Source organism: Notolepis coatsorum (genome assembly GCF_963971535.1).
Source record: "Notolepis coatsorum genome assembly, chromosome: 8".
In the NCBI taxonomy this organism is placed as follows: Eukaryota; Metazoa; Chordata; class Actinopteri; order Aulopiformes; family Paralepididae; genus Notolepis; species Notolepis coatsorum.
Window position 1 is genome coordinate 61689563 of NC_140172.1, and position 60710 is coordinate 61750272.

Consider the following 60710-nt stretch of genomic DNA (forward strand, 5'->3'; position numbering starts at 1 on the left):
ATTTCTGCAACATTCACTTACACGGATAACAATTAGGCCCATGAAACGTTGTCTTTTCGTCATCCTAAATTGTCTTACATGCCTCTTTTATTCACTTCATGGGGAAATATGTAACATTAGCTTTCCATCACTGAAGCCAGGGCTAGGCTATGAACAGGTTAAGCAAGATGGTGTAACATCAGCCCTTCAGGCACTGAACCCAAAGAGGTGTGTTCAAAAAAAGGTGACTGGCTACATTCCAAACCGAAACGAACACCCCTGTGCCCTGTAACATTACGTGAGTAAATTGTTCAGGGATCAGCTCTTTGCACCGAGAACCCAAATGTCAATGTTTCTATAACTTTAAAGGGGTTACTTGTCGGCTACCTTGCCTTGACCACTAGCCGAGTGACCATTCCTCATCTGTTGGTAGTGTCGTTCTGAGGTCTCGGGAATCTGATTGGAATGCGCCCCCCGTTCTACAGGTGGAAGGCACGGTTTGTTAGACGATCGATTATTTTACAGGAAAAACAGCCATGAAATGCGTTAAATGACTCTCGCCAAACAATTTACATTACGGGACTTTAATAGACGCGTTCGTTTAGCCAGGAATAGGTTGGTTAATTAAATGGTCAATCGGATGTGTCGACCATGGATTCAGCTGTTGGTTTTCCTGGGAGGATTCATGGTGCCAAGTGAGTTGGACACTTTTCCTTTTGCCTCTCACTTTACCTGTTCAAGTCTTCAAGTTCTCTGTGGGACTACTAAACCAAACTGTGATTTAGATAGTAGGCTACACAATGCACCAGGTTTTATTTAGGAGCCTAATAATATTATTGATAATCATCATCATCATCATCATCATCATCATCATCATCATCATCATCATAATAATAGCTAATGATAGTAACAACAACAACAACAACAACAACAACAACAATAACCTGGATCCTCTGCATGACAACAACTAGATTGAAGGTCCTGTAAAGGCTACATTACATTCACTTTAATCACTTGACTATGTCAATAATAATCATTGCCAACATATCAGGGGTTTTCTTTTCTACACAGTGATCCCCCCGCCCTGAAATATTAACCTACTGAAAGGGAAACATTTAATTGCCTTCAATATCTCCTTGACTCATACAGTGTGGTCAATTTCTGTAAATGCACATATTATTTGTAGAAAAGCCTATAGACGTTGAAGCCAATTTTACTCTGTATTAAATACATTCAAGTTCAAGTTCAAGTTCAAGTTTCTTTAATAGTTGTCATACAGAAGTACAGAATACTTTTATACAAAATGCTTCTTACTGTTACGCTCCAGAGACTGTGCAAGACAGGATAAGTATGAAATAAAATAACATAGTAAAGTATGTAAATTAGAAGTAAAAAAAATGAGGTCACAGTGTTCAGTATAGACATATGTACAATGTTCGATGCAGAGTAGACGTAACTGAGTTACCATATAATATACAATACTATGCAGTGTACTAATATACAATACTATATAGTGCAAGGCAGAAATGGGATGAGGTGCAATTTAGGTACAATTTACAGTAGGTGTACGAGTTGTAGTGCAAATCCTTTATCAATAAATATAAAGTGTGTTTGTGTGATCTAAAGTGTGGAGAGTGGGTGCTGCAGTGTGTTGTTTGTTTAAGTGAGTGTGTGCGTGTGGGTGTGTGTGCTGTGTGCATTTGATGGTTGTTGCATAGTGTTTATTGTTCGTTTAGCAGCCTGATGGCCTGGGGATAGAAGCTTCTTCTGAGTCTTTCTGTGCTCGCCTTAAGCGTGATACTGTATGAATAGCGTGATACTGTATGAATACAAATAAAAGTTTTTTATTTTATTTTATTAAAATAATTAATTTATCAACTCATTCAGCACCATCGCACAATGAGCCAGGGGGCGCTAGAACGCCTTTGCTTTAATCAATGGGGAGACTGCGAGATTTGCGAGTGCTTAAAATATATCTTATATTATAGCTATGGGTCTAATACACCGGTCGATTGTCAGTGAGTTGCTTCCAGTCAACATGCACAAAACAGATTGTTTTTTCATCCGTACATTTCCGTTTTATACCGTTTTGAATATGAGTATAGTTTTGGTCAGGGGAGGAAACTAACTTTTTGGCTTACCAGCCAACTGGCGAGTATCTGATTTTTTTTACCAGCCAAACAGATTTTTTACCAGCCAAAAAAAATCGCTAATTGTGATAATTACTTCTTTGTATGTATTCGTCTAAATTGATTTTCAATCATAGTAATAATCACACCGTGTCTCTACTCTTTAAAATATTTATTAGCATAAAACATTAATAACAGTGTATCTACTCTTCACAATATTAGCATAAAACATATTAACATGAAAGAGGGATCTATTCTGGACTGGGTTGGGCTGAACTGGGCAGTGAAAGATGCTGGGTTCAGTGGGTTGGACTGGGTTGGGCAGTGAAAGAAAAAAACCGAAGTATGTTGTGAAGGGTATAGATAGATGTGAAATGTATAGATGTAGCAGTACTGTCTATCTGTATGTCGTGTATGTCATATGTTATGATGAATTGAAAATGGGGGACCCTGATATAAACAAGACGAAAGTCTTTCTCTGGTCTGCATCCCCTTAACAATTGTGTGTATTGAGCCGTACTGTATTGTACCCATTCTGCAATCTGTTAATAAAGTTTTCAATCAATCAATCAAGTTAACTTTGAACCTCGGTTGTCAAGCCGCGTCAATGTTGTGTATGCATCTGGGTGGCATCACAACAGTGTTCACTGTGCCTTTAACACTTTGAATGCCCAGCAGGGGGCGCACATTTAGTGCTTGAATGCCCAGCACCACTTCAATGTTAACGTTAATATCGCCTAATCTATGTTTTAAATTATGGTTATGTGTCTAATCTGCCCGTCGCATTATCAATTACCCATTTCCAGTCAACATTGTCGAAGCGGATTGTTTTTTTATCGGTTAATTTCCGTTTTATATCATTTTGAAAAGTCCTAATTCTCACGGAAAAAAGAAGAGATTCCATGATAATCGCCTTGTACTGGAATATTCTAGAACGTTGTCATTTTTCGGCCTATTTATGAATCGTTTTCAAATAAACGCTAGATTATCGATAGTATATGTGTACGTGTGCACGCTGGTGCCGCGCGTTGAAAATCGATTCTCTCAGTTCCTGATCGCTTTTACAGTCAAAACAGCCATATCACATATAGGGGGAAAGCTTATATCTCCGTGAAAACGGGTCTGATTATCCTAATACTGGTACAATAGATTCCTTACCTGAGATCAGATGGTATCCAAATGGATTATTCCAATTCCTGATCGCCATTCCGAAAATCGATAATTTTATTGATCCACCGCCTATACTGTACAACACATAATCCCTGCTGCTCTGAGGGTCCAGAATGAAGCTGATCGACTCCGGTCACATGCGTGAGAAGTAAAATGTGGAGTCCGGGTTTTTTTTTCTCATGCCTTTTCATTGAGTCCAATCCAAAAGGGTGAATTACCATCTGGGAGATGATAGGGGGTGCTTTTTCACATCTGAGTGCCTGGAGTGGCTGATTTACCAACGGTAGACTCGGTTGATGAAATATGAATTCAGATCGCTAATAAACAAAAAAGCGAATATTCTCGTTATGGGCATTCAACCCGCGGGGGGTAAACCCGAGAAAACTCGGGTTGGGCATCCAAAGTGTTAAGACAGCACGGTGGCCTTACAACAGTGCTGTGAAGTACCGTCAAGTGTTGTGGTAACGTCAGTTGGGTTGGTGTGCTGTTGTGCACTGGTTGAGCTAGCCCCTTTCGTGACTGCGATGTGCAAGCCAGGGGCTTTTGAGCATGAAATAAAATGTCTAACCTTACGTCGTAGTCCGGTGTGTTTTTGGAAACATTATAGTCATAACAGATACACCTAGCTAACATGGGGCTGGCTGCTTTGAGCACACGTGCACACAGGGCTAACGTTAGCTAGCAAGCAGCTCTATAGCTAAAACGCTAACTAGAAGCTAACCACTGTATACAGTTCCAATAGACTAACATACACCTCTGTGATTTAAATGTGTCCTTAGTAACTTATACTCGAGCGAGCCGTGTATTTCCGCCATTGGTGTCACAGCGCATGCGCGGCTGCCTGGTGCGCATGCGCTGTGACACCAATGGCGGAAATATACGGCTCGCTCTGTAATTACCACTCGTGGAGTAACAATGATTTAAACTGTTTATTAGCAACTCCGAGCTTCCAGACCACACTGTAAAGCTGTGTTAAACCCATATTGTACGCTGGGTATCTTTGAAATTCATATCTGATATATTTTTGACACACCCCCACGCCCGCATTCACGCTTGGTTGGTATTTTCTAAAGTGGTCGCGTCCCATGAGCAAGTGACTGCGGTCACAAAAGCCCCAGGCTTGCAAATCGCAGTCACGTAAGGGGCTATTGCCCGGCATTGCATATGAAGGGGGGTGGGGGGGGGGCAGCCTCGCAGCCTCGCAGATGTATAGTTGTAAACGCTTGTCCTGCCGGAGTATTTAAACCCCACCCGCACGGCTCAGATCGGCCCAGAAAAGAAACTACACCATTTCTAATAGAGTGCAATACCGGCTGGAAGGCGTAGGCGGCGGTATTTTCCCTTTTGCGAGCTCAGACCCATTCCCAATGATAACATCAGGCTAGATGGATGAAACATTTATGGATATAGCTAATAAAAGAAATAACAATTAAAACCCGACTTTACTCGTGATTGGCGCTGAACGGTTGGCGAGTTAACCCGACTTTACTCGTGACTGGCGCTGAATGAGTTAAAAAAGAAAAAGAAAAAAAAGTAGCAACAGTATGAAAACAAATGATACAGGGTATATTGGTTTAAGGGATATGGGTGGGGTGTGTGTCACATACTATCCTGTTCCCTGGCAGGTGCAGCTTCCTGCCAGGCTGACCTTTTGAACTCATATTGACAAACATTAACCAGTGCAGACATCTACCAGACATCAAACACCCATGTAAACACAGGCATACTTTATCAGAGCATTGGAATGCGTTCGTCAGAATTTAGGTCCACGATATTTGATATTATAGAATGGTGCTCGACTGAAGTAAAGACGAATCCTCTTACTTTTCTGGAGTTGTTTGTTCTCCTGCCTCGTCATTAGAACATACAGACGGATGTAGAACCATTAGCCTGAATCACTGTGTGGAGCTGTTTCACACAGTGAGTCAACTGACAATTTACAAATAAAAAGAGATTTACAAGTCCAGGAACTGTAGTGATTTTGAGGTGTGTGCCTTTCGCCTGAGTCACCTCTCAGCTGTCAAGGCGGTTTCTCTATTGATTTAAAGGTAGACTATGTAATGTCAATGTCAATTGGCGACCTCTAGGCGAAAGAGCCCCTCCTGGTACCGAGGTTTGATGTGTGTGTTGGATTTATGTTAGTATAGGGAAGGGTTTGTAATTGCTGGCCACACCCAAGAGACTGAGGTGTGGCCAGAAATTAGAGCCATATGAAATCCGCGTTCACGGAATCGCGGACGGAATCGCGGAATTAACCAATAAAAATGGAATCAACTGCAAAACGTGGAATATTGCAGAATTTGGCCTAATCTGGACTGAAATTTCGTTTTTGGGTGGAACGTTTGGTGCACACGCGACCGGGGAGGCGGGGACTCTACAGCGTGTTACACACAACACAGCCGCGGTGCTCAAGCGTCTGGCTGCTTCAGTGTTAACATCGTCAAGAAGCTAAACAATTCCACAATAAGCCCTCAATTCAGAGCAGAACAGTATCCTAATGACTTTTATGCCTCCGGTGATAAGGTGTTTTGCTAATTCTGTCAACGTTCCGTGGACTGGACCCGCAAAAACACTTGCGACACTATTGTGATTAAATAGCTATAACGTTAGGACATGAATACATGATAGCTTCTAGCTAAATCTAGTGCACCCATCCATTTGTTTAATGCAAACGATTGTCATTATACACTGCCCTTTATAAACTAAATACACTTAAATAGCTATGTAACGTTATAGGACTATAGATGGAAATGATAGCTTCTAGAAGTTCTAGCTAAATCTGGTGCACCCATCCATTTGTTTAATGCAAACGATTGTCATTATACACTGCCCTTTATAATCTAAATAAACTTAAATAGCTATGAAACGTTACAGTACATAGGACTATAGATGGAAATGATAGCTTCTTGCTAAATCTAGTGCACCCATCCATTTGTTTAATGCAAACGATTGCCATTATACACTGTCCTTTATAAACGAAATAAACTAAACTAAAGGTGCCTAAATTATGCATTACTATATTTCATCACAATATAATAGATATAGCTAGGTTACTGACATTTAGGGCTGACCTTCGAAGCTTTTTTTGGCAATCGAAGCTTCGGGGCCGAGCTTCGATTTTAATTCGAAGCTTCAAATTTTTTTTTTTTTTTTTTTATCTTATGTTGTGGGACTTGTACAGCACTTTCGTAAACGTTGTTGTTTTTAAATGTGCTCTATAAATAAAGTGGGTTGGATTAATTAATTAAGTAGCCCCTTTCGTGACTGACGCATCCAACAAGGTTTCACTCGGCTGTGTGATTTAATTCAAGGTGGATCGCTGTTGTCGTTTGAACAACTTCAGATTTCATGGGAACTACCAATCCCCCAAATCAAGAATGTTTAAGATGAATGAAGTAAGATTTTGATTATTTGAAATATGGCCTGTGTAGACTAAACTATGCACAGAATTATGTCAGTCTACAAGGTCCGGATTCTACATGGTCCGGCAATGTAGACCTTGTAGACTCCACTACAGACCAATTATCAGTGAATGTTCATGCATTTTTAAGAAGGGCAACTTCCACAAAAAAACAAAGAACTCACCAAAACATCTCAGTAGCACCTTATCTAAATGTTATATTTCATATATGGAGATTAATATTTATTTATGTATTGCATGCATTTCTACATTTTATTTCCTATTTTGTTTATTCATCCCAGTATCTTTCTTTCTTATGTGTGGAATTCTACAAGGTGCGCGCACACACACACACACCTACACACACACACACACACACACACACACACACACACACACACACACACACACACACACACTTACATTTAGTCATTTAGCTGACGCTTTTATCCAAAGCGACTTACAAGTTCTGTACGACAAGACGGCAAGAAGGGTACAACTCTATCAGCTGAGTAACAATGTTCATCAAAGTGTTGCGTGTTACAGTGTAGGTTAGTTTATTAGGACAAGTGCATGACAGTAAGGTTAGTCACGGTTAGATTTTTTTTTTTTTTTTTTTTATCATTTCAGATAATGGTTGAAGAAGTGAGTCTTTAGTCGACGGCGAAAGATTGGACGCGATTCGGCTGTCCTAACTGGGATGGGTAGTTCACACACACACACACACACCTACACACACAAATCGAAGTAAAAAAAAAAAAGTCTGAAAAAAATTGTTGAATTTTTTTTTTTTTTTTTTTAACTTCGATTTTTTTTTAATGTTCGAAGCTTGTGCCATCGAATCGAACGTTCGAAGCTTCGAAGCATTTAAGACAGCCCTACTGACATTGTCATTGTGATAATGTCAGTAGTAGCTAGCTGTATCTATTGTTTACACTTGAAATATGTATTTTTATTTTGTCACAATATTAATTGAAAAATATTGTGTAAAATTGAACTGTATTTCTGAGTTGCAGCACTTAAAACATTAAATGGACTGTTATATCTTATTCAATTGTGGACATTTATTCATTCCCACTTATTAGACACTATTTCTGATGGTAAAATGAGCATAAAAAGCAAAATACAGAATTCTGAAATATTAAAACGGAAAAAATGGAATTTGGGAAAAAATTTAATGGAATTTGGAAAATAATAAAACGGATTTCATATGGCTCTACCAGAAATAGTAGCCCATCCTGTATACTACCAGGACATATTTAAAAAGTGTTCTTTAATAGATAAGGGGGATATAATTTGAGGGGGAAGTTGAATTTAAAAACTCTTGTTCGTGCAACAATTAAAAGTCTTTGTATTTCAATCTGGAGTGAAACTGAAACAGTCTGAATGTGGAGCTAAAGCAATGCCCAAACAAACCAGTTTACAAAGAGCTATAAGGACAGGATTCTCACAATGTACAAGGACAAAGAAAGGCTTTGACAATCAGGTGTTTACATAAATTGTTATTTATTTATTTACTTTATTACTGTGGGTTAGGCTTGGGCGGTATGACGGTATTACGGTATACCAGGGTATTTACAAATCCCGACGGTATTCAAAATCAATACCGTCAAAACCGTAAAAATCACAGATGCGCTTCAGTTTCTATTACAGTGAAACAGTTTTGAGTGTAGTGCACACACGCGCCAGCAGAGGGCGAGACCAGTCCTCACTAGTGGAGCGAGTGGGTCAAGTTTCAAGTTTCAAGTTTCTTTAATAGTTGTCATACAGAAGTACAGAATACTTTCATACAAAATGCTTCTTACTGTTACGCTACAGAGACTGTGCTAGACAAGATAGTATCAAATAACATAGTATAGCATGTAATTTAGAAGAAGAAATGAGGTCACAGTGTTCGGTATAGACATATGTACAATGTTCTGAGTTACCATATAATATACAATACTATGCAGTGTACTAATGTACAGTACTATCTAGTGCAAAGCAGAAATGGGATGAGGTACAATTTAGGTACAATTTACAGTAAGGTGTACGAGTTGTAGTGCAATCCTTCATCAATAAATATAAAGTGTGGGGAGTGGGTGCTACAGTGTGTTTGTTTAAAGTGGGTGTGTGCTATAAAGTGTGTGGAGTGGGTGCTACAGTGTGTTTGTTTAAAGTGAGTGTGTGCGTGTGGATGTGTGTGCTATGTGCGTTTGGTGGTTGTTGTTGTGTAGTGTTCATTCATTGTTCGTTTAGCAACCTGATGGCCTGGGGATAGAAGCTTCTTCTGAGTCTTTCTGTGCTCGCCTTGAGACTCCGGTATCGCTTGCCTGACCGCAGCAGTTCAAAGAGGCAGTTGTTCGGGTGACTGGAGTCTTTAATGATTCTCTTAGCCTTGCCCTTGCAACGCTTGTTGTAAATGTTCTGGAGGGTGGGGAGCCCCCCTCCAATTGTGCGTTCGGCTGAACGTGTCACTCTTTGTAGTCTGCTTCGGTCTTGTGCAGTGCTATTCCCAAACCAGGAGGTGATGTTGCCGGTCAAGATGCTCTCTATTGTACATGAGTAGAAGTTCTTAAGGATCTTCTGACTGACTTGGAACTTCCTTAGGCGCCTGAGGAAGTAGAGGCGTTGTCGTGTCACAACGGTGTTCACGTTTTACGGTAATGTTGCGACAGTGCTGTGAAAATACCGTAAAGCGTTGTGGTAACGAGAGTTGGTTTGTGTTGTTGTGCACTAGTGGAGCAAGCAAATAATCCGTCTCTTATTATATGTGAACTAAAGAGTACAAGGTTTACACAACAGCCCCCACCGCTTTTTTATTGTATTGTACCGTCCTGTACTATCCGCTGTCAGCTGTTTATCTCTCTCTATGAGCTTGATTAACTAGCGTTAGCTCACGTTAACTAGCGTTAGCTCTGCGGCTAATCTTAGATTACCCTGAACTAAATCAATGACTAGGTTATAAAGCATCCAAGTAGTTTTCACAGCACATAGAAGTAGCCAAACAGCGGGAGCATTTCGGGAGCATATGACCAAAACCCAGGCAATTTCGAGCCCTTACGGAATCAAATAGTCTGCCATGGCTAGGCTACATGCTAACGGTGCAGGCTTCTGACTACCATTCTGAGAGCTAACGATGATTTGTTTACTTGGTAACACGGGTTGCCCCCCCCCCCCCCCCCCCCCCCCCCCCGCTGATGAAAATGAAAGTCATACCGTCATATACCGTATACCGGGGTATTATGTCATTAAGGTATGACGGTGTGAAAAAAATTATACCACCCAAGCCTACTGTGGGTACATATGATGACACGCATGATGACATTGTCAATGTGTGCAATGAATAAAGACTTCTTCAAAGTCCATTTTTTTTGTTTAAATGTGTAAAGATTAATTTAAAATGGGGGACCCTGATGTAAACAAGACGAAAGTCTTTCTCTGGTCTGCATCCCCTTAACAATTGTATGTATTGAGCTGTACTGTACTGTACCCATTCTGCAATCTGTTAATATTGCTGTCGCACCAGCTAATGGGGATCCCTAATAAAATCAAATCAAATCAAATATGGATGATGTGGTTAACAACTTTAATAATTTTCTTTGTAAATATTGGACCAGAATTAGCGGGAAAAATCCCAGATCCAGTGACTCCTGAAGACATAAATGACAATTATATTGAAAGAAATCCTAGTTCAATGTTTCTGGAAGCGGTAGATGAATATGAAATTATAGAAACTACTAATAAATGTAAAAACAAGACATCTACAGACAGTAATGACATAGATATGAAAATAGTAAAAAATTTCATTCATGGGATTTCAAAACCACTCACGCACATCTGCAATTTATCATTCAAAACTGGTTGATTTCTGAATAAAATTTAAATAGCAAAAGTCATACCTCTGTTCAAGACTGGAGATAAACACCACTTCACAAATTATAGGCCTGTTTCTCTACTTCCTCAGTTTTCAAAAATATTAGAAAAACTCTTCAACAACAGATTAGATAAATTCATTGATAAACATAATTTACTCACCGATAGCCAGTATGGATTCAGAACACACGGTCAACATCACTAGTAGAACTCATTGAAAAAAATCACAAATTCCATAGATACAAAAAAACATGTAGCGCTGGAGTATTCATTGATCTTAAAAAAGCATTTGATACTATTAATCATGATATATTAATCAGGACATTGGAACGATATGGGATCAGGGGGGTAGAATTGGACTGGGTGAGAAGCTATCTAAATAAAAGACAACAATTTGTGACAATGAGAGATTATAAATCTGAATGTTTGGACATTGCTTGTGGTGTCCCCCCAGGGTTCAGTATTGGGTCCAACATTTTTCATATTGTACTTTAACGATATATGTAAAGTATCCAATATATATATATTTTTTATCCACTTTTTCTCCTTATTTTCTATTTTTCTCCCATCCCAATTTCGTGTTTCCAATTCTCCCCTCCCCTGTCTTGAACGTTGCTCGACTATGCCCCCCACTGGTCGGTTGGTGGGAGGATAGAAGCCTTGCATCACGTGTCCCCTCCGGTACACGAGGAGGCAGCCTGTCACATCTTTTCACCTGCCAGCGCGGACTCTCATTCGCGAGGTGTAACGCATGGGAGGCTCACACTACCCCCGCCACTTCCTGTCTCTGCTGTGCCGGCGTCCCCCAACCAACCTGTAGGAGTCACTGTCCACAACGTTCAAATTACCACCCATCGACTTCCACCCGCTGGCTCTGCCAATTGAGCCAGTATGACGGCCGGCCCGAGCCGGAGGCAATGCTGACACCCGGATTCGAGACCGGAGTCTCTTGCATTGGTGACGAGCGCAATCTCCGCTGCGCCACCCAGCCGCCAGTATCCAATATATTTAAATGTATTTTATTTGCGGATGACACTAATCTTTTTTTTTCTTGTGAGAATAGCAGCTTTTAGAGGTCATCATATCTGAAATGAAGAAATAAAGAAAAATGGTTTGATAGAAACAAATTATCATTGAATTTGAGCAAAACTAAAATTATGTTATTTGGAAACTGTAGATTAAATACTTGTAACTGAGGGGTACAATTCCCTGACTGTATTGAGAGTATGGTATTATTAAACCACTACTTAGTTATGTACTTTAATTACTGGCCATACAGTACACGGTATATATGGTGAACACCCACACAAGAATACAACAATGACACCTAAAGTTCTAGTGAGAGGGATTTATTATTATAGCAACGATAGGTTACAGAATGAGAATTATTGAATTGCGCTTATATGGCGAAGAACACTTAAGTAGGTCAAGAGCGTAAGTCCATGAGCATATTACGATGGGTATAATTAATACCACCTGTAGCATAAGAATTATATAATGCACACTCGTAGTCAGCTGGAGATACTAAGGGGGTTCCCTCCGGTTGTAAGCCAGCAGGGGAGAGGAATGTTCGGGATGCAAAAGTCTGGATCAACGAGGAATCAATAAGCTCCAGCTACGGGAGGCGGTACATATACTCCCCTCGATCGGCAGACAAAAGCAGCAATATAATCCAGCCGGAAAAGGCTCTGCATTCGCCGGTGTAGATTCTCCTGTGCACGGTACTTCACATTAACTAGGTCGAACTTGACGTTATTTCACTAAGCTCTGACACTTTTACTATCCTATTCGCACGCGGTTCTAAGTGCTCTATTTAGACGCAAGGTTGCTCACTTCACTTGGTCGTTGACTCGTGGTGAAGGCTTTAACGTTAAGACGATACGTTACTTTGAACGAATGATGAACTGAACGAACTGTGGACTAAGTGCTGCTGTATCCACCTGCGACGTATTTATACGTAAGGTGAATAATCTAGTGCCAACCTCAGTTCTGTCTCGTATTACTGCGCAAACCTGGACATGTTGAGACAAGCCTTGGCGGTGGCTTTGAACTCGACATTGGGGGTATGGTCGCTGGCGCCTAGGGGTCGCTGTCCAATAGGAGAACGAATATTATGGTCTGGCCTGTACCTAGGTAAAGGGATATTCCGTGTATATATACAAAGAATATACAAGGGATATCAAACGATATACAAATATTATACAATATATCTCAAGTAATAAATATATATATTCGGTTTAATCTGACCCTTTGTAACAATACTCAAGTACAAGTTAAAATAAATGATGTGATTATTGAAAGAGTTTATGAAAATAAATTCCTAGGTGTAATAATAGACCATAAAATCTGCTGGAAACCTCACATAAAACATGTCCAATCTAAACTGTCAAGAATCATTTCAGTCATGAGTAAAGTAAAGCACATTCTGGATAAAAAATCACTCTACATTCTCTACTGTTCACTAGTTTGACCATATTTAAATTACTGTGCTGAAGTCTGGGGAAACACTTATAATTCTACACTACAACCACTTTTTATACTCCAAAAAAGGGCCATAAGGATAGTTATATTATCATACTGTCATTGCGTCTCGCTCTTGCCATTATGAGATAACTCTTATCTCCTAGCACCTACTGTGCTCATGAACAAACAATTTGCACCCATGCACGTGACCAGGCCACGCCCCAGCGTCCTCCTATAAGACGCCGGACATGGTCACACTCTACCTTCCTCTTTTTTTGTTTCCAACATGGACGCTGCAGTACACTCTATGAACTAGTTGTTATGAAATGCAGAGAGAAATTACTCAATGTTGGGTTTTCGCCGGAGATTCACCAGCCCCTGGAATCTTCTTGGCACATCCTAACAGCGCATCGGGCCTGTCCTGGGGTTTCCTCGTCTCGTGACAGCGGATCGAGGGACGTCGCGCGGCGGCTAGCTGTCGGGCTAGGTCGCGCACAGGTAGGGCCTGCGCACAGGTAGCGGCCGTGTTTCCCCCGCCTGAGGTACCCTGGACACAAAGAAAACAGGTGATCACAAGGCCGACAGCCTTGGCGGCCGAGGGATCGGCTACATTAGATGAGCACGACCTAAAAAAACGTCGCAGTCTAGCTGTGTCTAGCTCGCTCTCCGGTCACTCCCCCCCCCAACACCAGCGGGATAAGGGCTCTGATTTGTTTCCTTTGGCTGCGGGCCGCGTGCCTTCAATGAAGCGCAAGCGGCCCCACGTTTCGCTTCTCATGGGGACAGGGGCTGACACCCAGTTGCTGGCTAGGCCTGGGTCTGTCCGTGAGAATGTTGTGCTGTCAAGCGGCTCCCACGCCACACGTTCTGCGTCTGTGTTTGGTGAGCCTGGTATTGTGTCTGTCAACAACAAAGGTTGTCAGCGGGGGAGCTCGAGGCCCTTGGAGTCGCAGCGTGAGTTCCCCCAGCCCGCCCTCGCCAGGCCGGGTATCACGTTAGTGCCTCCCACGGCCGGAAGACCGGCGGTGGTTAGGCAGGTGCGCCAGGGCTCTACAGTGCGACCATATTGCTCGCATTTGCCCTAGGGCTGGGCGATATGGCCTCTAAATGATATCGCGATATTCTTTTAGTGTTGTGGAGTCCGCTTTGAGCGTTTCCAGGGTTAGCAGTAGGGGTGGACGGTATAAACGGTATACGGTATAAACGGTATGAATTTGCTCTACGGTATGGATTTTGACTATACCTTGTAACCGGTAGAGCAGCTCTAAAATAGCAATGACGTCATGTAACCACAGCGCGACTATTTCATTCGCATTTGCCCCTAAAAATAGATAGAATTAGTCATAGATAATAGATATGTGCAAACTGGAAAAAGTTATTTAGGAGGCTTCGCGCAGTGGGCGTGTCAACACGCAATTGTCATTTCATAATAAACACATATCACCGCAGCGCACAGCAAGTTTCAATTTCAGTTCCTGGCATTTTTAACCAGTGGAGAAAGGTAAGAGATTTCCCTATCGTTTTTCTTATATGAATTATTCTACGTTAATAAAACATACCTGGTGATCAACTACAGTTTGCTGTGAACATTATGATATGTGTGTAGTGTTCTGACGGCTGGGCAGCGGGAGCTGGATGCTGGATTTTGGGAGAAGCATGCAGCTGCAGAGCCACAGAGCTGGACAGCTGTGCCTGCACAGTGCAATACTCCAATTCAGCCGTTGGGTGGGGGGCGCTGTTGAGCGGGCCTGTGACCGGACCTGAAAGCGCCCCTGCTCTGCGGCTCTGCAGTTGCATACTATTGGGATTCGTTGGGAGCAGCACGGAGTCTCGACTCTGGACTTATTTTATTTGGAATATAATGACTGTGTACGCAAAAGTAGCCTAGTTTTAAGTTAAAATATTATAAATCTACATGTCTTGAGGATGTCATTCTTTATATAGCCTGCCTATCAGGCAAAAAAAAAATTCTAACGGAAACACTGATACCGTGATATATACCGTTACGTCTATGCTTCAAATTATACCGTGATATACATTTTAGACCATACCGTCCACCCCTAGTTAGCAGCTAATGCTAGTTAGCTTAGCATAGTCATCGTGGATAACTTGGTTAGCAGCTAACGTTAGCCCATTGCTCACGTCAATTAAATTGCATGTCATTAAAGGTCCGCGCTAGTCTGTGTCTAATGAAATTACAATTGCATGTCATTTAAGATCCGCACTGCTCTGTGTCTATAATGAAATGAGAGGACAGCGCTAAAGCTAAAGTCTCATATCAGCCGCGACGTGACAACATAATACTCGATGTTCACGATATAGTAATGTACTACATCTCATGTAGAACAAGCCGCGATACATCGAGTATACTCGATATATCGCCCAGCCCTAATTTGCCCCTAGAAATATGTGTGTGCGAACCGGAAAAAACAATTACTCGCACGGTGTGCGAGTGAAGATTACAGCCTCAGTCGTGCTTTTTTTTTCCTCCACTGATAAATCGTTAACAAACTACAAGTCCCACATTGCACTCAACGGTCCAATCACAGTAGAGTGACGTGACTGGTTTCAAGTAGGCTGGTAAAGCTATGCCTCCTAAAATGTGAATCGGAAATACAGAAATACCGGCTACAGGCTTTCCGGTTTCCGGGCACCCCCTGATCTGTTTATAGTCCCCAGCGAAACAAACAACAAGCAGGTCTGTCAGCCTGTCGAGGGAGGCGATAACGAGGTTGTTTCTGGGGGGAATACATTTTCATGAGCCCCGTGTCGTGATTTCAGGGGCGGGACTTTCTACCTGATTCCCACTTTCGGCCGTAGTGCTTTACCAGGCTTTATCTCTCGAGATAAAGCTGGGAACGAGGTTAGGTTTCAAGGGAAATAAAGGAAACGACCTATCGGACGCTCTCATTTGCTTATTTACTTCCTGAAAGTCCGCCATTGCGATATGCGAGACTTTCCAGAGACAGTAACTTATTCTAGTCTTACCAATAGCAATAGATTTTAGAACACCTAGATTTATCGATAGCAATAGTAATATAACGTTAATGCAACAAAACGAATGCCTTGCTTTGTTAAAGGATAACTCCACTTTTTTTTTAAATTAGCTTATTTAACATCTTCCCTGGAGTTAGACAAGAAGATGCATACCTTTTTTGTCTCTGTGCGTGCATTTTAGCTTTGGGAATAGACGCTCCGTTAGCATAGCTTAGCTTCATCACTGGAAGTGGGGGAGGACAGTAGCCTTACAGTGCCTTACAGTGTATTGCAAGGTCTGACATTGACCAAACTTGATATGCATGACCTTGGTGGGCTCTAGGTCAACTCCTGAAAAGGGGGTCAATGTCAGACTTTGCAATCAAAAGTTAGGGGGCTAATAACCCTTGCCATAATTTCAGTGCGCCCCTAACTTTTGATTGCAAGGTCTGACATTGACCCCCTTTTCAGGAGTTGACCTAGAGCCCACCAAGGTCATGCATATCAAGTTTGGTCAATGTCAGACCTTGCAATACACTGTAAGGCACTGTAAGGCTACTGTCCTCCCCCACTTCCAGTGATGAAGCTAAGCTATGCTAACGGAGCGTCTATTCCCAAAGCTAAAATGCACGCACAGAGACAAAAAAGGTATGCATCTTCTTGTCTAACTCCAGGGAAGATGTTAAATAAGCTAATTTAAAAAAAAAGTGGAGTTATCCTTTAATCATAACGTTGATGCAGTAACATATGTCGTTGTGTTGGCTGTAACGGACATGATAACAACATAACACTGTGTACACATTAAAATTGCGATAATCGATTCTAACATTTTCAAATCGATGCAGTTGAATTTTCCCCTTAGGATCGATGCATTGTTACACCCCTACACCAAAGTCACTGGCCCACTGTGCGTGTGTGTATGTGTGTGTGCGCTAACTTGGCTAGCGTTATCAACAGCAGAGGTGGGTGCAGGCGGTGTGACGTAATTGGCAGAATCGACTGTCAATCAATGGTCTACCTGACACGCAAACTCATAAACAATGTTTCTGTACTGGAGGAGGTGTACAGTATTTCAATAGGCAACCCTGAAAGGATTATTTTTCTAGAAGAGCAACACTAGCCAAAACATAGGCATTGTATGCATAAAAGGGGCAAAAGCTAAAGTTAAGTGACTGTTACTTTTGTAGCAGTAGTTTGATTTGATAGTTTATTTGATAGGGACAGCACATGTTAATGAACATCAAGTACAAAATACAAAATGTAAACATGCAGGGTTGTAGCAAGAGCTAATTTACACCAGGAGACAGCAAAACTCTTTCAATAAATAAATAGCCTGCTTAGGGTAAAAGCATTGTGACAATGATAAAAACAACAATAAAAACAAGAAACAAGTTACATAAACTAAATCAGATTAAAAATTATCACAGTTCTGGTTTGCCTTAAGATGCAGTTTAAGATGGGTCTTGAACATGGAGTATGTGGGGCACTCTCTAATCACAACTGGTAGGCTATTCCAGTAGTTACCACCTTTAACAGAGAACACAGTTTTAGCAAAGGTAGTATACCGAAAAGGCACCTTACAGTCCCCTCTACTGATGGCCCTGGTGGTAATGCCAGTGTCTCCTTTTTGTTTAATGTCACTGCCTTTTTTTATTAGGCCTAGTTGTTTGCTACAACTTTGCCACAGTAGGCATTAATCACTTAATAGTTCAAATGTCTGTGTCCCATTCCCGTTTGCACACGCAGATACTAGGGCTGAACGATTACTCGTTTTTTTTTTGGAAATTGCGTTTTGAAAGGATGCAATTAAAAATCACCAGGCCTGCAATTAAAAATAAAAATCTATTTTTTATTCTTTATTATTTAACCAGGAAGTCCCATTGAGATACAAGATCTTCTTTGCAAGGGAGACCTGGCCAAGATGACAGCAATAACATTTGTAATATATTACACAGCAATAAAATGTGCGATACATCACACAAGAACATAATAAATGTGCATGTATACAATATACAATACATCACATGTAAACACAAAAACACAAAGCAGAATAGTCTACATGATAGTAAAAGTGTATAATACAGGGTAATACAGTAATTTTGCAGTTGGGACCCGACTACAGAAAGCAGCAACATTCTTCTTGTAGGAAGTTATGTAATACAGATTTAAATTCACCAAGAGAGACCGGGGTGTCCTGTAGCCCATTCCATGCCCAAGGTGCGAAGCTTGAGAAAGCTGTTCCTAGCTAACCCTGCTCAAGACAGAGAAAACATCTGAGCTGAGTAAGGAAAGGGTGGGGGGGAGCGGGGCTCGGGGGGGGGGGGCATCTCTCTCTCTCTACTGGTTCAATTAATGTAGAAAAGTAGAAAAACGTTGCACTATAATTGTTTGTTCGTGAGCACAGTAGGTGCTAGGAGATAACAGATATCTCATAATGGCAAAGAGCGAGACGCTCAGCCAGTATTCATATAACTAGGTTATAGGATAACCTTTCGTTATAGGCCCTGAAGCATATGATAGATTATTGATTGGAATTTCTTTACTATACACGCTATATTAAAAAATTAAAATGTTTATGATCGGTATACATTATGCTTCATCATGCGTGAAGGAAAGGGGGGGCGGTCATTTATAATTCCTTGATCGTCAGTAAAGGCTTTATTTAGTATGGGTTGATATATTGATCAGACTGATTGCAAACAAAGAAATGGACAATCAAGCTGAAAGTAACGTTAGTTTCCTCTTACCATTCGCCGATGAGACTAGAGCAGGGACCGAAACTAAAGCCTGCCGCCCGCCAGGGGCGCTCAGTTTTTACCTTTGGCGCTTGACACTTAGAGGGCTGCCCGCCGTGTGGCGTGTAGACGTGTAGTTCATAACGATACTCTTATTTTGAGTGACGTGACTGGTTTCATGAGAAAGAAAGCAAATGACCAATCGGAAGCTCTCATTTGGCTTGTTTACTTCCTGAAACGCCACCATTGCGATATGCGGGCAGTCTGCTCTAGTCTAGATCTGACCTCCATGAGCTACCGTTACTGTTTAAACAATGACCCAGTCAACTATTCACTTTTAATTTAATACATGACGAGGCATTGTCTAACGGTATCTAGCTGGCTAGCTACTGATAGCTGCTGATATCAACAAATGCTCCAGCAATAGTCGACTCGAGTGCATAATACCTCCGTTCCCTCGTTAGCTAGCTCACGTTAGCTAGCTCACATTAGATCTATCTGTCCCAGTAAACTAAATTGTCATAACGTTATCTACCGGGCTAGCAGTAGCTACAGATAGCTCCTGATATCAATGTCTTATAACATTGATTGAATGCGTATTCTAGCTGAGGGCATGTTGAATGTGATTTGACAAAAGAACCGTAACGTTATACCAATAGGGTCCAGCTGCATCGCCGGAGAATCCTTGCATGCTGAATGTAGGGTCTAGCTCAGACCTGGGCATTGTACGGCCCGCAGGCCGCATCCGGCCCGCGGGATGATTCTGACCGGCCCGCGAAAGATTACATGATAATAAAAAAAAAAATAATAATAAAAATATTTTGTTTTTAATATTTTTTTTTCATGTCAACGTTCACACGCACAATATACGCTTAGGAGACATGCTCAGAAGATGTTGGTTCTCTTTGGATCCACCTACATATGTGAACAGACATTCTCAGTCATGACGTTTACCAAATCCAGGTACAGATCCTCTCTCACTGATGAACATCTGGCAGCTGTGCTTCGCATCTCCACCTCAGACTTGCAACCTGACTTTGATGGACTTGTTAAAGCTCAACAGAGACTGGATTTATCACACTGAATGAAACAAAAAAGAACTGAAGAACACTAAAATGTGGAAATATAACAAGTGAAATGGGACACTTGATATTTTTTTTTCTTAAATGTTTAATATAGGCATGTAAAGTAAAAAAGGCTACAAAACGGGGACACTTTTCTTTACACAGTTCAGTGACATGTCTTGTTTATTTTTGCTATAAGATGATGTGATGTCTTTAGAAAGCTAAGAAAATCCTTGTTTCAATAGTATATGAAACTCAAAATGCCCTTTGTTATTAATGTTTCACATTTTGTTTATCATTTTGGAAATAAATTCTATTTGAATAAATGATATTTTTGAAAGCTAACCTCATCTTTTAATTGCCAAATAATAACATACACTCTTACCAGGGGTCAAAACAATGCCATTTACTGCTTTTTATATAGAAATAAAATGTATATTATGCATAATTGAGTTTGGAATTTTGGCCCGGCCCCCCAACATATTTTCAGTTGCTCATTCGGCCCCCCGGGAAAAATAATTGCCCACCCCTGGTCTAGCTGAATATAGGGTCTAGCTGCAGGGCCGGAGAATCCTTGCTGGAGCTGGAGGCTACTCAAGTATACACACAGACAGTGGAGCTGTTTGCAGATAGCGAGCATTTTGACTTATTGCGTGGTGGCGATGTCTCGCAGATAATACAACTACAAGTATGATTATATAATATATATTTTATTTAAAAAAAAATTTTTTATATAAAATATATATATTTTTTTTAATCAAAAAAAATTTGGCAGGTAAGAAATATGCTTGGCGGGTAGATTCTTCCCATCTACCCGCCACTGGCCGGTGAGTCAAAAAGTTAATTTCGCTCCCTGGACTAGAGGAAAAATATCCCAATTATTTGACGTCGATCTGCTCGATCCATTTCCGGTTTGTATGACGCAATAAACGCCGAAATCATATCGATTTATTGTGTTTCGAAAGCGATCCAAATGCACTCGAGTGTTTATTCACGCCACAATATATCTCTGGCGGAGGAATTTCCTCGATGCACCGATCGCCACGTCCGGTTTGGCGTCCGGAGTGTAACTCGCCCGACCATCCACCAGGCGGCGGTATTGAAGTGTTGCAATATCAGAACAGGGTCCGGCTGCGATCCGGAGGAAGGCTGGATGAATTATGAATGCCATGGCGAAAAAATGAAATATTGATCCCAAACACGTGATACGCCGTTGTTGGCGTTCAACGCATGGCGGGCAATAACGATTTACGCCGTTCTTGGCGCACAATGTGTTTTAAAGGTGCACTACGCCGTTTCAGCAGAGGGTGATTTGTTTACATTTGCAGAGCCTGCAATTAGTTTACAAACACATTTACTATACATGTAATTCTTAGCATTATTCGATCTTTATGGGCTGGGTATTGAAATTCAATACTTTTATGATATTGATCGAATTGCTTCAATACTATCGAAAAATTCTGTGGTATCGAAATTTGGTTACTAAATTCCGATACCTAGGTAGTTAATCTCATCTGTGTCAGTGAGCCAATAAGCATGTTTGTTCCAAGATATAACATTTGTTCTGCTCATCTACAATCCAAAATCCTCTGATTAGCTCACACAGCACATAACTCGGCATATAGTAAGAAATGAGAAAAAAGTATTGTTTTGTACCTGTATCAAATTCCAGGTATCGGTATATGGTATCGAAAATAGTTTGTAACGTTTGTAAATAAAAGCCCTTTCTTTTTAACCAATGACAAAACAGTACATTTCCAGGTTGCTTTCCTGCTCAAACAGTTATGAAAAATATACAATCTTTTCCACTTCTCAGACTCTCTTCAAAATAGTTTTTGAAACGTTTTTGGCATGAGAAATATATTATACTAGTCAAAACTATTAAAGGGTAAGTTCAGAATTATGGGCCCCATTAGCTTTGACTGTGTGGGTTCTGTTGAGAACGAACTCTACTGATCATCGATAGGTACGAAATAGGGCTAGGGGTCCAAAATTCCAACCTCTCCTTTTTAAGGAAGAATTTTTATTTAATATTATTATCATTGGCAAGTAAACTTTCATTCTGTATGGAGCAGAAGGTTCAACTAGGTGCTTGAGTGAGTGTAATGTTTTACAACCAGTAAAACAGTCATCAGACTCTTTGGGAAATCTGGATCCCAGACACTCAAACAAATATTACAGGAAGGAGGAATAATTAAAAAGGTCTTCATTGTTGCACGACAGGGACATTTACCAACACACTTCTCCCTCTCTTTCTAACACACAGACATGCAGAAACACACTACCTTTCCCTCTCTCTGTCTCTCTTACGAGATTATGAAGGCATGTTGCCGAAATGCGTTGGTTTTAATTGTATGAATAAAGAGCATTCTTTTTTACATTTGACAAACATCCATCGGCCTCCAAAGACTTGCAGAATTCTTCTCCCTTGCTAGTTTTTTCCAGTTCATACACCTTGGTTGAAGGACGAAGTTGCGCCAGATCTTTTGTTTCTCTCTTACTATCATACACACACGCACACAATCGCATACATGGCCTTCACTCACAGACATCTATCTACACACCACCCCCCTCATTCTCATTCTCACTCTCACTCTCTCTATCTCTACACATAGCCTTCAACTTGTACACACACACACACACACACACACACACACACACACACACACACACACACACACACACACACACACACACATAGCCTTCTCATATTCCACTTAGTTTAGTCTACTCTCCTGTTTAAATACTTTGTTAGCTCACCATTCTTTTGAGATCTAGGCCACTGCTGTAACCTATGTCTCTCCATGTTGCAACATGTCATTCTGTCAGTAAATCAAAGACTCCAGACTGTCACACCACCATGAATAATCTGGTAAAATTATTCCACATCACAGGGCTCCATTATTTAAAAATAAATAAAAAGTCAACATGTTTGGACCAGCTGAGTGCCTGGGATCTGACTTCTTGTTCCAATTTCTGCATATTTTGATTCAATTAAAGGTGCTATAGATAAAAGAAAATTATGTAGAGTAATAATTAAAAATAAATACATCCACAGAGCTTTTAGAAAATAAAATAAAAGTATTGCTTGTCTCCCCAAAAAAATCATTGATTAATGAATTTATCATTTAAAAGTCCAAAAGAAATTTTGTTGTTTACATGTTGTGTGCATGTATCCCCACCCTGCTTTCCATTTTCCCATGTGGAATAAACCTAATTGGATAATGACATGCTGGTGCTCTAGTGCGATGACTAGTGGCTGAATGTTATCTATAGCACCTTTTAATTTGATTGAGAGAGACAGACTCATCATGAGTGTCCTCTATTGCTGGCCTGTGCCATAGATCAAGACAGGCTCACAAGATAAATATATTTTCATAAATATTAAAGTATATAGTCAATGTATGTGTAAATATTAGTATATAATTATGAAAGTCAATTGATGATTATTAATCACTAGTAGAGAAGGGGTAGGATTAAATAAGTTTACTCCTTTTCGGACATGTTAAAGGAGCTATAGATAACTAGACCTAAACTAGAGCACCAACACGTAATTTATCCAATCAGGTGCATTCCACGTGGCTGAAATGGGATGTAGGGAGGGGATACATGGAGCAATATGTAAACAACAACATTAATTTTGGACCGGCCAATATTCCTATTTTTGGGGGGGGGGGGGGGGGCAATACCTTTATTCCGCAACTTTCTAAAAGCTTGGGTTGTTGTTGTTTTTTGTATAATAAAAAATATTATTTTCTTTATGTATTTACAATTTTCACATGTTTGAAATAAAGATGAATTCATCCATTTGTAGGTGTACTGCCAGTCCGTGGGCTGGAGGTTTACACGGCCGCCGAGGTGGTGGCAACCAACGGGACGACCGTGAAACTGAAGTGCACCTTCAGCTCCAAACACCCCGTGTTCACCCATACCGTGAGCGTGTCCTGGAACTTCCGTCCCCTGCGACCGGGATCCGAGGAGTCTGTGTGTGACAACTGGTTGATTTGTTATGAAAATTGTCTCGACTTAAACCTGCACTGTGGAACGTTTTCATGAAAGTGATACTGTTTCTTTAGCAGTTTAAATCACAGGAGTTGGGCTGAACAAGAAGAGAAAACCCTCCCCAACAGCACTGCATGAAACACAGTGAAATCCCCCGTATGAGGTCTTCTGGTCTGGCAGGACCAGTGCTGAGAAATCTGTAAACGGCTACAGTCTCATTTCTAGAGCAGAAAATGTGAACGAATCATCCATGTTTAAATTAGGGATCATGGGCATAATAAGTAACAAGTACTTGCATTAATTACTCGAGTAGTGAGTAATGCAAATACATTTTTAGAAAGCATGAAGAGCATGGCAGCAATAACAATGCACAGCGATTATGTTGTGAAATTGTCAGTCAAAACCATCAGTTACCATTTGTTATAATTAGGGATGTCCCGATCATGTTTTTTTGCTCCCGATCCGATCCCGATCCGATCCCGATCATGTGATTTTGAGTATCTACCGATACCGATCTTTCCCGATCCGATCAAAAAAAAATAAAAATAATTTTAATTTTTTTATTCAACAAACATGACCATGTTCACGTCTTAAACTCATACTGAGGCCTTAGTTTTGGTTTTAAATTGCATATCGCTGCTGTCGGGACAAAACCTCATAACTCCAAAAACCCAACTTTTCAGCAGATGAAAAAAACTAACACAGATTTGAGGGTGAATAGAGTTAGGAGGTTTAGACAGATGATCGGTTTAATGCTTTCCCATTGTTTAAACTTTGTAAAACCCACACACACATATGGAGGATGATCTACGGAGTTGATTTATATAATAAAAAAAATATTGTTATTGTAAAATGGAGTTATGAGGTTTTGTCCCGACAGCAGCGATATCATCATTCATTTATTTATTGTCACACAGAGCAGAAGAATTTTGCCAAAACAAACCAATAAGTATCCAGCTGCAGAACGGCAGATCAGCCACACTTTCAGACTCAAACGCATTTCCTTTGATTTAATTATACATCAAATGATTTATGTTAAGGATTGCAATGCTTCGTTGAATGAAGTTAACTTTTCACCTGGATAACATCAACATTCATGGTGAATGTAATGTGAGAAATTGGGATAAAAAAAAAATAATAATAAATAAAATAAAATTTTATTTGGGTCTGAGAGTGTGGCTGGTCTGCCGTTCTGCAGCTGGATACTATTGGTTTGTTTTGGCAAAATTCTTCTGCTTTGTGTGACTGAATGAATGAATGATGATATGCAATTTAAAACCAAAACTAAGGCCTCAGTATGAGTTTAAGACGTGAACATGGTCATGTTTGTTGAAAAAAAAAAAAAATCCAGATTTTTTATTTATTTTTTTGCCGATCCCGATCTTCGGAAAATCACGTGATCGGCCCCGATCACGTGATCGGATTGGGACATCCCTAGTTATAATTACATTACCTCGACTGTCCCAAATTTAGTTTGGGTCCATGTAACATTTGCACAACTAACGTTAACAGTTAGCGAGTCACAACTTCACCATGTCTGTATCAATAGTCAATAGCTATTGAACAATGAACAGACCATCAAATACACCCACAACTAGGGCTGCCGCGGTATTGATTTTTTCCTTACCGCACAAATTTGCGAAATATTTCCTTTGTAGTCTACTCTTTATAGCATATAGCCTGCCTCTAGTCTAAATGTCTATCTTTAGAGGATGACTTTGCAGCATGAATATTGTTTGGGATTCGGCAAGCACGCATTCGTTATTTAAAGTGAAACACTGATTCGAAGTCTCCTCTCTGGTCATGCGCCGTTCACTCGGTGTCGCGGGCAGCGGTGGTAGCGCCCGGCGGTTACCCCCCCCCCGACCCTTTCTTCTTATTATTATTATAAAGTTACTACTTATGATTAACAAAGGCATTCGATGTGTGTTCTATTATGATATGTGTGTAGTGTAAAAAATATAAATCATAAAAATGTGATTATAACACACTGCTGTATTTAATGTCGGGCCCGACAGCGAGCCCCACTCATTTCATATAGTGCAAATTAAGTGTTCAAATGAAGGCATCCAATAATATATTAACCATTGTCTTACCTTAATGCAGATAAATGCGACGTTTCGTCTTGGTGAGAAAGACCGTTCACAACTTGAATCACAAGTTGCAATGAAGGGAAAGTTTTTTGTAATTTAGATCTCATCATGCTTTGAAAACAATGTACATACAGTAGCTCTAAAAAGTTTCCACGATTTGATGAACTTGGACTCTCATCATGTCCTCTTAGAGCAAGCCCTTGTTTGCCAAGATAAAACAGCCTCAGGTGATCGGTAGTTATGCCCAGGGCCAGCTCGATGCAGCTTCTAAATTACTTTGTTTATGCCTTGGAAAAATACCGTATATCCATTTAGCTTTTTGAAATTTGACTCAAAATAGTGCGCTGGTGTTCGCTACAAAGCGATCGGCGGGCTGAAATTCGGAACGCAGATGTTTGCTTTACTCGGCCTGCGGGATCAAGATGATCATGTGAATGATGTGATTGGCTACATTATTTAACCTGAGCCTATGTGTGATTGGTTACTGCCTGTACCTGGAATGTTAAACGCTGCCACCGATTGACACCTTCGTCGTTGACACCTCGGCCAGCCGGCTGCAGCACAAGACACACACAATAGCCAGCAGCCTGCGCATATATTATATACATTTCAAGATTCCCAGCATAACGATTTGGGTAAGGCATAGCCTCGCCTAGCCTTATATACCCGCCGCCTATGTGTAGCACCCACTTTAGACACTAACACACACTTTATATTTATTGGCATCAATCCCATGCACCTCATTGCACCTCACCACCACAAGGTGGCACCACAAGCTAAGCTATCCCTCACCATTCTACACTGTACTGTATAGTAGCTGACTATATAGACTGTACAGAAGTATAGACTGTACATATACTGTATATATGTATATTGAATTTTTTTGTTTTGTTTACACTTGTTACGTACTTGACTTTCTATTTTATACTTATATTATACTATGTTACATAGGCCTGCCACGATAACAAATTTTGCTGGGCGATTAATTGCCCCCGAAAATATCGCGATAAGCGATATTATTGCGACGGGTTAGAGAATTTTTTTTTGAGAAATTTATTTCCCAAAACTTTTATTTTGAAGCCCACCGCTCCGTCTTTTCCGGTGTTTTAGACTTTTATTTTGAAGCCCACCGACCGGACCGGAAGTATTGTTGTTATTATCCTAGCTTGCTGATGCTGCTGGTGGACTGGGGCCAGCTAACGTTAGCTTGCTGATGCTACTACTACTTCGACATGCTGCTAATGGGCTGGGGCCAGCTAACGTTAGCTTGCTGATGCTGCTAGTGGACTGGGGCCAGCTAACGTTAGCTTGCTGATGCTGCTGGTAGATCGACATGCTGCTAGTGGACTGGGGCCAGCTAACGTTAGCTTGCTGATGCTACTAGTAGATCGACATGAGCTAATGATAAAACAAATGTTGAGATTGTTGGTGAACAACTAACTTTAAGTTAGTTTTAACGTTAGCTACTAACGTTAAAACGCTAACGTTACACTACAAATAACGCTACTTGGTTAAAAGGAGCAACACTATTGAGAAATGTAGTTAAGCTATGTGGTGTTGCCCCACGGAGCTCCTGTGCTGTGCTCTCTGCTCTGTAGTAAAGCCAGCGGCCCGCCTCCCAACACGGACAGTGACTGACAATGGGCACTGGTTCCGCCTCATTAAAACAAACGCGCAAATAGCAATTAATCGCGCCCGTCAAAATCATTGCATTAATTTTAATTATCGCGGCAATTAATCGATTTATTGCTTATCGCGGCAGGCCTAATGTTACACTATCTTGTTATTTTATCTAGCAGACCTTTCAGGAGCAAAACAGAAATAAGCATTTCATGCTAAAGTATTCTGTATTTCTGTATGACAACTAATAAAGAAACTTGAAACTTGAACTTGAAACTAGTCTATGAACCAGGGTTTCCGTTAGAAAAAATTGTTGCCGGTCTCCGTGACCTGCAAGATTTCAATCTACCGGACAAATGAGATTAATTCCGGTCATAGTTTATTGAGCTTTAAAACAATTGATAGGCAGGCTATATAAAGAATGTCATCCTCAAGGCATGTAGATTTATAATATTATTACTTAAAACTAGGCTACTTTTGCGTATACAGTCATTAATATATTCCAAATAAAATAAGTCCCTCGATACTCCGTGCTGCTGCTGACTTGAAATAAAATAGACCGCGTATGTGGGCAGTCGGTCCGACACTAAACAGCAGTCTGTTATAATCACATTTTTATGAGCTAACGAATTCCGTTATATTGGACATTTGTATTAATTATATCAAGCGAAGAACTGAGAAAGCAGAGAGACTGCAACATTATCGTGGTTTGCGTGACGACTCTCTCCACCTCGCAACGACTTATTTGCAAAGAGTATGGCGCTGCAGAGCAGCTGATTTAGCTGTTATTGGCTCTTTTCTGGGAACCGCACAGCAGCGCCCCCCACCCAACATTGGCTGAAAATGGCTGAATTGGAGTACTGCTGGAATACTGCATTGTGCTGCTGTTGCTCTGGCTCTGCAGCTTCACAAAAGTTCGCACACCCAGCACTAAGCTCTCGCTGACAACGTCGTGGTCATTATTAGAAGCAACGAGGAAACAAATGTAATGATCGTTTCGTTCATCGCATAGGCTATTTAATTTTAGCCTATTTGAATACAATTCAAATAATCAAATTGTGCTTAGACTCAGGGAATTATTTTCACCGGACATTAAGACCTGAGAGATTAAATATGTCGGACTTCAACAGATTTTGCCGGTCAAATACCGGTAATTACCGGCTAACGGAAACACTGCTATGAACGCTACGCAAAGTGGGCGACAACTTGTTGGGGCAATTTGGAAATGCACAAACATGAACCGCTTTTAATTTTTTTTTATCTGTTTTAGCTAGCTGTGTTCGAATGCAAAACAAACCTTTCGCAGTAATGTTTACTCCTCTCCAACTCTCTCAGGCTTCCACTGTCAGTCTTCCTGCAACAATTCACGCCTTGCGGGATTTCAGAGGGAAATATCTGTTTCAGAGGCAAAAACTTTTAGTGGACGTACTTGATAACCAAATTTTTTAAAATAAAATATATAAATACAGAGTTCCTTAAAAAATCACTCGAGTTCATTTCAAACGGCGAGTACTCAAGTAATCGATTACTCACACCCCCATCCCTAGTTTAAACAAGGTGCAGTTACTTCTCACCACCACAGGGTGCCAGTCTTCCACAGTGCAGCTTTAATTCATTCCGTCAAGTTATCCAAGCATAATGTATAAAAGAAGGCTCTATTCTGCCCTTCATCCCACTGTACTATGCCTGAATATTGTCTGTGTGTGTCAGGTGTTCTATTACCAGGAGGAACCGTACCCTCCAACATCTGGACGTTTTAAGGGCCATGCCATGTGGTCGGGGGACATTCTGAGGAACGATGCCTCCATCACCCTGCATGAGGTGCGCGCCACCTTTAACGGCACCTACATCTGCCAGGTGCGCAATCTGCCAGACGTGCACAGCAGAAGTGGAGAGGTCGTTCTCAAGGTCGTCACTAAAGGTTAGATTTTTTTTTATATCTCAATTCAGCAAAGGAAAGATGACGAGTTAAAATATTTTTCTATCGTCATAATTGTTTCAGATAAGGTGCTCATGGCAGAGGTCTTCAATCGCCACTTAATTTAATCCGGGTTCATATTTGATTCAATCCCCCTGAGCCCAATTCTGTTAGCCTGTCTGACGCTGTGTCTTTACACAGTATCGCCTCATCTTCTGTACATTATTTCAGTTTTCGCGCTATCACTGAGGATGAGGTGCTGGAAGAGCTACTCAAGCTAGACCAGGGGTGTCAAACACAATTACCAAGGGGGTCGAAATGAAAAACACAGATGACATAATAATACCGAAAAAAGGTGCACTTGCTTAATTGGTCATTTTTGTTCAAGTAATTTATTTGTCAAATACACAACAACATTGGAGGTGGTGGGGGGGGGGGGGGGGGGGGGGTAATACGTTTGTTTATTTGTGCACCAGCTCAATATGTTGTAAATGCACTTCTCTTCATTCTCTGGTGCCTCAATGAATACAATGAGGGCTGTTTAAAAGGTGGGTAAGGAGGAGGCATCATTTATGGATAATTGGCTTATTTATTTTTTATAGGCTGAAATTACATATAAGGATTTAATTAATTATTCACCCACAACAGTTTGTAAGATTAATAATTGTAGGCTAAACTGGTCCTGGACTATTAGAGAACGAAGAACAACACCTTACTTTCACTGGTGTCACACAAAACTATTATTAGTTTACTAACTATTATTTCCACAGAGAGTAGGTATGTGAAATTAATTAAAGATAATAATATCTTAAAGGGGAACTATTTTACTATTTCTTTCACTATTTGGGCACTTTTACACAATTCCTGTGAGTCTATGGAACACCTCTGTAATATTTTTTATTTTTTTATTCATTGTTTTGTATTTCTAATCAAGTCCTCAAAAACAGCATTTTTCTACCTCAATTATTCGAGCCGTTTTGAGCCTGGGCTCCAACCACTGTGTGCAGCTCATCTTGTACCTCGCCATTAACATGCAGCGGTGTCTTTCTGACATCACAAATCATCACATTTTCAGATGACTCAGTTCAGTGAGGGTGAATATTGTGAGAGGAGAATTGGAAGAATGCGCCAATATGAGAATTAGAGACATAGATCATATTAATAACCAAAGCATACAACGACGGCCTAGAGGCAGGCAACATGAATGACCACAAGGTGGCGCGATACAACGTAAGGAGGACAGTGTCAGAGGCCAAACGACGCTACAGGGATAAAATTGAACTCCAGTTTGAACAAGCTGACTCTAGAGCTATGTGGCAGGGGCTCAAAACGATGACAGACTACAAAGGCGCCTCCCTCAAACTGAACAGTGACATCTCCTTAGCAAATGACCTCAATACCTTCTATGCGAGGTTTGATGCTGGTAATAACAACACCAGCTCACAAGCCTCGGCAATGGGGGGGGGGGGGGGTCGGCTGCTGATGGAGGCGCAGTGTTCAGGGTAACAGAGCATGAGGTGAGGCGGACCTTTAAAAAAGTGAATATCAGGAAGGCAGCAGGTCCAGACGGCATCCCCGGCCGCGTCCTAAAAGTCTGTGCCGACCAACTGGCCCCAGTATTCACTGACATATTTAACCTGTCCTTAGAACAGGCTGTCATCCCCACCTGCCTGAAGAAGTCCACTATTATCCCTGTACCCAAAAAATCCAAGCCTGCTTGCCTCAACGACTACCGCCCTGTAGCTCTCACCTCCATAGCCATGAAGTGCTTCGAGAAGCTAGTAAAGGGCTACATCTGCTCCTCCCTCCCCATCAACATGGACCCCCTGCAATTTGCATACCGCCCCAACAGGTCCACGGAGGACGCCATATCCCATGTGCTGCACACAGCAGCATCACACCTGGACAAGAGGCAGGGGAACTATGTGAGAATGCTATTCATCGACTACAGCTCGGCATTCAATACCATAGTCCCCTCCATACTCATAGCCAAGCTCAGGGACCTGGGCTTGGGCTATGACCTCTGCCAGTGGGTCTTGGACTTCCTGACTGGCAGACCCCAGGTGGTGAGAGCAGGCAACTGCACCTCCTCATCCATCACCCTCAACATAGGGGCCCCCCAGGGCTGTGTTCTGAGTCCCCTCCTCTACTCCCTGTACACACACGACTGTGTGGCTCAGCGGAGTAGCAATACAATCGTCAAATTTGCTGACGACACAGTGGTGGTGGGCCTGATCTCTGCCAACGACGAGAGGGCCTACCTGGAAGAGGTCAAGGTCCTGGCGGGATGGTGCCAGGAAAACAGCCTCTCCCTGAACGTCAGCAAAACAAAGGAGATGATTGTGGACTTCAGGAGGTCGGGGGTCAAGGACTACAGCCCCCTCAGCATCGACGGGGCACCGGTTGAGAGAGTCAACAGCTTTAAGTACCTCGGAGCCTACATATCCGAGGACTTGACATGGACCACACACATTAACAGTGTTGTGAAGAAGGCACGACAACGCCTCTACTTCCTCAGGCGCCTAAGGAAGTTCCAAGTCAGCCAGAAGATCCTTAAGAACTTCTACTCATGTACAATAGAGAGCATCTTGACCGGCAACATCACCTCCTGGTTTGGGAATAGCACTGCACAAGACCAAAGCAGACTACAAAGAGTGACACGTTCAGCCGAACGCACAATTGGAGGGGGGCTCCCCACCCTCCAGAACATTTACTACAAGAGTTGCAAGGGCAAGGCTAAGAGAATCATTAAAGACTCCAGTCACCCGAACAACTGCCTCTTTGAACTGCTGCGGTCAGGCAAGCGATACAGGAGTCTCAAGGCGAGCACAGAAAGACTCAGAAGAAGCTTCTATCCCCAGGCCATCAGGCTGCTAAACGAACAATGAATGAACACTACACAACAACAACCACCAAACGCACATAGCACACACATCCACACGCACACACTCACTTTAAACAAACACACTGTAGCACCCACTCCACACACTTATAGCACACACCCACTTTAAACAAACACACTGTAGCACCCACTCCCCACACTTTATATTTATGGATGAAGGATTGCACTACAACTCGTACACCTTACTGTAAATTGTACCTAAAATTGTACCTCATCCCATTTCTGCTTTGCACTAGATAGTACTGTACATTAGTACACTGCATAGTATTGTGTATTGTATATTATATGGTAACTCAGAACATTGTACATATGTCTATACCGAACACTGTGACCTCATTTTCTTCTTCTAAATTCATGCTATATTATGTTATTATGTTATTATGTTATTTGATACTATCTTGTCTAGCACAGTCTCTGGAGCGTAACAGTAAGAAGCATTTTGTATGAAAGTATTCTGTACTTCTGTATGACAACTATTAAAGAACTTGAACTTGAATATAAGTTCACATAGCTAGGAAACAATGCTAAACACTCAAAAAGGCCATTTATAAGATAGTTCCCCTTTAAGTTTTTGTTAATTCTTTACAATTTGTTATTCACCCACCACACTAGTTTGTAAGATTAGCTAGGTTAATCTGGTCTTGGACTTGGAGAAATAAGTGGAACGCACGTGCACGCACACACACACACAAGCAACACAAGAAAACATCTCACCTCAGCATCTCTTTTTACTGTAGCTTTCACTTATCTTGCACAAAAAAACAATAATTTCCATGGATTTGATTTCAGAATAGGCATGATGAATTAGCAATAATCCACTTGATAAAGTAAGATTGGATACAACCAAATAATACCACTGCTTGAGTCGAGTGAAAACAGATTACTGACAAGCTTTTAAAAGCCAAAGTAAATAGAAAGGTACAACTGGAGACTAAATATTGGGTCCTCCTCTAATGGTCCATGAAAGCAGATTGATGCATTTTATTCAATAAAAACATGATGTAGATAATGCTCTCTGTGTTTGCTTGAAAAGTCGGGACATTTACGCAAGGTGCACTTGATTTCTATCACAGGCCAGTTGAATTGTGCCTAGGTGAGGCAGCCTAGATGAGGCAGCGGGTCAAAATGAATTGATAAGCAAATTCAGTCTAGGGGCCGGATGAAAATGCCAGACAGGCCGGATTTGAGTTTGACGCATGTGAGCTAGACCCTAAAAAAACACCTGGGTCTGATGACCTTGATAAGGCTGCTGCTCCCATAATTGCAGTCCCAATTTCTTATCTATTTAATCTCTCCATTCAAACAGCTGAAATCCCTTGCTCTTGGAAAGCTGCTATTGTTTTACCTTTGTTTAAAGGGGGTGATCGTACTGATCCTTATTGTGATAGGTCTATTTCTACCTTGCCCTGTATATCCAAGATTTGGGGGGGAAATTATAAATAGGCAATTCACACTATCGCAACACTCACAGTATTATATCCAGTATCCAATCTGGCTTTCGTTCTGGGCATGGCTGTGTCACTGCAACTCCTAAGTCCTCAATGACATTATTACCACTCTTGATTCCAAACAACATTGTGCAGCAGTCTTTATTAATCTTGCAAACGCATTTGATACAGCTGACCACTCAATTCTCAGAGACAGACTTGGTGACATTGGTGTTAACCACCATTCCTTAGCCTAGTTTTCCTACTATTTGTCTTGTAGAACCCAGTGTTAAATCAGAACACCACAGAACATTCAAAGATTAATTTGTATGCAGATGACACCGTTATACTATACTCAATTGGACCTTCTCCTGATGCTGTTCTGTGCTCTCAGCTTCAATAGTATACAGGCTGCCTTCTCTAGTCTTAACCTCGTTTTGAACACATCTAAAACTAAAGTTATGTGGTTTGGAAAAAGATCTGTTATCCCTCCTGGAAGCATCACAACAACTCAGTTCTGGATACAGACACCTCATATAAATACCTCGGTATCTGGTTAGATACAGTACACTTTCTTTTTTCTCAGCATGTGTTACATCTTCAATCAAAAGTAAAAGCAAGACTTTGCTTCTTGTACAGGAATCACTCCTGCTTTACTCACTCTGCTAAAAGCTTCCTAGTCCAAATGTCCATTCTCCCATTGTTTGACTATGGCGATGTCATTTACATGCATGCAAGAGTGTCCTTGATCACCTTAATGTTTTGTATCACTCAGCAATTAGGTTTGCTACAAATTCCCCCTTTTCAACACATCATTGTAACTTATACACATCTGTAAATTGGTCATCATTATACTCTGTGAGAAATTAATTTGCTTACACTTGTAAGTCTGTTGTCTGTTCTGCTTCATGTCTTACATACATTGTAAAAAATGTTTTAACTATGAATGAACACAACACTCTTAACTTACCATCTTTAGATAATAAAGTTTGAAAAGATTGTTCCTCTGAAAATGTACAACGGGAGTTATATGATTCTTCTTCTTAACTAACCGCTGTGTATTTGTCTTTTACGTGTAGTTTCACTCTCGGACATCAGCATCCTGGCGATAGTCGTTGGCAGTGCCATCGGCGTAGTCCTGCTCTGCCTGTCTATCTTCATGTTCTTGAAGTTTTCCCGGGGGAAGCTCTCTGAGATGGACATTGAACACGTAGCAGAGCATTCGCGGGGAGGGGAGTGGAAGGAGTCGAAGGACCCGACAGATTGGTGAGACAGTGTGGTGACGGTCTGGTGAGACAGTCTGGTGGAGGGCCAGAGGACCCACAGCTCTTCTCTACTCCTGGCTGGTGCGTGGCGTCTACAGGGACTGGGCTTTCGGAGAGTCTGTCTGGGTCTTTTTTTGGAAGACATTTTAAAAGGGGTGTCCTACTTTCCCCCCATCTGACTGAACTATTTTAGATGATTTACCATCATATTAGCCATGTAGTATCACACATTTTCCTGTTATAATTTTACACTTGTGTATTTTATATACGTTTGTTTGTTTTTACCAAAATAACAATAGACATTTTAGCCTATTTTTGGCAATATTGTTTTACATTTTCAGATTTGCATAATTTTACGCATTGATATAAAAATTGTAGCCCAGGAGATGTGATTATGCTGGAACAAAATGCTTCTTTAAGCTTGTTAACGGGCCAAAACTTAACAGTAGTGCTGTCTCTACTGCAGTGACACTCAAATTAACTTCCACAACATTATCGAGTGGTTCCGTTTTAACATAGTTTAAACTGTTTATTATCCTGATCATTTAGCTTGAAAATCAATGTAGTCCTCATCCATGACTTCAAACGGAGCCGTGTCATGTACAAAATCAACTTCTAATTGAAAATGTAAGGAGAAAAATAGCAAGAACTTGATGCTGTGGTTGAGTCTGTGCAAGTCTTTTGGTTGTTATTTGAGGGTTTCTTAAAGGTGCTATAGATCAAATTCAGGCAGTAGATGTTGCACTAAAGCACCAGCATGTTCTCCAATCAGGTGCATTCCACATGAGAAATGAGAAGAAGGTCATACATGCAGGCATTTGGACCCGCAAATGTTTTTTAAATGATAAATTCATTAATCAATCATTTCGTGGGGGGAAAGCAATACTTTTATTCCACACATTTCTAAAAGCGCTGTGGATGTATTATGTTTTTAAATGATTACTCTACATAAAGTTTTTATCTATGGCACCTTTAAGGCTGAATGAGGGTTTCTTAAGGTTGAGTCTGAGGATTTCTTAAGTCTAAGGTGTGGAGGATAAAGGCTGGTATAAATGTTCTTGGGCAAATAATTTTAAATTATCTTTTTAATGATTCTTTTTACAAAAAGCCAATATGATCGCTCTTCTTTTGCAACATTATAAAACACGTGCTGCCCTTATGAAGGGATTAACAAGTTCAGAGACCCATGAGCTGTTTTGGTGGAGAGGTATTCATTAACTAATATTGGTCACGGCTAGAAGGTGTCCACATTTTGTTGATTTGTCACCTTAAAGGTTGTTAATAATAAACCAAACCATTTCCTTAATCCTAACCTTAACCTCACTGGAGACACCATGCCCCAGTTCAACCTAAAATACTATACCTTCTAGCCATGACCGCCAATATTGTGGAGAGGTATTTATGAACTAATACTGTGGCTGTCATTAAAGGAAGCAGTGTCATAAATTCTCTGGTGCTCTGGAAGGAAGATATTCGTGGTTCAAGGTTTCTCTCTCTTTCTTTCTGTTTCTGTAAACTCTAAACCTTTGGAGGCTTGGTGAGGTAATCCAATTGCAATGGTTCATTGATTACACCTTTGATGTGGCTAAGGCATTCATCAATTCATCAATATCTCACTGTGTGTGTGGATGTATGAATTTGCGCTTGTCCCATGTGTGTGTGTGTGTGTTGACGTGCTTGTCTGGACACGTCCGTCTGCTTTATGTGTGTGGCTGAATGTCATCAGTAAACCTGAAGAGGCGGTTCATCTGAAGCTTGTGGAGAAGGAGAAAGAGGTTGAGAGCTCAGATGAAGAGTCTGAAGCCAGCAGCGGAGATGATCAGGAGGAGGACGGAGGGAATGATGACGACGATGACGATGATGATGATGACGGTGGTGGTGATGATGATGATGATGATTAAGTTTGAGGTGGTGTGTGCCTCGACAGCGCCACTGCCGAGATAGATCAACCAGTGAGTGCTGCCAGTCCAAGAGACTGAGATGGATACCAGTGGGTCAGCTTGGGGGAATGTTTACTACAAGTTGATTGAATCCTTGAGACAAAGTAAAACCATATACGTCTGTTTTTACAATTACATTTTTACAGCCTATGTTGCCGTTGTAAATTCACACAGCTCTGCTATACAGTATATCTCATCCCACTGTATTCTTATTATAATTAGTGTATATACTTGACCACAGCCCTGGCCTATTTCTATTTGTATTTTTTTGTACACTTATAACTATACTATATTCTATTGTGCTTCTATTTAATGTAGTTTATATCTCATTTTATTTTATTCCACCTTTTATTTTACAGTTGTACAGCCCTGGCCTATTTTTATTTCATAATTATATTCTATTGTGCTTCTATCTTAATTTAGTTCATATTTCATTTTATTTTATTCCACCTTTTATTTTATTATCTGTCCGTTATTGTCTGTCCGATGTCGCACCGAAAACGACCAAATCAAATTCCTTGTATGTGAAAACTACTTGGCAATAAAGACCATTCTGATTCTGATTCTGAATACAAGAGAAATCAAGTTCTTTATGTCAAATACACAACAATTAATACAGGGGCATTGCAGTTAGCAGGTGCTGGTTGACTGTGACCGACTTGTTAGTAGTTTACAGTCCTCCCCCAGAGAAGTGCGTCCTTGCACATTCTTTCGTCCATGCGCAGACTTTCCCAGGGTTAAGGCACTGCGATCCCACTATGTGAACCTGGATACAGATGCACAGGGCAGTGAGATCCCACCAATGTAACCGAGTGGATTTGGACCATACAGTAACTAACCAGCTGAGCTAAAGGGTCAGACTCGTTAGCAGGTGCTGGTTGACTGCGACCGACTCGTTCATAGTTTACACTATGAATGTACTGAACACAACACTCCTTAAAGGAACATACCAGCATTGTAGAAAATGTGCTTACTGTTTTCTCCAGAATCGGAAGGGCCCAGATGGATACCATATTCCTCTCTGCAAACTATCCTAGCTTAAGACCAATGAATGGAATCTGATATGGACCAGCTAGCCTAGCTGTTGGGCGAAAACCTCTTCCTGAGTTTTAAGATAGGCTAGCTGGTCCGTATCCGCTTCCATTAATTTGTGCTAAGCTAGGCTAGCTTGCAGCCGGATAGCTTTCTACTGAACGCACAGAGGAAATTGGTATCCATCTTCTTCTCTGACTCTGGAGAAGACGCTAAACATATTTCTCATAATGTCAGCGTGTTCCTTTAAGACATTGTTAATCTGAAAAAAGTGTTTGGATTTATATCGTTCTCGGAGGGATTATGGAAAACTTCATAGACTTTCTAAGAAATTGACACCAGCACACTGACTTCATACGTGCAAAGAAAATCTACTGAACTGGAGAGTATCTGTGTGCCTGAAGTTGTGTTCCATCAAATTTCTTGGCTAAAGTTTCTAAGATGATTCATGTGATGGTGAATAATATTAAAACTATCTGTAGATATTGCTAAAGCACATGAATCAGTGTTCATGTATAGGAGGCGTCTCCCAAGTACTGCACAGCACCCTCTCTCACCTAGACTGCCAGAAGGGGGGCTATGTGAGACTGTTCATTGACTACAGCTCAGCGTTCAACACCATAGTCCCCACCAGACTGGTGGACAAGCTGATCGAGCTGGGTCTGAGCTCCGCTCTGGATACTGGACTTTCTGAGTGAAAGGCCCCAGGCGGTCAGGGTGAGGGGTCAGACCTCCAACACCATCACCCTGGGTATCGGGTCCCCCCAGGGCTGTGTGAATGAATGAATGAATGAAAACTTTATTTAACAGATTGCAGAATGGGTACAATACAGTACGGCTCAATACATACAATTGTTAAGGGGATGCAGACCTGAGAAAGACGTTTGTCTTGTTTCCATCAGGGTCCCCCATTTTCATTTCATATAGACATTTATGACATACACAACATACATGACATTTATGGCATAGGCACATATAGGTATTTAGTACTGATACATTTGTGACATAAACAGTATTCAAATATACAGTACTGTTACCCCTAGATCCTGACAGAGTATATACATATGATGGGGAGGGGACTGTACATTAGGAGGGGGTGGGTGGGTGGGAGAGAAATATACATACGGCGGGGAGGGAATATATACATGCGTGGGGAGGAGACTGTCTTAGGAGGTGGTGGGGGTTTTGGGCATTTACGGTGGCCAGTTTCGAATTGCAGCCTCCCGTAGGTGCTCTTTAAGAGCGGTTTTGAATGTGGGCAGGGATTCACATTCCTTTACAGCTTTGGGTAGGGCGTTCCACATTGTTGTGGCATAATTGCGAAACGTGTTTAGTCCCTTGTTTGAGCCGAATCTGGGTTTAACATGATTTGTTGAGCTTCCTCTGGTGTAGTGGTTGTGGTATTCACTGACCTTTGGGAAGTATTTTGACATGTACATGGGCACCCCGGTCATATAGTGTATCTTGTAGACCAGGCCCATTGCAAGTTGCTGTACTCTGTCGTCTACTCTAAGCATCCTAGGTTGTCAAAGTGGGCAGGGGTGAGGTGGGTTCTGGGGTTCAGGTCAAGTAGTAGTCTGACCAGTTTTGTGATGTTTGTAATTTTGTTTTAAGCGCCTTTGAGGTGCTTTGGTACCATGAGGTGCACACATAGTCATAGTACCCTTGAATGAGTGCTCCTGCCAGAGTCTTCAGGCTATTCTTGTTTACCAGAGAGGAGATCCGGTACAAGAATCTAGTTCGTTGGTTGACTTTTTTTTATTACATTGGATGCCATTTTGTCACAGGAAAGATTTGCCTCTAGGATGGAACCCAGGTAGGTAATTTCGTCTTTCCTTGTGACAATATTGTCACCCACTGTATTGTCACCGTCGGTCTTGCTGAGTTTGTTATTTGAACCGAAGAGAATGGACTCTGTTTTGCCCATGTGTAATGATAGTTTGTTATCAGCGAGCCATATGCAGATTTTGCCTAGTTCCGAGCTGAGGGTTTTTTCAACCTGCAACTTGTTCTTGTCAGAGACCAGCAGGGCTGAGTCGTCCGCAAACAGGAACAAGTTGCAGTCACAGGCGGACGACATGTCATTTGCATAAATTAGGAAGAGTAGCGGTCCTAGTATGCTTCCTTGTGGAACACCACAGCTCACTGTGAGGGGGGGGGATAGAGTACCGTTTACCTCTACCATCTGTTCTCTCCCCTCCAGGTAGGATTGCATCCAGCTCACTGATAAGCTATCAAAACCAATTGCTTTTAGCTTGTCCATCAGAATGGAGTGATTGACAGTGTCGAAGGCCTTTTTTTTTTGTAGGTCCAGCATGACCATGCCGCAGTATTTGCCCGCGTCCACCTCTTGTTTGATGTGGTCGTTCAAATAGAGGAGGCATGTGTCAGTGGAGTGGGACGTTCTGAAGCCAGATTGGAATTCGTAGATTAGATTTTTTTTTCCCGCCAGGTACTTTTCGACCTGTTCGTAGACTATTTTCTCCATGACTTTCGAGATGGAGGTAAGAATAGAAACAGGGCGGTAGTTGCCTGGGTCTAATTTGCTGCCCTTTTTGTGCAGAGGGGTCACTCTCGCAATTTTGAAGTCCTTGGTGTCCTGAGCCCCCTGCTGTATTCACTATACACACATGACTGTGTGGCCATGTTCAGCTCCAACTCCATAGTGAAGTTTGCGGACGACACAGTGGTGGTGGGGCTGATCTCTGACAACGACGAGAAGGCCCACCGGGAGGAGGTTGAGGTACTGGAACGCTGGTGCCAGGACAACAGCCTGCTCCTGAACATTGGTAAAACCAAGGAGCTGATTGTGGATTTTAGGAGAAAACAGCAGGAGACACACACACCACTGAGGATAAACGGGGCTACCGTGGACAGGGTGAGCATGCTTCAAGTACCTGGGGGTCCACATCTCAGAGGATCTGACATGGACAACACACATAGACTCAGTCGTAAAAAAGGCGAAGCAGCGCCTCTACCACCTGAGACAGTTAAGGAAGTTCAGAGTATCGGGGAAGATACTCCAGTCCTTCTACTCCGGAGCTGTAGAGAGCATCTTGACTGGAAACATCACTGCCTGGTATGGAAACAGCACGGCACAGGACAAGAAGGCCCTACAGAGAGTGGTACGCTCAGCCGAGCATACTACGGGTATTGCACTACCACCCCTGCAGGTCCTATACAACAAGAGGTGCAAATCCAGAGCCTGCAGAATAATGAAAGACCCTCGACCACCCCAACAACAGCCTGTTCAAGCTGCTGCGGTCAGGCAAACGCCTGTGAACACCAGCAACTAGGACAGAGAGACTTCGGCTCAGCTTCTTCCCCCACGCCATCAGAGTCTTGAACACTGAACTCTCCACACACAAGCACACATGAGCACACACACAACACACACACTGTATATGCTCACACACTAACAGTCACTTTAACATGAACGCACACACACACACACACATGCTGCACACGCTCACACATATGGTCACTTTACAAAAGGAAAGGTCACTTAAAAAAATATAGTATAGTATAACTTGAGATTGTATAATATAGCATTTTATAGCAGTGTACATAAAGACCCAGTGCCTGATCCGTAGCTAACAGTGTATTGCACTATCACAGGACCTAGCATGTCTTACCATGCTCTTGTAAAAACTCATGTACATATACCGATATACCCTACTTTGATTACTTGTATTATTGCACAAATGTCGTTCTCATCCTATTGGATTCGTATTATATTATTATTATTATTGTATTATGCACAATCGTTGCGTGCAAGACCCCCCGCATTTCATTGTATACTTGTATGCCGTGACAAATAAAACTCTTGACTTGATAATGAAAAGTGCAATATATCTTGTAATGGGAAAATATGTCCTTCTCTGCAGAACCTCAACACTTTGAAGGTTTGAAAGAGCCACTCCTTTAATATCCGTTTCGGCCACATTAACACTTGGTTCACTGATTGGTAGACCATCCTGGTGCTGCTTAGTACTGCCAAAGAGTTCTATTATCATATTGGGTAGTGCTAACTGGCTAGCTCTGCTAGTCTCTCTAGCTCTGCTAGTCTCTCTGCTAAATGGCTATCACTGCTGCTATGTCTTGTCTCCACTATCCAGGGTTTAGCCGTGATGTGGCCTGTTTGGCACAGTGAGCGTCTCTATTGTCAGAACCTGGGCAAACCTGGCTGGACCCTGGCTGAGACAGCCACCTTTCACAACCTGGCCAGACCTGACTGGGACTGTTGTATCATCATGGGTTAACTTGTGTACCACAGGTGTGGATTCTAAAAGGCTGCCTCGCAACCGGAGAGTTGACAAGAAATGCAATGGAGAAGCAAACCCAACCATACATACCATACCTGGCAATGGCTAGCCCCAGCCAGGCTGAACATAAATTGAAGATGTAGAATAGATATACAATCATAATAGTCACATATTATCATGGAACCCTATTAGGGGGAAAAACAGCATATACCATCATCATATTTGAATTATGGTCTATTGGTTAGTGCTGTGTGATGCTGGTTTAGCCGGTGGACCAGCATGGTCACCAACATACCAGCACCAAAACACAACATTTGCTAGTATAACCAGCATGCATTAGAGTGCAGGGAGTTGCTGACAAAGATTGATGGACTTTTTCCAGGCTTTGTTTCCTATAAGAGCCATTGTGAAAACCAGATTATGTGGTTTGAAGGTTTGAATGGGTATTCATGAGTCAGATTCTCATGCTTGACCTGGGCTCCCTGTGTATCTGGTGCCTACCAGTGAAGCAATATTGTAAAATTGATTTTAATCTTTGATTTTGTACATTTGATTTAGCTGTTTGTATTTATGTATTTCATACAGGCCACTCCTAGAAAGTGTCATGAATAACAAGGAGTGCCAGTCATTCCTCTTTATCCCGCCCACAGAACCCTTTGTGACCTTTGTGACTAATATGTTGCAATTCCCCTTCGCTTGCATTGTCCAGTCCTCTTGCAACAGTCAGTCAGAACATTGTTTATCAATTTAAAGGAAACACCGCCCCCTGGTGGTTTCATGAACGCACTACTTTGCACACATCCCTCACCAGAAGTATAATTTTCTCAGTATTTTCTCACTATCGCTGCTTTCATGTGTGTCTGCTTCCCGTTTCACTAGGGAGCAGTGGCGGACTCAGGCTGTTTGAAGGGCAGGGGTGAAAATAAAAAAGGGCACCTACTGCACAACATGGGACCCCATCAGTAAGCAAAAAGCTATGATGCGTCATGTATGATGAAATAGTCTTCATCCTTGATTAAGATTAACATTAGAATAACATAGACAATCCAGATTAATAGTATAACCACACCTCTATGATAAAAACACAGGGAACAATACACCTTTAACATTTTTATTTCATAAAACAGTTTAACAGTTAAACAGTTTAAAGTTAATTCGAGTGCCGTTGAGCTTCTTCCTTTCTCTCTCCTCCCCTTCTCTCCTCATGTCCTCTCCTCCTGTACTCCCCCTCTCCTCTCATTCTCTCCTCCTGTCCTCTCCTCCCCTTCTCTCCTCCTATACTCCCCTACTCTCCTCCTGTACTCCCCTTCTCTCCTCCTATACTCCCCTTCTCTCCTCCTGTACTCCCCTTCTCTCCTCCTGTCCACTCCTTCTCTCCTTTTGTCCTCTCCTCTCCTTCTCTCCTCCTGTCCTTTACTCTCCTTCCTTCTCTCATCCTGTCCTCTCCTCCTGTCCTCTCCTTCTCTCCCTCTCTTTCTCTCCCTCCCCCTCCCTATCTTCCCCATTCTCTCCATTAAACTTACTATATTGTACCACCTGACTCCTCCCTCCTGTCATCCTCTGTCCTCTCCTCTATCACCTCTAATGAAAATATGTTGGTTATTTTCATGGACAGATTTGTATGTGCTGGCTCTCCATTGCTGCAATGGAAGGGCGATGGTGGGTGGGGGACGGGGAGTCATAGCAGAATTAGTCTTTTGGTCCTCTGTTTATATGTCAATGACCTCATTATGATCAATTGGGATATCCCTCTCAATTGAAAGCAGCATAAGATCAGAGAGCCTTTTTTCCCCACATCGGTTTATTTTTTTTAATATATCTGTTTATTGGTTTTTTCCCCCCGTGCAACCAACATTTACAAATGATATGTACTTGAAAATGTTCTATTTGAAACACAAAAACAGAATACAAAGAACAGCAGACATCAAGACAAAGTGACAGGCAGACAAACAAAAAACAGTTTCAGAGAGAGATTATAGTAATGGTAATAAGAAATATATATAAAAAAAAATGATAATAATAATAATAATAATAATAATAATAATAATAATAATAATAATAATAATAATAATAATAATAATAATAATAATAATAATAATAATAATAATAATAATAATAATAATAATAATAATAATAATAATAATAATAATAATAATAATAATAATAGAGTAAAAATAAAGTAAATAATAAAAAGTAAGTTAGTTTTATTTTTTTATTTAAATTTTTTTTAAATAAGGAGATACCTTTGAAAAAGTGAGTACAGCGATTCATAGGTCAACCAACTCTGGTGTTGATTTGGTGCATCAAAGGAGAAAGTTTGAAGGGGAGGGATGGGTGAGTAGTGTACCAAGGGTATTGTGTGAGTGAGTATCAGTCTGGGACTATGGGAAGGTGGATCCTCTCAACATAGGAAAAGAAGGGAGCCCACATAGAAAATAACTTGTCTGTAGATCCTCGGAGTGTGTGTCGGATTTTTTCTAGTTTAATACAGTTAAGAATAGATTTAATCCAAAGGGCATGAGAAGGGGGTGAGGAGGATTTCCACTGAAGTAGGATTAACCGTCTCGCTAACAAAGTAACAAAAGTCAAGACCTCTTTATTAGTATTTGTCAGTTGTAATAAGGGTGAGGAAACACCAAATAGCGCGGTCAAAGGATCTGGTTCCACCTGAGTATTGCATATTTCAGAGAGTGTATTGAATATGTTTTTCCAAAGATCCACTAGGGATGGACAGCTCCAAAACATGTGCACATGGTTTGCTGGGGACCGATTACATCGTGGACAGTTAGGTTTCACACTTTTATAAATTCTGGATAGTCTCATTGGAGTCCAGTGAGCTCGGTGGATGATTTTGCATTGGATGAGACCATGTCGAGCACAGATGGAAGAGGTGTGAACCTTTTTGAGTGCTTTTTCCCACATGTCGTCAGATATCTCATCCCCCAATTCCTCCTCCCATGAGGACTTAATAATATTTAAGGAGGTGGGCTGTAGTGAGCCTAGCTGCCTATACATTTTCGACAGGGAGCCCTTTAGAGTGGGAAGAGGGGTAAAAAAAATGTCAAATTGTGTTTCACCAGGAAGGATGAGGAACTGGGTATCTAAGCTGCGGACATAGCTCCGGATCTGTAAAAACCTAAAAAAATTACTTCTGGGGAGACCGTACTTAACCGATAATTGTTCGAACGTAGCAAAGGTATTGTCGATATAGAGATCTTTAAATGTTCTAATACCGAGACTAGTCCATATTGAGAAAGCGCCATCAATCATTGATGGGGGGACGGTCGGGTTTGAGGCCAACGGAGCAGCAAAAGATGTTGCGTGAAAGCCAAAGTGGCATCTAGATTGGTTCCAAATTTTCATTGTTGATTTGACACATACATTTTTTGTAAAGGGGATATAAGGGCCTAAACTAGTGGCGTGGGCGAGAGAGGTCAGTGATGCCGGTACGGACGAGGCTGCCTCCATCTCCAGCCAAACTGGAGGTGAGGACATCCCACTACACTGTAGCCAAAACTGAACGGTCCTAAAGTTAGCAGCCCAGTAGTAGAACCTAAGATCCGGTAGCCCGAGGCCTCCATCTGATTTGGGCCTCTGTAAGAGCTGCTTTCTTATCCTGGGAGGCTTCTTATCCCATATATAAGACAAAATCAGGCCATGCATTGGGGAGAAAAATAGGTAGGCATTGAAAGAGATACAAAAATCTTGGGAGGGTGTTCATTTTAACAGAGTTAATTCTTGCGGCTAGAGAGAGGTGTAGTATAGACCAGCGTTCAAAATCATCCTTAGTACGAGTTAGGAGGGGGGCAACGTTGGCCTGAAAGAGTTTGTTGAATTTGTCTGTAACATGTACCCCAAGATAAGTGAAGCCATCGTGGGCAATCCTAAATGGCATATTGTGTAGAGGAGACTTTTTTGCGGCTATATTAAGTGGCATCAGTTCGCTCTTGTTAAGGTTCAATTTATAGCCTGATAAGCTACCAAAGGATTCGATAGTGATAAGGGCGGCGGGGACAGAAACAGAAAGATCAGATGTATACAATAATAAATCGTCCACATACAACGATACCCAGTGGTGCAGTCGTGGTCACACGCGGTTACACGCAGTGTTACCAGATCACATGTGCGTGCGTGTGTGTGTGTGTATAAATCAGTTCTGTGCGCATGCACGTGGCGTGGCGTGTTACCAGTTCCCATATTACGACTGCACCACTGACGATACCTTATGTTCATGGCCGTATCTAACTATACCTTTGATGAGAGGGTTAAGGCGGAGTGCTATTGCAAGAGGTTCTATGGCAAGGACAAATAATAAAGGACTTAAAGGGCAACCTTGTCGTGTTGAGCGCTGTAGGGGAAACCAACTGGATTGTGTGTCATTAGTCCTGACTGAGGCTTGAGGGGATGAATACAAAAGTCGTATCCAAGTAGTGAATTTAGAGCCAAAGCCGAATTTATTTAGGGTGTAGAAAAGGTATTTCCATTCCACCCTGTCGAATGCCTTCTCTGCGTCTAGGGATATGACAGCCTCAGAAGTATTGGTCATAGAGGGGTTATGTATGATGTTAATTAAACGTCTGAGATTAAAGAATGAGTGTCTATTTTTTTATAAATCCTGTTTGATCAGGTGAGATAATTGACGGAAGGACTGATTCTAAACGTATTGCTAGGAGCTTGGCTAAGATTTTATAGTCTACATTTAGTAGGCTGATTGGACAATATGAAGCACATTCCAGAGGGTCTTTGTTTTTTTTAAGTATTAGAGAGATCGTGGCTAAGGTAAGAGTCTGTGGGAGAGTGCCATTTACAAATGCTTCATTGTACATTTCGTTTAGGATAGGGGCTATCTTAGGAAGAAACTTCTTGTAGAACTCGGCTGAGTAGCCGTCCGGTCCTGGACTATTCCCGGATTGAAGAGATTTACGGCCATAGATAGTTCTTTAGTAGTAAGTGGCTGTTCTAGTTTTCCTACCAGGTCTTGGCTAATTAAAGGAATATCGAGGGAGTGGAAGAAGTCATCTAATTCTGAGATATTGGGTTCGTTTTCAGATGTATATAAAGATTGGTAGAAACGCTTAAATTCGTTATTGATCTCTTTGGGGTCTAAGGATATCCCAGACGATGTGCAGACTTTAGGAATCTGGTGTGAAGACGAGACCTGGCGCAGCTTGTGAGCTAGTAATTTATTGGCTTTATCTCCTTGTTCGTAATAAGTGCTTCTAGATTTGATAAGCAGTTCAGTAACCTGATCTGTCAGTTGTGTATCATGTTCTGCTTGCAAAGCTAGATGCTCCTTATAAGCATCTGGAGATGGTGATACAGCATATATATTGTCTCATTGAGCGATACTGCGCTTCAGCACAGATAGTCTGGTATTTTTCTGTTTCCTCTCATATGCAGCATATGAAATTATTTCGCCTCTGAGATAGGCTTTCAAAGTTTCCCAGAGAGTCGATGCAGAGATGCTTGGGGTTCTATTTGTACTTAAGAAAAAGTCTATTTGGTTTGACACAAAATTCACAAAGTCGTCTTTACTGAGCAGGTGGGTGTTCAGATGCCAGGGTGGTCGTAGATTGGTGGCAGCCTGAACGACTACTACTAGGGTAACAGGGGCATGATCAGAGATAATTATTGGATTATACAAGCATGAAGATACGGAATGAAGAAGTCTGTCGTCTACAAGGAAGTAGTCTATACGTGTAAAGGTGTGGTGGACTGGTGAGAAGAAGGAGTATACTTTACCAGATGGGTTAGATAATCTCCAAGGGTCAGAAACCGCATAATCAGACATAAAGGTCCGGACTACCCTAGCTGAGGTTGTCAAAGTAGTAGGTTTAGTGGAGGAACGGTCCAAATGTGGATCCAGCCAGCAGTTAAAGTCACCTCCTACTATCAACATGTGGGAAGACATGTCAGGGAGAGTGGAAAAAACAGATTTAAAAAAATCCCCATTGTCCCAGTTAGGAGCATAGATATTGACAAGGAGTACATTTGTGTTAAATAACCTACCGCTGACAATTACATATCTGCCATTGCGGTCTGCAATCACATTGGAACATGTAAAAGGTACTGATCTGTGAATTAGAATAGCCACCCCCCTGGCCTTACTCTGAAATGAGGAGTGAAACACTTGACCCACCCATCTGCTTCTAAGACTGGAATGTTGTGAGGTTTTAAGATGAGTTTACTGCAGAAAAATAATATGAGTCTTTAATTGGTGAAGGTGGTGGAGAACCTTACTACGTTTAACTGGGTTATTAATGCCTCTGCAATTCCAAGTAATAAGATTAAGACCATTTCCTCCTATCGAGCTGGCTACACCTGGCTGAGTCATGTCTTGGGAAAGAGAAGATGTGTAAAGAACAGGGTACCATGTAGACCAGAGATTTTGGTTGACCTTGAATGTGTAAAATCAAAAAACAAAAACAAGTAATACAGTACAGAAAACACAAAAACTAGAACCAAGAACACATAATACAGTACAGAAAACACAAACATACAAAACGAGAACAAGTAATACAGTACAAAACACACAAAGAACACAGAAAACACCCCTTCCCTTGCCGAAGCATCTGTGTGATGCAAGCAAAACCCTAAATACCAAAATAGCCTAGAGAAAAACGTGGTAACTAACCTTTACTCTATGCTACCTGAGATGTGTGACCATTGTTACAAGATAAATCAAACATGAACATCAAACATAAATCAGGTGTGGACAACTAAACATTGGCACTACCGTGCGAGTGGCTTATGTCCACAGAGAATAATAAACTACTAATGGTAGACTTTTTAGAGACATCGGTTTCTGAGCTGGGTTTTGATCAGCTTCAGTTTAGAGAATGATCGCTCTACTGAAGCAGTTGTCACTGGTATTGTAGCATATGTTTTGCGGAGCATGGTTATATTTGGGAAAACAGATTCCACATCATTGTCTTTAAGGCACTTAAGTGCAGCTTTGACATTGTTGGAGGGGAGAGCATATGAAGAGTGGAATACCTTGAGTTCGGTGACAACATTATCTTCCTATACATCATAAAACTGGCACACATCTCTAAAAGATACAGCAGCTGTGTCGTTTGTCATGCCCTTCCAGTGACTTGAGATGGTAAGGCAGTGAAGACCTGATAGGATTGACCCAGTAGGCGTGTCATCCTTCCCTTTGAATCTTCGGTGTAGCTCATGGGAGAGTATGTCAAGAAAGGTAAAGAACACCTTTCCCCGGTAGTGCTCCTCCAAGTCTTGGACTTGGTAGTCCTCCGTAGCAGATTGAGAGCTATACCTGTACCTTTGAGGTACCGTAATTTTCGGACTATAAGCCGCACCTTTTCCCCACATTTTTCGACCCTGCGGCTTATATAACGGTGCGGCTTATATGTGACTCGACGTGACCAAACCCGAAAATGTAAAACTCGAAATATTGCTTTTTTGACTGCATTGAAATGTTATTTATCTGTTCCCTTATTTGCTAAACTTAATACAACTTGTAAATGAGTTAATTATTGTTATTTGTCCGACAGTATTGTGTCCCAATGCTAATTACATATGGTAATTAAACATTAAAACACCTGCGGCTTATAGACCAGTGCGGCTTATATATGTACACATCATTCAATTTTGCTGCTGCGGCTTATATTCAGGTGCGGCTTATAGTGCGAAAATTACGGTACCTTCCTGCGTCTTGTTTGTCCAGGTATTTCTTCTGGCACCTCAATGCCTGCTGCCTCTGCTTGCCCTTTTGCTTTTGAGAAAAGGACCTTGAACTCCTCATCCTTCCTCATTGCTTTCACTCTTTGTATGACTCCCTCCACAATGGTGTATGATGCTGACAAGTCAAGGTCTTTTCTCTGAAGTGAAGCAGATGCGATGGCAGTCTCATTGAAGACAGGTGTGGCAATCTCCATGCATAGCATACATTCAAAATCTATGCTACGCAAGAGCATCCGGGCATCACCTGCTGCAGAGTCTGGTGGATCACTATCAGCCATGTTCTGAAGCAGCTTCACCACAGCAGAAAGGACCTTCTTCAGGGATCTCAGAGCATCTTCTCTACACGCCCACCGTGTGTCAGACAGCCTTTTCAGTTCACAGAGTCTTTGGCCAGGGTACATGGTCTGTTGCATTTTTACAAACGCAGCGTGGCGTTTTGGAGATCTGGATATGAAAGTGTACAGATTTTCAACTAAATTGAAAAACCGAACAAAATGCTGGCTTGATTTGGCACTCTCCACCAAGACCAGGTTGAGACAGTGGGCATGGCAGTGCACGTATAAAGCTTTCTCATTGTGGCTCTGAATTTGTGACTGCAGACCATTGTACTGTAGCTTCCGCTCATATTTGCGGCTCCATCGTAGCCTTGGCCCCTGATGTCTTCCACTTTTAATCCATTCTCCTCAAGGAATGTCATCACAACATTCTCCAATTATTTTGCTGTTGTTCCACTCACATCACAAACTTGTAAAAATCTCTCCTTGATTTCCATCTGATGGACAAAGCGAACAACAAAGGACACTTGTTCGACATGAGAAACATCATGTCTCATCCAAGAGAATGGGGAATATTTTGGAATCTTCCATTTCTTTGAGAATTACTCTTCTGACATAGGTGGCAAGGGCACTGATTATGTCATTCTGTGTCTTGTAGGACAACAGTGATGTCTGTGTTTTTTTCTGTTGAGACTGGATGTGATTGGTTTTATCAAGGTGCATTTTGATGGTGGAGTCATATTTTGCAAGTAGCTGTACAAGTTCAAGGAAATTCCCTTTGTTCAAAGATGTACCACTTTCATCATGACCCCTGAACGCCCCATCTTGCCGTGCAAGATACAATGTGATGTGCAGTCTTGTCATTAGCTCCCTGTTTCTTTGTCGTTCCTGTTCTCTTTTGGCTTGGCCTTCTACGTCTGCCCTCCTGAAAGCCTCTTCCAGTGGTCTCTGTTTGAAGTTGTTCCATCTTACCATGCCGTGGGGCACATGGTCAAGTTTAGACCATTGGAAGGGCACCAATGGGCACGTCCTCTCATTTTCAACACTCAAAAAGGGCATTTTAGCGCGATGTTTTCAACTGTGGGGGCACATGGTCACGTTTAACCATTAGAGGGGCACCAATAGGGCACGTCCTCTAATTTCTTTCACTCAAAAGGGCACTTTTGCGTGATATTATTTAACCGTGGGGCACATGGTCAAGTTTAGACCATTGGAAGAGCACCAATAGGGCACACCTTCTATTTTTCGCCACTCAAAAGGGCACTTTAGCGCGCGTTTTTCAACCGCGGGGGCACCAATAGGGCACGTCCTCTCATTTCTTTCACTCAAAAGGGCACTTTTGCGTGATATTATTTAACCGTGGGGCACATGGTCAAGTTTAGACCATTGGAACAGCACCAATAGGGCACACCTTCTATTTTTCGCCACTCAAAAGGGCACTTTAGCACGCGTTTTTCAACCGTGGGGGCACCAATAGGGCACATCCTCTAATTTCTTTCACTCAAAAGGGCACTTAAGCACACGTTTTTCGACCGTGGGGGCACCAGGGGGCGCGGTCGCCCCTGCCTCCCCCCTGAGTCCACCAGTGCTAGGGAGGCGCATCAGCAGCACGAGTTTGGCAGCGAACCAAACTGTGGGTCTGCCTTGTGAAGTGTGGGAGCCCATCCGGAACTCTCTGTAGTCATGTGTCTCTGTAAAATGTATAATCTCGTTTGTGTAGATATGGTTTCTGAACCCTTTCAAGTCAGGCACCCAAATGACCCCCTCATAATTTAAACACATCACTAACTATTGATACTGATTGATTGATTGAAAATCAAATTGCAGAATGGGTACAATGAATACAGTACGGCTCAATACACACAATTGTTAAGGGGATGCAGACCAGAGAAAGACTTGTCTTGTTTACATCAGGGTCCCCCATTTTCAATTCATCATAACAATACATACATGACATACAGATAGACAGTGTTACATCCAGACATTTATGACATACCAGATCTACAAATATACAGTACTGTTTTAAGAGTACAACGCCTGTAATATACTGTAGACCCTGGCGTTGGAAACTCTGATTAATAGACAGAGTTTCTAAGAAGAGAGTATACATTTGAGGGGGAAGAAACTACATTGGCCGCGGTTGGGTAGGTGGGGTTGGGTATGTGGGGTGGGGGGGGGGGGTGGGAGTGGGGAACTGTTCATTGGAGGAGGTTGGGTAGGTGGGAGGGGGGGGGACTGTACATTTACAGGGGCCAGTTTCGAATTGCAGCCTCCCATAGGGGCTCTTTAAGAGCGGTTTTGAAGGTGGGTAGTGATTCACATTCCTTTACAGCTGTAGGGCGTTCCACATTGATGTGGCATAACTGCGAAATGTGTTTAGTCCCTTGTTTGAGCCAAATCTGGGTTTAACATGATTTGTGGAGCTCCCTCTGGTGTTGTGGTCGTGGTATTCACTGACCTTTGGGAAGTATTTTGACATGTACATGGGTACCTTAGTGGTGTAGTGTATCTTGTAGACCAGGCCCATTGCAAGTTGCTGTACTCTGTCTTCTACTCTAAGCCATCCTAGGTTGTCAAAGTGGGCAGGGGTGAGGTGGGTTTTAGGAGTGAGGTTAAGCAGTAGTCTGACCAGTTTGTTTTGTGATGTTTGTAATCTTGTTTTAGTGCTTTTGAGGTGCTTTGGTACCATGAAGTGCAGGCATAGTCGTAGTACCCTTGAATGAGTGCACCTGTTAGAGTCTTCAGGGTATTCTTGTTTACCAGAGAGGAGATCCGGTACAATAATCTTTTTATTTTTTCATATTTAAAGTTTAAATTTTTCACAAGCAAGACAATACAAACATGACAAGACAAATAATAATAATAATAATAATAATAATAATAATAATAATAATAATAATAATAATAATAATAATAATAATAATAATAATAATAATAATAATAATAATAATAATAATAATAATAATAATAATAATAATAATAATAATAATAATAATAATATATTAATAATAATAATAATAATAATAATAATAATAATAATAATAATAATAATAATAATAATAATAATAATAATAATAATAATAATAATAATAATAATAATAATAACAAGGGGGTGAGGGGGCGGGGGGGGGGGTTGCAGAGTGTTACAAAGGTTCAGTAGTACACAAACATTCAAGATAGTGATGTAATAAAGTTCCAGGGACCTTGAAGGCCATCAAGCCTATCACTCTCTTGAAGAGATAGAGCAGCCTGTTCCATTGATATCAAGTCCATGAAGTCCTTGCGCCAGTTCTCCAAACTGAAGCAGTTCGGTTTGCGTTCTTTCCAGTTAATTAAAATAATCCGTTTGCATGCTAGAAAAGCCAATGCTACAATATTATTTACAATCTTTGCTTGATCAGTGTCCATTTTTACGCCCAATATACAAGTTATAGGGCAAGGATTAATGTCAATTTGGAGAGTAACTGACAGGTCCTCAGCAATGTCCAACCAAAATTGCCTAACAAGCGGGCAGTGCCACAGCAAGTGCATGAGCGTACCCTCTACTCCACACCAGCACAATTTGGGTAGGGTGTGATTAATTGTATTCAATGTACAGGGCGTTATATAGACCCTGTGTAGTATCTTTACTTGTACAATTTTATATCTAACACATTTTGATATTTTAGTACTATTCCTAAGTGCTGCTTCCCATTGTGTTTCAGATATGGGTCTCACTCCCATTGGACTTTAGTTTGGGTATTGGTATCAGGGGTGGTTGAACATGATAGTTTATACATTGCAGAGACAATGCCTTTCCTGCCTGTAATTCCCCTTAATGTCTCTTCCAAGACTCTGTTTGTTCCTATAGCTATGCCTTTAGACAACAATGATTTAATAATTGATTGTATTTGTAAATAAGATAAAAATTCTGTGTCTTTCAGCCCAAACTGTGTTTTAAGTTAATTAAAAGGTATCATATTTCCACTTTCCATCACTTGCCCCACCTGTGTTATATTATGTTGTTGCCATACATTATTTTTAAGGGTTTTACCTCCTGCAGAGAGCAACAGGTTTTTCCATAATGGACATGATGGTAAGGAATATCCACTGAAGGTATTTCACATGAAAATTCTAAAAGCGGATTGTCCAGTCTGGGAGTTATTTTTGGGTTATACCACAACATTGAAAGAGATAGATCTTTGTTATGTTCTTCTATAATTTGTTCTTCAAGCCATTCCCAGCTGCCAATCTGTCTCACACTATTGTTAGCCCACTGCAAGGGGTATCTTGAGTTATATGCTATGTAATACTGGTGGATATCTGGTAGTCCTATTCCTCCACTACTTCTCGGTTTTATACGTTTTTTATGGCTGATTCTAGGTTTTTTGTTGTTCCATAGGAAGCCAGAAAATAATTTGTTTATTTCTTTGAACCAACTAGGAGGGAACTTTAGCGGTATAGAGGACATCAAAAAAGCTATAGCCTTGGTAACAAATTCATTTTTATAATATCAGATCTGCCCCATAGGGATAAAGGCAAGACTGTCCATCTTTTGATGTCCTCCTTTATATTGTTTAAAAGGTCTGATGTATTTACCTCAACCATTTTTTCAATGGGAGATCGGATTTTAATTCCCAGATATTTAATTCCTTTTGGCTTCCAATTGAAAGGAGCAGAACCCAGATGTGATTGAAAAGTTAGGTTGTTAAGTGGAATAGCTTCACTTTTACTATAATTCACTTTATAGCCCGAAAGATTACCAAATGTATCTATAAGCTTTAGCACTTGAGAGATGGAATGGATTTGTTAGTGTTAATAATATGTCATCAGCAAACAGGCTGGCCTTATACTCACAACTACCAATACAAATACCACTGATTTCCCTATGAGCACGTATAGCACAGGCAAGTGGTTCGAGGGAAAGAATAAAAATGTGCTGTGAAACCGGACATCCTTGGCGGGTAGCAGGGGCGGATTTAGGATTGTAGGAGATCCGGGGCTTAGCCCAGATAGGTGCCCGCGTCAGCGGGCACGGATTTTTTTTACTTCGACACCACAACCTTTAACTTATACCACCACCTTATAGCAGACAAAGGGCACTAGAGAACACTTAAATTCACACCCTTTAATTAATGAAGCAAACTATAATAATTTATAATAATAATAATAATAATAATAATACACTGTGTTTGTATAGCACCTTTCATACAAGAATTGCAGCTCAAAGTGCTTCACAGCAGTACAAAAAGACAGGCATAAAATGAGCACAACATTGGCAGATCAAGAGCAATGCATAAAGTGCAGACATAAAGCATAAAATAGATAGCAGTAAAATAGACAAAGTCAAGGTAAGACATAGAACATTAAATCACATCGTTTTTCATATTAGGATCTAAGATCTAGGGTTAACTCGCCGAACGTTGAGCGGCAGGACCCCCGAAAACCAGAGTATAGTCGGGTTTTCATCGTTGTTTCTTTTATTCGATATTTCCATTCATAAAGACATGCCGGCAGCCTGTGTTATCACATATCTCAAAAGCTATGTTTCTAAGGTGGAAGAATTATGTTTTTGTCAACTTGTTGATTGTGATTTAAAGCTTAGGTCTGAGTCTACCATAACACCAAGACTTAACTCACTCAAATACAGTTAGCAGCTGGATAGACTACAGATGGAAATTAGCTTCTGCTAAATCTGGTGCAAACATATTTTCATGTAACAATGATTAATTGTCAAAAAAAAAATTATAATATTTCTTTTTTCTTTTTTTTTTAAATAGATTTGGGGCTTTTCAGAAAACATTTGGGGCTTGAGCCCAAGTAGCCACCCCCTAGCCCCGCCCCTGGCGGGTAGATCGATAGAGATGGAATGGATCAGACCTTATACCATTTGTTCTGACTGACGTAAACGGTTCATGGTAAAGTGCCTGTAACTGAGGGGTACAATTCCCTGACTGTATTGAATAAGTATGGTATCATTAAACCACTACTGACTTATGTACATTACTACTGGCCATACAGTACACAGGTATATGAGATGAACACATCCACAATAACACGGTTTCACACAAATACTCGTTTAGAAGAATATTTATTAGCAGCACGAAGATTATCTTACATTACTTTACTTATCAAGATTGAGAATTGCGCTTGTAAGGCGAAGAATGTGCATGAATAGGTCAAGAGCGTAAGTCCATGAGCATATTACGCAGGAGATAATTAATACCACCTGTATCATAAGAATTATATATATGGTACACTAGTAGGGCAGCTGGAGATACTAATAGGGTCCCTCCGGTTGTAGGCCAGCAGGGGAGAGGATTTGTCGGTAGCGAAAGTCTGGGTCAACGAGGAATAAGGAGACTCCAGGTACAGGAGACAGTGCAATAATCTCTTGATCCGCAGACGAACAACAGCTATTCTCCGGTATGCAGTGCCGCATGTAAGAAAGCTAGCCAGCCTCAGGCGTCCTAGAGGCGGGCTCGACGTTGCTCCTCACAGGGTAAATCCCACACAATTGTGGGTGTAGACGATTCTCCGCTCCATCAGCTACAGGACCAAAGCAAATATAATCCAGCCGAAAAGGGCTCTGTAGTCGCCGGTGTAGGTTATCCAGTGTACATATCCACACGGTTCTCGTCTAGGGCTCCTCGGATGACGGCACCAGGTTAAGCCGCCCAGCCTGGATAAGCACACTAGCTCGGTACGAGGAAGCGTTGGTAATGCTGGTCACTGTAGAACGGTAGCCGCACGATACACTATACATAATAGACTATTACTTACATAATAGAATAGGTCGAACTCGACGATACAGCGTTAAACTCTGACACTTCAGCTATCAATTCGCACGCGGTCTCAAGGCTCTATTTTGGGGCAAAACGGGCCCACTTCACAGCACGTTGTATCGTGGTGTGAGGCTTCAACTTATTGGTTAACTAACTGCTGTATCCACCTGCGACGTATTTATACGTACGGTGAATAATCTAGTGCCAGCCTTATTTCTGTCTCGTATTCTTGCGCAGAGCCGGTCATGTACAGGCATGTCTTTGGCGGTGACTTTGAACTAGACATTGGGGGTATGGCCGTGGCGCCTAGGGGATCGCTGTCCAATAGGAGAACGAATATTATGGTCTGTCCTGTACCAGGTAAAGGGATATTCCGTGTATATGTACAAAGAATATACAAGGGATATCAAACGATATACAAATAGTATACATGGGATCTCAGGCAATAAATATATATATTCGGTTTAATCTGACCCTTTGTAACAGCCGCCTCCTAATTAGTCCGCACCTAATTAGATAAGCAGAGACAGATTAACCGTCTTGTCCACTACTCAATGTCCGTTGTGAGGAGTAGGGCAATTCACAAAGTCAGTGGGTCATGGTCGTCATTAAGCGAGTCGGGGAGCCTTGGCAACTCTATCAGCCTCGCCACGGGTCGGGTGTATGTCCGCCCCTGGACGAGCACTTCTGCCGCTCTGACCTTTCCGTCGGCACCAGTGATCACTTTGCTTACGCGGCCGGCCGGCCACGCAGCTCGGGGTAGTGACTGGTCTATGATCACGACGACTGTGTCCACTTTTAAGTTGTCCCCGTCCTTGACCCGCTTCTGACGGGCTGGAAGGGATGGTAGGGGGGTTAGGAGGAAGCGGGCCTGAGACTGCTTTGATCTGTGCTTGGCTGCGCCTCCACCTCCTCCGTCTGTTTCTCTTGTTTGCTCTGTACCCCGTCTGAGGAGGGGCCGGTTCCGGCCGCCCCATCAAGGAGTCGCTTGGGGTGCTGGGTTCGAGGTCAGCTACGTCTGGAGCGCAGCTGAGGGGGGTGGAGTTCCGAACTCCCTCTTGTGCCCACGGTTCTCTCACAGGCCTCTCGCTTAATGTCAATAGCCTCTCAACGGGCTGTACGGGAGAGTGGCCGGTGTCGCTCACCTTTGTGTGTAGGCAGCGTGTAGACGTGGGTTGACTGTCAAGTCCGTAGAGGGGGCCCTGGAGCGTCCACCCCAGTCGGGTCTGAACCGCGACTGGGCATCCTTTGGGTCCGATGTGGGCCGCCTCAATTGGGAGAATGAGGTCCGCGTGGTCGGAGCCGATGAGCAGGGTCGGTGTGGCGCCGTCGATAAGCGGTATAGGTAGTTGACGTAGGTGCACATACTTCGCCATCAGCTGTGGGATGGGGTAGGTGTACTGTGATAGGCCTATGTCGTGGCTGGTGAAGACGTTGGTAATACTATACTGCTTCTCGGGCTGGTCCACCGCTGCTATCTTGAAGGAGACCTTTTCACCCTTTATGGTCTTCTGGTCCCTTCTGATGGTGCGTATTGTCATGGTACCTTTGGCACCCCGCAGGCCCAACTGGGCTGCGGCGGAAGCGAGGAGGAGAGTCTTTTCAGACCCATCGTCCAGGACGGCGTAAGTGTCCAGGACCTTGTCCTCGTAGCTCAGGAGCACTCTGACCACTTTGATGAGCACTCGGGGGGTCCCGCTATGCTGGTCAATGTGGAGCACTCCTGTTAGTCGGTTGCTTTGGATCTTCTGGAGTGGTGCCGACTCGCGGTCGTCCGAGTAGCACCGTGACTCCCAGTGTCTGCTGTAGCAGTTGGTACACCAGGGAGCGGTCTGGTGGATCTTTGGTACTGGTGCCACCGCCTCGGCCTGGTACATTACCGTGACGGGCCCACTTTGTTGTCCTGGCGGACGCCTGTTGATGTCATGCAGGACCTCCAAGTGGGCGCCGCCGCACCTGCTGCACTTCTTCTTCAAGCGGCACTCAGCTGCCATATGGCTGCGCATGCAGCGGAAGCAGCGGCGGTGGTCTTTGATCCACTGACTCACCTCGTCCGTGGTCAGCTTCCCGAAAGTGTCGCATTGATACAGCCGATGTTCCCCTTCACAGTACTGGCATTCAATCTTCCACTCCTCTTTCGTCGAGGGGGTGTTGTGGTTCTTGTGCTGCGGTACTGATTCGGCTTGGTGCATACCGGTCACCGACCGGCGGTTATCATTTGATCCCCGAGGTCCTGGTCTTGGGCTTGGTCCACTCCATACGAACGTGTCCAGTCGTAGGCTGCTGACCTCCCTGGCGAGGAAATCAGATAAGTCTAGGAGGGATGCCTCTGGGCCGTTGGGGTCGCGGTGGTCTCTCTGCCGCCGAAAACGCTCTTGTCGGGCGGGAGGGAGCTTCTCTAATATTCTTTCTACATTAGAGTTAGCGTACAGTTCGTATATCCCTTTTTCCTTTTGGGACCCCAGCATCCCTACCAGGGACTGTACCTTGATAGAGAGGTCATCCAATGCTCTGTTGTCTCTGGCTGGGGGGAGACGGTCGATGTCTCTTATCTCTTGTATCACGTAGTCCCATATGCGTCCATAACGTTGGTCGAGGGCTACTAGAGCCGCGGTGTATGGGGTACTTGAGTTGGAATATGCCAGCGCTATATTATGCGCTCTGGGCACCTTCAGGTGCTTGAGTAGGATAGCATACTTGTACGTCTCATCGGGAACATCGGACATCATTGTCTCTAAGCACATTCGTAGCTCTGTGTACTGTGCTCTGTTCTCGTGTGTGAAGTCCGGGAACGTCGGTGTGCCAAGGTACGATGCCATGGATGGCTGGCACATCGGTGAGCGTTGGGGGAGAGGCCTCCTGGGCGAGTCTCCCCGTACGTGTCGTCGTGGGCTGGTACTTGGTGGGTACCAGGGGCCGGGTACCCAGGTGCTGTTCCTCGGGGCTGGCGGTGCGTCAAACTCACCCGTGAGTTGAGTCGGGGGTTTGTAGCGCAGTGCCTCGGGGCTGACGTCTGGGCTGTACTGGGCCTCCTGGTCCAGAGTACGTTGCTGCTGGTCGGGGCTGTACTGGGCCTCCTGGTCCAGAGTACGTTGCTGCTGGTCGGCTTGACATTCCTCCTCTTCCTCTTCCTCTTCCTCTGCTAGGTCCTGGAGTCTTCTGTTCAGTCTCTCGGTGACGTAGGCCGGTTCTTCCCGGTTGCTGGGTCTCGTATGGACCGGCCGGGGAGGGTGTTCGGAGACGTGGACAGGATCCTCCTGTCGGCGGGGTCCCGGGTCGCTTGGTCGGGTAGGGGAATGTGTCCTAGACCCTTGTCGTGATGATCTCCGGGAGCTCCGTGCGGAGAGAGGGGGTGTCGCCATGGCAATCAATTTATCCATCATCTGCGCCTGCAGCCGGTCGCGCTCTGCCTCGCGCTGGGCATGGGCGGCGTCGCGCACTGCTTCGCGCTGGGCATTGGCGGCGTCGCGCTGTGCATTGGCGCTGGCATGGGCGGCGTCGCGCTGTGCATTGGCGGCGGCGCACTGTGCATCGGCGCGGCTTCTTTCAATGTTCTCTTCCGTCTGAAGGCGTCTGGTCTCCAGTCTTATGCGGTCGTCTTCACTCCTTTGTTGCGCCTGGAAGCGCTCTCGCTCGGTTGCAGAATGTTCGCGTTCACTGAGGGCTTGCGCTTGGAGTTGCGCGTGAAGGCGCTCTCGTTGGTCTGCAGCTTGTTCGCGCTCGCTCGTC

At 42.3% G+C, this 60710-nt stretch overlaps 1 protein-coding gene across 1 annotated transcript; it reads left to right on the forward strand.

Annotated features, from left to right (window-relative positions):
• The first annotated feature begins 289 nt into the window (after positions 1-289).
• On the forward strand, positions 290-37501 carry LOC311233282 (myelin protein zero-like protein 2). Its single transcript, XM_084320225.1, has 5 exons — positions 290-674; positions 23586-23755; positions 29197-29407; positions 34813-34999; positions 36725-37501. Exons 1-5 carry the CDS (start codon positions 608-610, stop codon positions 36897-36899), a joined length of 810 nt encoding a protein of 269 aa, XP_084176351.1. The 5' UTR covers positions 290-607; the 3' UTR covers positions 36900-37501.
• Positions 37502-60710: the final 23209 nt, after the last annotated feature.

What these genes read in the sequence shown, in the direction of transcription:
- LOC311233282 (XM_084320225.1), top strand. Translation starts at nt 608, where the DNA reads ATGGTCAATCGGATGTGTCGACCATGGATTCAGCTGTTGGTTTTCCTG. An exon ending in GGGAGGATTCATGGTGCCAA is followed by an intron (nt 675 to 23,585) that starts GTGAGTTGGACA and finishes ATCCATTTGTAG; the next exon opens with GTGTACTGCCAGTCCGTGGG. An exon ending in GACCGGGATCCGAGGAGTCT is followed by an intron (nt 23,756 to 29,196) that starts GTGTGTGACAAC and finishes TGTGTGTGTCAG; the next exon opens with GTGTTCTATTACCAGGAGGA.